General features: G+C 31.4%; 1 protein-coding gene across 2 annotated transcripts; it reads left to right on the plus strand.

Moving 5' to 3' along the window:
- Nucleotides 1-284: 284 nt before the first annotated feature.
- LOC121116650 (protein amalgam) lies at nucleotides 285-57,723 on the plus strand. 2 transcript variants are annotated; one of them, XM_040710917.2, is made up of 11 exons: nucleotides 285-423; nucleotides 1,195-1,300; nucleotides 15,323-15,512; nucleotides 15,665-15,771; nucleotides 17,069-17,260; nucleotides 29,066-29,258; nucleotides 52,260-52,388; nucleotides 52,451-52,588; nucleotides 52,709-52,885; nucleotides 55,850-56,173; nucleotides 56,231-57,723. In XM_040710917.2, exons 3-10 carry the CDS (start codon nucleotides 15,467-15,469, stop codon nucleotides 56,164-56,166), a joined length of 1,299 nt encoding a protein of 432 aa, XP_040566851.1. In that variant the 5' UTR covers nucleotides 285-423; nucleotides 1,195-1,300; nucleotides 15,323-15,466; the 3' UTR covers nucleotides 56,167-56,173; nucleotides 56,231-57,723. The 2 variants fall into 2 exon arrangements, with proteins under 2 accessions (XP_040566851.1, XP_040566850.1); XM_040710916.2 differs by having other exon boundaries at nucleotides 55,850-57,723.
- The last annotated feature ends 1,858 nt before the right edge of the window (nucleotides 57,724-59,581 follow it).

The raw sequence follows: 59,581 nt of genomic DNA on the forward strand, positions 1-59,581 counted from the left end.
TCATTTATTTAAACAAAAAATATATACTTCTAAACAATATGGTATCAAATAGAAAGAAATATCAGATAATATAATAAAAAAACGCCGTCAGTCTCTGCGAGAGTTGAGTTTCCTTTTCTCCCGTCGTCATCGTCGAAAAGAACTCACCGTCAAATTGCGCGACTTTCATTTTCAAAAGTAAGTAAATAAAAGAAGATGGAAATGAGAGGCAAGAGAAAATCCCGTTGAATCTCTCTCCCTCTCTCTCTTCACCTTTCATCCCATTATTATTGCTTTTTGTTTTTATTCAATTTTTAGGGCTTGTTGAACGATGAAGCTCCTCATTGACGGAAGGTTTTGTGTTTGAAATTTCTATAAAATATAGATAGACTATTGAGTAAAAATACGAATAAAATTCAAGGAAACAATATTATATATTTCTTGGTATGTATATTTTTTTTCATACAAATCTCTGTATTTTGTAAATAAATATTAGTTTGTTGGGTTCGGGTCAGTAAATCCTAGACCGGTCTGAGATGCTTATAATTTTAATTAATTTGGTCCAACTTTAGTATGGATTGGTAAAATTTGCAAAAATAAAAAATTACATTTTTTTAGAAAGGTTAAATAATCTTTTTATGTCGACTTTCGCTACTAATAGCTTTTACAGGAGTACTGATGCATAATTACTTTACTAAATTGTTATTAGAACCGGTAGTAGAAGTGTCATAACGCCATATTATAAAATGTCCTCTCGATAACGTAGATACCCCTCAAATTTCTGAGTTAAAAAATTGTCCACAATAAAACAAAGTAAGAAAGTAAATTGTTTTTTATAACGTCCTCTAATGTCCATGCTAACCAAATCCTAACCATCCCGAACAATCATCTTCTGTTAGAACATATGTATTTCCTTTAACGACCTTTTTATTTTTGTTTTTTTTTAACTCAGAAAAGTATCAAAATACAGAACAAAAATCTGGGTATCGTGACAACATTATTATAGTCTTTTTTAGAGCAGGAAATTTTGATCTACGTTATTGTTTCAAACCGCATTCGGTATTGAAAAGTCTATTTACGCTGTAATTATTAACAGCCCATTCTAAAACAAATATAATATAGCTTCAAATATTTTTTCCCTTGACTAATAGAGGCCTAATTAATTTGATTACATTTATACAACTCTAGTACTAATCCATTAAACTCACTTTCCAGTGGAGATATTTTGACATGCATACATATTATATCAAGGCTTATTAACGATTTGCATACGCTGATAGTGGTCAATTTGTAAAAGAATTCTTCATTATCCATCATCCAGGTAAGAGAATTTAACATGATAATAATTATAATATGTTTAAAGCTTATTTTGCCAATTAATTTGTGATCAAATGTTTTCAGTACAGGTGTGTAAAATATAGAAATATATGTAAATATTTGGAAGTAATGATTTGAGCATAAATTTTGAAAGATAATTATTAGTGATGGGAAGATTACGAAAAGAATCTCGATACGATTCTAGTAAAAATTCCAAATGCTGATTCTGTAATATTTTAAATAAGAGTGAAAAAATACCATTTTCCTATCAGGGGCATCCACAGGATTATATTTTAAGTGGGGAGGGGCTTGTTTTTTGGATTTTGTTTTTTAAAATCCAAATTTTTTTTTTAATACAAATTTCAAATATTCAATTTTTGACCAAAAATTCAAATATTCAATTTTTTGAACAAAAATTCAAATATTCAATTTTTTGAACAAAAATTCAAACATACAACTTGATATTTAAATTTTTTTAATAATTCAAAAATATTACCAAAAAATTTCAAAAAATATAACCATGTGGATACCCCCTATAGCAAAATGGTATTTTTCAATCTTATATAAAATATTATAGAATCGGCATTGGGAATTTTTACTAGAATCGTATCGGAATCGGCATAAGGATTCTATTTGTTATCGTCTCATCACTAATTATAATTTTTTTTTTTTAAATTCGTAAATCCCAGTTGTTCTCAAAAAAATTGAAAAATTCAATTTCTTACATAAAATTTTTGGAAAAAAATTTGAAAAATTAAAGAAAATTGGTAATATTTAATTTTTTGAATAAAAATTTTCAAATTTTCTAGTAAAATGGAAAAATTTTTTAAAGGGGGGGGGGGCTATATTTTTTTTTCATAACTTAGAAAAGTAATAAATAGTTAAATACGAGTAATAAATATGAATTATAATCTCAAATTAAACATTATTCTCTCGATTCTCCGATTCCAATTAATCGTCCCGTCACTAATAATTTTGAAATAACGCCGCTTAATTTAAAAAATATACATTCAAAAATAGGGTTGGAAATTTCAATACGTTACAAAAACAATCTTGAACAAAGGTCAGGAAAAGGATAAATCCTTTATAATTTTTTTAACACAATATATTTATTCCTAAAACCCAAGTATTCATAGAGATACTTTGATCAATTTTAGCCTTTGTATTCAAATTTTTGGGATGATTTAACATAACCCAAGAACGTTATCTACAGTTATCTTCATTTGATTTAGGATACATAATTTGACTCCGATATGACTCTTTTTATCTTGCTTTTGTGTTTACGGGCCATAGATATTTATCAAATGACTTCAACGCTATTTTTTTTTACCATGTATGACAAAATAAAGCTTTTAACAAGTTTTAAAAAAAAGGTAGGAACACCCGATTGTTTTTATGGCAATATTAAGTTTGTTCTAAGAGGTATTTTTATTTTGTACTAGAACAATCAGCTTTTTGATTTCAAATGCACTACCTTTTTTATGCAACTGCTAGTATTTTAGTACTATTTGTATTTTATTATTTAAGCCAACAAAATGAGTTTTTACACATAAGCTAACGAGGTCAATATTTTAACTTTACAAAAAATGAAATATGTCCATTTTCAATTTCACTGAAATGTTTATTTGTTAGATAACATAAATCTAAACAGTAAGTTTTTAGAGATGCATTCGATTCCCCTTAAATACTACAGATGGAAACGTGTGCATAGGTATTGCAAATTTCTAAATATGTGTAGATTAGATAAAAGTTGTGATTAACGCAGGACATAAAAATATTTATAAAAATATATAATTTAGTAATTAATTCTAATATGTAATACATAATTTAGCATTTTATTCATGTATTTTACTGATGAAGCTTTGAAGTACAGTATATAGATAACTCTAGGTAATTAATACACAAGTAAGATTTTGATTCTTAAGAACTCTTTATTATAAATGTCGAATCACCAGGAGATAATAAGTCAATAAACTAACATTTAAAAAATATATATATTGTCGGATAATGACTTATTTTTTATCATGAACAATTTTAAATTTTTATATGTTCCTTATCAATTAAAAAAATGTACTTGAATTAAAGGAAATTATTTAAAATAAAAGCAAAACACCTGATATTTCAAAATATGGGAGGACTTTGTTAATGTTGACAAATCATATACCTTTCTATATATATACTTTTTAACAATCCAATAACGCTCACTAGGATAATGTGAGATCATAATTGCATGAGCTTTTGAAAGTAAGATCATTCTTAATTTCTTAGAAAAAAAAAATATTATTTGACAATTTTTTTACTTTATAATTTGAGATTTTTGAGGGTTTTTTTATCTAAATTTTAGAATTTTTGGTAAAATTGAAATTCAAAGTAACTCACTGACTTTTCTTGCCAATGTTTAATAAAATGAATGATTTACTACATGTAACACTAATTTGTAATCTAACAACACTAAAAGGTCAGAAATAAGTAATTTGCATTTTTTTAAATTATATACTTGTCCATATTTCAAACTGCTTAAATCCAGGATTCTAAAAAGCATGTATCAAATGTGATACCTAGGACCTTATATGGTTTAATCTCATAAATCAAATGAAGGTACATACCTTTAGCCAACTTTATTTTTGGATATTCCACCCATTCCCAAACTTTGGTTAGGAAGCTTAAGGGTTAATTCATAAACCATTTGGCCTTTTACCCGCATCCCCCACCCACCCTCCCTTCATGTATACTTATGTGGTTATTTTCTTTACCCCTTCCCCCCAAAAACGCAAATTTATCCTTTTTTAAGTAAGTCCAACTCGGAGTCCATTTGACTTTTTTTTGGGAAAAAATGTTTTCAAGTAACCTTTTTTCTAATTTCTTTACGATTCATTCTATTTTTAAACTGACCATTGCCTCTGATGACTTTTTAATCATTTTTACTTTTCACGTTATTCACATCTACGTGTTTATAAGTTATCATTCCTATATATTGGTCACAGGGTTAATGAATGATGTGGTTTTTTTTGGTACTGTGTGGTTATATAATAAGAAAATTGAAGATCGTGCTCTTTTTATAATTGCAATCTGAAGATGATTTTTTTAATTATAAAGATATTATAATTATAAATTTTTGAATGGAGAAAAATAGGCATAAAGTAAGGCCTAGTGTATGAAAGACAAAGAGGGACTCTGAGGACTGATTGTGAAGTTATAAGTGTAAGCCTTTTTTGACTTAGAAGAGAATTGAAAAGCAACATCGCTATAATCCTTGTCTATGTCATTTCTATATACAACGTTGGGTGTGTGTTGATTTTTTTCCATCTCATAGCTGCTCACCTCAAAAACATTCTTCAAATTGACAGGGTGATCACGTTAGTTTTTGTTTTTAACATATCTGCATTTAATATTATTTCAATCTCTGGCACTCACACTTAGATGGATGAATGAATGCGTCTATTATGACTTATATCACTTCTGAAAAAGATTACGACACAAAATTCATCTGCCTGGTATTTACATTAAGTAAGAAATTAGTATCATTAGTAATGAATGCTTAGTTGTTTTTTTTCAAATAATTTTCTCTTCTACGAATAAGCCTTTTCGAGGAGAGAAACAATAATAATATTCATGACGTTTCATTACATCAACTACGATCAGCTGCGAGGAGGGAGGAAGGAGAAAATGTTATAAACATGGAAATTTGCTATAATTAATGGGTTGTTGATCCCAAATTCTACTCTGTGTCCAACAGGACTTATAATTATAACTCTGCAACAAATCCTCAAGGGTTAGAGCTCCGTCTTTTATGAGAACATACGAAGGTTTACTCAGGTTTTGATTATAATTGAATCTATTTAGGAAAGGCTGTTCCCTACTCAGGAATTTAATAATAATGAGCACTGCTAAGGAAAAGAAATTTCCTTCTTTAGATTACCAATTACAAATTAACGGGTCTGCCAATAAATACAGCAGATTTTCATGATTATTACGTAGCATGAGCCTCACACTAATGGACCTACTATCTTGAGCAGTCTAAATTAGGAATGTTTTTGTTTTTGTTTTTTTTCTTTTTTCTGACAAATGGTTTGTAATTTGTACTCAAGTCAACTAATAAGAACTAATATTTGTTGCTATTACTAACCTTCCTCCGTTAATAATGCAACCCTTTGACTGTATAATTAATAGCCAACATCAATGTTTATTTATACAATATTAAATAATGAATCTCTCTCACTTTCTTGTTTCTTACTCTTCCATGGACTCACTCGCAGTTAACACCTAATTTCAGCTCCTTCTACACATATCCCCTTTTTATTCATTATTGTGATTCTCCTTATTTTCACAAGGAATTAACTGATTTGGAAGAACAAATATATATATATTTTTTTGCTGAATAGTGGTTTATTTATTGATATATCCTGCATTGGTCAAATAATAACCATTGAAGACCAATAGTTATGTTTACTTTTAATAATCTAATTAAATAGTATATATATATTCTCTTTGTTTTTAAAAAGACGAGTAACTTAAGTAATCATCATCAATGTTGAAAATTCAGTGTAGAATGAACATATTAAAAAAAAGAAACCGAAAATCAACATGGTAACCCTGACAATTTGTAGAATGTTTAGGAGGAGAGAAAGAATAATGTTCATTACGTTGCATTTGAGCAGCTACAATCAGCTGTAACTAGGAAAGAAGGATAAAAGGATATAAACAAGGACATTTGCTCGAATCACTCCGATATCTATCCCCAAATCTACTCTGAGTCCAACAAGGACTTACAATTATATATCTGCATCAAATCTTCAGGGCTACGCTCCATCTTTTATGACCACAGACGAAGGTTTACTCAGGTTTTGAATATAATTAAATTCTTCATAAAATTGAGTCATTTGAATTCCTGAACTATTATTCAATTTCTCTCTAAAAATGAGTTGGATGAATCCTTTGGAGGCGTCACAAATTGCAATTCAAGTAGCAAAAATTCATCGTCACAATGAAAGAATTAGGAAATTATAGATTTGATTTGAAAGTGGATATAGGAGAGATAAATTAAGTATATAAATCAAATGAAGGATCTAAACTATAGATAACATTCTTGGGTATCTCAGTTCATGCCAGAGGTTTGAATACAAAGCCTATAATTGACGAAAATAGGTCTAATAAATAAACAAATGAACATTTTCTCATTTTCTTAACTTTTACTAAAGATTGTTTCTGGTGTAAGCATATTCTAAATAAAAAAATATTAACCCCACAGGGCAGAAGTCCGGGGGAAGGTATCTTAGTGGATAAAAAAGTATTCTCATAGCCAACTTAATTGATCGCCACTCGGCTTATAATTTTAGTAATCTCCAACTAAATTTGGATTTACAAATGATTATCGTCAACCGACAAAATTTCATTTTTCTTTTGAATATTTTTGCCTTTGTCAAACTTTTTTAAATTTTTATAGTTAATAACTACAAAAAAATATAAGAAAAAAAATATTTTCAATGATTGTATTTTTCATTTAAATATATTATTAGGAGATATCTAAACTAAATAAACGTTTTTTAAGGAATAGAAAATGTGGTTTAGGGGCGGACAATAGTTAAATTAAATTATGTGCCGGAAAGGAATAAAAGAAGTAAAATAAAGGAATAGATAGAAAATACTTTATTAAAGAAATATTTTGTTACAAAATTGTGTTAAGAGTTAATCTATTACAACAGTCGTATCAAAAAAGAGGAGGTGGAAAAAGTCCCAGTACTAAAAATCCAAGTAGAGTCCAATTTGATTATATTTACGTCTGTATGTAGTCCAATTACTTAAACTGCGCATCAATGTAAATTCTAGAACAGTATCAAGGATTTTATTGATCATATAAGTATTAGTTGGTTTTTGCATCCAACCAATTTATTTATGGAACATAAAACAATAACACACCATATTTGGTTTGTCAATATAAAAACAATCTCGAACTAGAATCAAGAAAAGGAGAAAATCCAAATTAATTTTTTTACTGCATTTATAACATCAATACTGGCCAATATTTTATAGACATAGACATTAACAGGATGTTCGGTTGGGATGTAGCGGCTCTTTAGCTTATTTGCAGTGGCATCAACGGGGAATTTTTTTTTCATCAAAAAAGAGTGAAGCTTTGCCCTCATTTTTGTTGAGCCGGAGAAAAGATAGAATATTCTTTGCTTTTTCCATTGAAATCTGAACACTTACCAATTCAATAATTAAGGAAGGTATTTATATATTTTAAAGAATAAAAAAATAGGTACTCTCTAGCTTACCTACAAATTCAGAAAATTACTCTTGAACGTGATCGAAGAATTTACATTCGCACACTCCAAGCAGTTGGGCGTCTCCAGAACTACCTTCTACACCGTCAGCAAGTCCTAAACTTTGGAAAGGAAGTAGGGCTCTGTCAAAAAGGCCAAACTGGATCCGGAGGATTTATGCAAACAGACCAGGCCAATCCCCTCAAGTCTATGAGGACCCATACAAGATATCTTGGGTTTCATACCAGACTGTCCAGAGAGCTAAAAAAATGGCTGGAAAGAACCCTTTGAGTGGGGATTAGTCACTTTTGACACAACAGTTAAAGAAACCTATCTCTTCTGTTACAAGCCTCTTTTGAATAAGTTTTTTGAGTTCTTTTGAACTCTTTTTTGACTATTTTAGCCCCCTACGGCCCTGATACAGCCCCTGAAGGTCTGCAGTGTCTATCATCGAAACACGGATACCTTCAAAGCCACTTTCATACTTGTTAGGACAGATAATTCACTTCCACGTTATCCTTTTCTGGTCGAACCAGACCAGAAAATCTGCACACAACTCCTCTCTCTTGCTCAACACTTCTCATAATATGGTGTAGTTCTTAACAGATGCTTTATTTTAGGAAGGATAATAGACTTCCAAATATGTATTCTCCCTGGTAGGTTCCTCCCAACAAAATATGTATATTTAGCAGAAACTTTCCTCCTTTTTCCTCGATTTCTCTCAGGTTTTTTCAAAAGAGTCCCCCCATGATAGATATTATAGCTCCAAGGATTTTTATCTTTGGTACTATCTGTATTTCTTGACCACGTAAGATATTTTCTATGTTGATGCGAATTTTTGACTTAACGAAATTAATTCTCAATCCAGAACATTCTCTCGAAAGTTTTAAGAATTTATATTGTACAACTCACAGATTTCTGGACGACTTCAAATCTCCCAGAATACAAAACATTCAAATCATCCGCAAAAGCTTCAACCCTGTGTACAGAAGTCTCAAAGTTGATGCCCCTTATCAAATCTGCCAAGTCAGTTTTCCTGATTAGTTGGCCCATGGCTAATATAGATAGTGTCCCTCTCTTACTAAGCCCAACACTTTATATCTTATAGGAGGTGTTTAAAATTGTTAGTGGCCTTAGGTTTTGGACATATCTGGGATCTTTTTATTTTTGGGAATTAATGTAAGCGTTCCGAATGTAATATGCTTATCGAAAAATCCTCGTGAGATTGCATCACTTTACATTTGTTTTAACAAGGGGCTTAATAAAGAACAATATTTCTTATAAAATTCCATTGGGAAACCATCCGGCCTTAAGATTTATTCTTTTTGTTGTAGAGCTTTATATAATCCTCAATTTCTCTTTCAGTTATCTCTTCGTCAAAACATTTTCTCATTATTTGCGATAATTGGGGAAGGCTTTGGGTATTGCATGTGAAGGTATTATTTTCATTATGTTCATACTGTAACATTTCTACTTTGATCACAAATACCATTTGACAATTTATATTTTTTACATTCTAATAATTCCATGTAGTAATTGATTATTGCTTGGTTAATATATATCTGATTTTCAATTTTTTTTACCATTTTCATCAATCAAAATTTCATTCATAATACCCTTCTTCAACATATGATTTTTTTTTCCAAAAAATTTAATATTTCAAAATTAATTTATCAATATTTTTTTCAAAAAAAATTATTAATTTGAAATTTTTTCCAAAAAAATTAATTTTTTAAGAACAACTGTGGCTTTGAAATTTTTTCCAAGAAACTTTATATTGCAATTATTTTCCCAAAAAAATTAATTTTAAAAACAACAGTGGTTTTTTGAATTTTTTAATAACAGCTATGGTTTTTGAATTTTTTTGAATAACTGGATTTCTGAATTTTCTGAAAAACTCCAAAATATAATCATGCAAACGCCCCTGGAACCGGCCTTTAAGACTTTGGAATGCCCGTAGTAAATAAATAAATAAAAATATAATTGAATCACGTGATCAAGGACCAACATTTATAAGTTGTCAGGACTGATTTGCTGAACTAAACTAGACTGAGATTAAACAGGACGGTACTCCAGTCTTCGGTATTAAATAAAGACCGATGCAAAAAATAATTTTTTAAGAACAGCTGTGGATTTTTGAATTTTTTTCCGAAAATTTAATTTTAGGGAATAGCTATGGATTGTGAAAAAAACAAAGCCCACCCGAAACATAATCATGCAGACGCCCTTTAAACCGCTCCCTTAGACTGTCCGTTCTTTTAAAAAAGGAAAAATAAAGTTGAATGACGTCATCAAGGACTAAAATTTATAAGTTGTTAGGACTGATATGCAGAACTGAACTAGACTGAAGCTGAACGGGATGGGATTGCAGTTTTGAGTACAAAATAAAGCCTGACACAAACCTACCAGCGGATACTATTATTCTCATCTATTAATGCAAGTTTGTCTATTAACTCTGAGGAATACCGGGTACCTCTGCTAGTAATATACGATAAGCGGACTTTATCTGTAGTTACAGTTACTTACAACTCCCTAAGGTCTTTTGTGTCTCCATCAATTTGAATAACAAGTTTAGATCTACATAATATGTACATATCCCCTAATATGCTGTGTTAACTGATCATCAGGACTCAATAAATGTTAGCCTATTTACATACATTTGTATGTACAATGAACATACGTCAATCCCGTTCGTGCTTAATGAAGGAAAATAAAAACTCAGTTCCTCTAGATTTTTCCTATCACATAACACATAATATGAGTTTCCTCTTAATTGGAGTATACATACATAAGAATTATTTACTATTACTGATTCTCTATTTTTACAGTCCTTTTTTATACTCTACGTAGGAGATGAAGGAAAGAAAAAGGGGGAGAATTCTCTCTATGAGGGTTTAAGAAAAGACTTTTTCCAATTATAAGTTAACTATATCATCCTTCAGTGTATGTAGTTGTGGTAAATATTATTAATCATTTAATTAGGATCTTTGCTCGAAAGGGAAAGGAAAGGAAATAAAAAAGGTGACGACAATTAATAATACGTACATAGGTAAACAGGTGCATTTAAAAAAAAAGAAAAATAGAGTTGATATGTACAATTTGTATAATAACAGTTTGGAGAATAAGTAATTTCATATTTCCCGCCTTTTTTTCAAACTAAATATATCTTGTTCACTATTGGTCACATCGGAACATTATATACTAACATACTAACGTTATAAAGGTGTGCCTGTATGCTACACACGTTTTTTGAACAGTATAGCACTTAGCCAGTTCAGTCGTGAATTATTGAGGGTTGGGTATGGAGGTTTCTGATTAAGAAATTCCCCAAATTTTACATTTTTACTTCCTGAAAGGAAAAAAACACGTCAAAAGTGACCAAGAAAAATTGTAATGTATACGGCACCAATACTCGCCTGAGAGCTGAACATTGACCATGAAACCCTTTTGAATCCTTTGCAGAAAGCTGGATACAAAAAGAAACTTGAATATGAGAGGAACCATGTTCCTTCAATCGCTCTCGCGATTTGAAGTCCAAATTTGGCTTCAATAGAGCCCTGTGAAAATTGGATGTCCAAAATGTTTTACAAATAGGGACAAGGGCTTCTACAAAAAGGGCATTATGAACTTGGATTCTCGTCGGCAACAAATTATGGAACAGGGGTTTTCGTCTGAAGAGGAAGGCGACCACATGTTGAGGTCTGTAAGTTGTCTCTCGGGAAGACCTGGGTCTTAGATGTGCAATGACAATGAGCTCTATCTTGAGTGAAAAAAAAGTTGTCCCTGAACTTTTCTCTCGGTCAAAGTAGCACTTTTTTATCCAGAAGTTTGATGTAAGGATCTGAATTGTACCTTTTCACAAATATTTTTAGCAATTGTTTTCAATGTTATATGTTTCAAAGGAATACAAATGAGATGGTGGTGGTCTATAATTGAGGGAAACAATTTATAAATATAATTTTTATTTATTACATTTTCGCATTCCCTCTTAATTGTTTTTACTTTTTCATGATAGTATATATTTTTAATATTTATAATTACGACCCATGTTTATTGCGTCTGCCCATAGAATTCGATTGAGAAAGTCTCCAATCTATGACTCAATTTCGGTAATTGATATTATTAGACAAATTTTGAAAAGATACATAATATGGCAATGCATAAATTATTCTTCAAGGTGAAATTTTTATTTTCTCTAGAAAAAACAGGGTTGTTCCATGACCCCTTGATTACTGAAGATGAACACTTGTGTCCAACTTATGTTGAGGCTTATGTTGTAGGTAGAAAGCATCTAGAAAACTATTTGAAAGGTATAGTAGATGGGAACAAATTCAAACTTCAAAGACAATTCCTTGGTCAAATGGAATAATTGGTATACTATAATGTTGAGTTGTACTTGATCAAAACAACTCCATCTTCACAGTTATCTGCTTATGAAAGACGGAGAGTAATAATGGATGCTTTCTCGGGAGTCATAAGTGCAAGTCATTGTTGAACACTGAGTAGAATTTAGCATCAACCTCGGAGTAATTTCAGTCTATATGTCCTTACTATATAAGGAGTGGGATTTGTCTTTATTTCATTGCTCTAACAGCTGCTTGCAGCTGATCTAATAACACATCATGATAGCTAAACTGCTCTCTTCCAAAATATTCTTCAAATTGTTAGGATTACCAAGTTCATTTTCGGTTTCCTTTTTATACCGGGAGGGCATATTTTATGGAGCACTGTTCATCGAAGAAGTCGAAAAATCCACTCCAATCATATAATGTAGATTGATCTTGTTAGGGAGTAAAAATTCAGTAAATAAATATTTATTTCACATAATCTTTTAACAAATTTGTTTTCTTATATTTTAAACAAAATTAACAATATTCCAAAAAGGTAAAAAAAAGGGGACTTTCTAATCTTTAATTTAACATCTTCAACGCTTGAAAAAGGAATTGAAAATATATATTCTTATATGTGAATACTCAATATGTATGTAGTATTTAAATTCTAGTGGATATGTACTGTTTTTCAGATAATTTATTTCGACTACACACTCTGAATGAAATGCTATTGACGAAGTAAATATGAGAATGAGGAAAAGACTGAAGGGACAAGCAGAATAAACAACATTTAGGAATTTTGTTGTTTTATTTTTTGTATCATTTTATATTAGAGAACATTATGATACTATTTAAGGAATTTTTTCCCCATCTCCTTCCATACATTTTCCTCTTCCATAATTAGGAAATAAGTAGAAGTTCTTACTAAATATTATGTATACGCTATTTAAATAGAGTCTACTTAATTCTCTGTTTCTAAGCGATTGAAATAATGCTTGAGTATATCCAATACTTTATATGTTCTGACATTTGTACAAATATCTACTTAGTCTCACCTTCAATTAATTTTAAAGAAGTTTCAAGAAAAAAGTCACAAGGTACCTTGTAAAAATCCTTTTTACAAGTCTACATTTTTCTTCTCGTAACCCCCATGTCATTTAATTGTTAGGATTTAGTTAGTATTTTTACCACTAGCAAGTAAATATGAAGGAATTAACTTTAAATACCAAGGCCCTATCTCTGGATAGTGTGTTATGGGAAGTCTAATGTAGAGATGATTTGCTTCTTTTGTAAGGCATCAAGGGAAACTGCTCTACATTTTTTTATTTAAATTTTAGTATACCGGGTGGCCCATTGAAAATTGAACACTAACTAATTCAATAATGAATGAAGGCTCAGTGATTGAAATTAATTCATATTTGTATATATTAAAGAATAAACAATTAGTTACAAAACTAAATACACGTGAGCTCTTTAGCTTACGTACAAGTCGAGAAAATTTGAATGTGATTCTATTCCCGCACTCTAAGGAGTTGGGCGTCTCCAGGACCACCATCTACGACGTCAGAAGTCCCAAAGGATGGAGAGGAAGAAGGGCTCTGTCAAAAAGGCTAAACTGGACCACAAGAGTTAAAGAAAACATCCCAGGCCAATCCCATTAAGTAAACGAGGGGCCATGCAAGAGATCTCTAAAGTTTCACACCAGACTATCTAGAGAGCTATAAAAAAGTCCCTTACAGCCCTGAGTCCAATCCCTTCGACTACACCTTTTAGGTGTCAGCAAGCACTGGAATTGCATGATAGAGGAATATATCTGCAGGGGGTGCCAGGCTTCTTCCGCCACCGGAAAGTTATAAAAGCCGCTTAAAATGGTTACTCTAATTATTAAGAGAGCTCAGACACACATCTATTTTAGTATTAATTTCATTGAAATTCTATTCTTAATTAATGAATTATATCTTGTCGAAGTTTAAAATTTGAAATGTTCGGATTTTAATGAACCACTTGGTATAGCTAATGTCAGGGATCACTTATGGTGTGTTTATTATTTGAATTTTTAAATTTCATTAAATACTCTAATTTTACATATTTTTCTATTGGCCCTAATCAAAAAGAAATTTGATTTCATTACCACTAAAGCTCAGAGCATATTTTAGAAAATCATACGGCATTGCCTGATAATTTTGTCCAAATTAATTATAGATGTATAAAAATATTTTTACAAGATTATGATTTCCTTTTTGTTATTCTTTAGGTATGAGTTAACCCCCCTGCTGCTCTGCATTATTTGCAACTCATGATTCAATAATTGAAATATAGTTGTAAAAAATCAAAAAATAAACAATCTTTCAAAAGCTCAATTTACTTTACATAAATATATGCGAGACTTGAGGATTGAAATTTTTACTGGATATGAATGTACATACGTAGAAGATAACCACATTGACTCCAACGTTCCAAAAGTACCTATGCATTTGATAGATATAGAGTAGAAACCCAAAACTCGCAGTAGAATGACTAATTTTCGAAAAAAGCGTGATTTTTATTTAATCAAGAAAATAAAACTTAAAACCAATTTGTACCACCATGGTGAACGAAACTGTCATAATAGCAGCTCAGAGCGAATCCAAATTTGTATGAGAGATGCAGCAAATAATTTTCGCCAAGACCCTCAAACTAAGGTCAGGGCAGGAGGAGGGCTACATTGAGGCACACGAGAAGTCAACCATATTGTTACTGCGGAATTTTTTGATATTTAGGGTCTTTGCAGCCATCTCGTCACTGACATTGGCGCGGAGAACATTTTTTAATGTTGCCTCCGACATTTTTACACTTAGAGACGTGGAGTTTAAAAAAAACTTGCTTATTTGTGTTTCAACTATTGTTGTTTCGGTGCATAATGAAATCACCTAATTAAAAATATCGACGATAAAATTCTCATTAAATTCTACTGAATGGAAGGACGTAGCTCAAGGGATAACGTGCTTGGTAGTAATTTGTTTTTTGAACTCAATGTGTGTAGGTTTGCACCCGGTAATACTAGAGAAGAAAATATACTTCATGCTTATAGACTTCAAATAAGATTCTTAGATCAAATGGAGTAAAAGTAATACTATGATGTTTACAAATACTTAAGCAGTGCAACTCCATCTGACCAATTAAACGAACATTATAAAAATACTACTGCAAGTTCTGTGTTCCTACTCTGTACAAATCTAGACATATTGAATGTTTGAGGATTAAAAATGTACTATATTAAATTAATAAAAGAAAGGAAAAGGAAACTTTTTAGAGATAATATTATAAGATCTTTTAATTTTTTGTTATTTTTCTGGTTTGTGCTTTCTTTTATGCTTCCCACTTTTTTCTACATATTTATGAATCTACATTTTACCTGTTTCTTAATAATATTATTATTATTTTATTTTACAGATAGTTGGAATGATTATAATCATTATTCTAACAACTGAGTGTTGAATAAAAAAAATTCTCCAAGATACAATGAATATTTATGAATGTATAGCCTCATAATATATAATTGTGGTGTTAGGAAAGTGAATAAAGAAGAGACCAGGCATGGAAAAACTAATCTTTCTATTCTTTGTATATGTTCCACAAAGAGGTACGTTGCTTCCTAAAATCTACATTTCAAAAAAGCACAAAGTTTTGTTATCATCTCTTATTTCGATGAACAATTTCCAACTTTTTCATTGAATTGACTCATTCAAAGAAAAACTCACAAATTTTTTATCCGATTTGCGTTTTTGATTTCAGTGACGGGTATAGAGCCGAGTTTTATCACTCCTCTAGAGAACATTACTGTGGCTGCAGGACGGAATGCTCAATTCACGTGCCATGTGAGTCATTTAGGTGGACATAAGGTGAGTCATCCTGATCATATTCATAACTTTGTTTTTGTTTGAGTCCCCTTAAAATGACATTTCTATTGCATTAACACAAAATCAATTTAAAAAAAATCTATAAAACAAAGATAAAGAAAGGATTAATTCTAAATAAACGGGATGGTTTTTTTAGTATTTTTAATTAATTTAATATTTTAATACCCCTGAGTAATTTGTAGCTATCTACCCTTAATTACAAATAAATTTCAAAAGTAAAACATAATTCATTAATGGAACTAAGTTAATGAGAAGGAGAGATGGGATTTGTTGGAGAGTGCCAAGAAAAGAAAGGAGGAACACTGATTGCTTTCCTGAATTAAAAACCATGTTAATATCAGCTGTCTTTTTAGTTCGGTACAACAAAAAGCTCGGTCTGGACCGGTGTCATATAAAATTTGGTCTAGATCGGTCCAAAAGAAAAGTTCGGTCTAGTTCGGTCCAAAGGAAAAATTCGGTCTAAATTGTTTGTCAGATGCCATCATAGGTTTTTTCAAGTACAATGACGTTATACGAAGTTTAAACAGATATAACTCAGCTTAACTTTGATCCCGCCGTCAATACTCAAGAATGTTAACTATAGCTTAGAACATGGATGTCCAGCCTGTGGCCCGCTTAATGATTAATTACCACCCAGTACTCAGTCTCTCTTTTTATTTTGTTGTAAAATTGTCAAAAACTTCATCAAAGCAAGTACCTACAAACATTGCAAAGTATTTCCCAAATAAAAGACTTTTCGAAAAGTTATCGCTCTGAGTGAAAAAATTTAATTAGACAACAATTATTTTTTCTGGATTTATGTTTTAAAAAAAAGTCACTCTGTCAAATTATGTAGAGGAGCAAAAACCAAGCCCCCACACAGATGTGCCTTGAAAAATTAGACTTGGCCTAGATAGTTTTGTTTTAAGAAAATATTTTTCATGAAATTTAAATTAATAGGTTCTGCGGCCTATTAAAATATTTCAAATGGCAATGCAGCCCATTATATTAAAATGTTGGACATCCCTGGTTTAGAACCTCCATTTTGATTTATGGGACTATTTGATTCAAATTAATTATATGAATTTCCAATTATTTTATTGTGAAATGAATTTGTGATACTATAAGTTTAATTTGCAGTTCCTTCAAAGGATTAATAGACGTTGCCGGATATCCAAATCCAACCCAAACTAAATTTTGAAAAAGAAAAAAATCATTTTAGCTTGCTTTTGTGTAGACATCCATTCAAAAAATTATATTTGTAGAACCATAAAATGTACATATATTAATGTTGTTTCAGTTGGCATGGCTAAGATCCGATTCGAAGGCTATTTTAGCCATACATAATCACATGGTAACAAATAATCCCCGAATGAGTGTTGGCCACAACGATGACGGCCACAATAGTTGGACTTTGGAGATTAAAAATGTACAAAGGAATGATTCTGGGAACTATATGTGTCAAATCAATACTGAGCCAATGACTAGTCAGGTAAGACAAAAAATAGATTAAAATCATCTACGCAATTGAATTTGAAACAATGGAATATAATGTTAGAGAATATAATTTATATATTTTGTTTCACTGGAGGATAATGGATACTATAATATAATTTGATAATATGAATTATTTTTTATGAACCGTGTCTATTGATTGTTTCAAATTTTATGGTGTGATTCCTCGACACAAGTACATACATAATATATTTTATATGATATAGCCTGTATTAAATAGGACAGGTATCAATGTGTAGATACTAGGGCTGGGACGGTACTCTAAGCCCACAGTTCGGTACGAACCGCGGTACACCCTTCATGGTATGCAGTTCAGTACGGTATTATAGTACAATACTTTTTTGTTTAATTAATGTAGTTTTTCAAGTTTCTTTGATATTTTATTCTTAAAAAAAATTTATTTTCTGTACAAATAAATTATTCTTAAATTTACTTAAATTATCTACAAAACAAAGGTTGATATAAAATATATGTACACAAGTTATATTTGCGAAAAGCTTGTCTACATTCTCTGGTAATAAATAAGACCAATTAGTAGTCACACTATCGCCAGTGATCAAAAAAATTAATTTGCTCGATACATATGTACTAGTAGTTGCGAAGTATCGTGAAGCTAATTTGGAAACATTTGGAAATTTAGTTAAATTATCTGTCCACTATAACATTGAGTTTTCGTCAACTGGGATGTATTTTATCATTTTGTAAGTAATTATTTCTTTTATGTATTAAGAAATACATAAATTATTTCTGATACAAAAGGATCCTTATGGATTACATTCTTACCTCACTGTTGAAATCTATTGACAGATAAAAAATAATCAAAATTATCTATGTAATACACGTACCGTTCCGAGCGTAAAAATGTACCGAACTGAACCTCTGTACAGCCCTGTATATTAGCAGCCCTTGTTGATACCAGTGTTGGATCGGTCTAAAAAAGCTGAAAAGAGTACAATCTGGGCCTAATAAAATTTGTGAGTCCTAGTACCGGTCCTTATAAGTCTTTATGATAACTACAACAGAAATGACGAAATTACCAACGATGTCCTTTCAGCTGTTCAACATAAACTCTTTGAAAGGATAAAAAGTGTGTGGCTAGAACTTATTATTATACGAGCTGTGTTAAAAAAGTAGGGTCACTTTTCAAATTTCACGGGCAACGTACATTTGGTATGGTCAAAAAAAATTGTACTGATAAAAAAAAACTTATAAGGAAATCTCAACTCTTGTAGACACTCGTATTTTCATTTTCAATGATCAGAAACTCAATAAATTCTTCTTCATAAAGATCAAAGCGTATTACGTACGTCGAAATTTATTCTGGCTAGTAGTGTGTCGATCCTTATTAAGGACTGAAGACTGTAGTCCCGTTCAGTTCGGTCTTGGCCCGGTCCAGTTCAGTCGAAAAAATTATAAAATTTGGTCCTTGATGGCGTTACTAAAATTTTATTTATTCTTTTATGATCAGTTTTAGTACTGACGGTTTCAATGACCGGCTTTAAGACTGGACTGAGCAATTAAATAAGGAATGACACATGTGATAAACCAGCTTTTATAAAAAAATGGGAAACAAATGCATACTGATTAAACCTTAGTGCTTCAAAAAATTTGACTTATCACTTAGCTTGTACGAGGGTTGTCTGAATAGTTTCCAACCTCAACATGAACATGGTAGCACTCGTAAATAAAAGTTAGCCATATCTTAAGAGACTATAAGGGAAAGAGGCGTCATGTAAATCCATCAAGAATGTTTTTTTTGTATATGTGTTTTTTCATCTGTAGCGCTGTTCATTGGTATATCACTTCTTTCGACTAAGATTCAACTAATGTAATTTAATACAAGTCAACGTTTCGGATAGGGTTATGTATTTTCTTTAGAATAAACCAGGAACATAAACTATTAATAAAAACCAGGGTTCATAATATCTTAATCATAATTATGCTCTATAAAATTATATAAATTATTTTGAACCAAATATACATAACCCATATTATCTACAAAGGGTATTTGTATTTTATATTTTTTGATCGAGGTTACGTGAATCATGAACATAATTGATGCACATAGTCTTTGTTTACTTTTTATTTGAACCATCTTGTCTCCTCTTTTCTTCTTTATTCTCTTTAGTCACTTCTATCTAGCATCTGTTGACAGTTACTCACGAAAGTTTCAGGCATTTTGAAAGGGCATTTGTTATGTAACACTCGTTAGAGTGTGTTGATGTGAGTGTTTTTGTGAAATTGGACAAAATCGAGTATGTAGCTCTCATTAAATATTTGTTTGGATCACCTTTAAATAGATTCGAACAATAGCAGATATATAAAGGCCAACTCGGAGTAATTGAGCCAAAAATATAAAGTGTATCATTATCAATTATTTTGCAGAGAAAAACGCCGAGTACTATTTGAACGGGTTACAGAGATGGACACATCGTAGGGAGAAGTGTGGTGTAGCGTTACATGTCGAAAAATAAATATAAAAAAATAAGAAAAAATGTATTGTATTTTTGTTAGGTAGGAAACTTTTCAGAATCCTCTTGTATGTAAAAGTGATATTTGCAAAGATTAGAACAACCTGAACTTTTGCACGAATTTCCTACCAGTAGTGAATAGTACCTTTAACCTTTTACAAAATTATCAATGATTTTTTTTAAATTTGAAAAAATACAATTAATCAATAAAAGTGCATTTATTTTTTATTATACAAAATGATTGTGGAATATTGAATAAATGGTTATTTATTGTACATAACACATGTATACATACATGAGAGACCATTGAAGGAGATTCCTAAAATAGTTTAGTTATTGTTGTTTTTCTTCGAGAGAAAGGGGATGAAATGTAATTCAAGAATCAAACAATAAAGTCCATTCTTCTTTATGCATTAAAGAGAAAGAGAGGCAAAGACAGACATTTATGGCCTTCCCTCATTATTATTATCCAAGAACCAAATACCGAGTGGTCCATTAGGTTATGAACACTTTGAATATTAAACTACAAAAAATATAATTTATTAATATAATTTCAGCAAAAATAATACTATAAATAGATTTGTGTCTGAACTCTCTTAATCCTTAATGTATCCACCCTTAGCGACAATAATGGCTTCCAGGTGGCGTTTCAGTATCTGACATCCGCTGTAGATATATGCCTCTCTCATGGAGTCCCAGTGCTGGTTAAAAGTGCCTTAGAGGGCCTTGGTGTTCTGATTATGGACACTGCAGGTGTTGCCCTTGACATGAACATAAAAGGTGTAGCATCTAGGGTTGGCATCAGGGCTGTACAACGACCAAAGCTATTAAAAAGTGTTCAAAAGAGTCTTGCAACGGAGGAGATGGGTTTTTTCCGTTGATGGTATCAAAGGGGCCTCTTCACCCTCACAAGGCTCTTCCCACCCACTTTTTTATAGCTCTCTGGACTGTCTAGTATGTCTTGCATGATCCTAGTTGACTTTAGGGGATTCACCTGAGCAGTTTTGTTTACCTAGTCTGGGTCGAATTGGGTCTTATTGATAGAGCACTTCTTCCTCTTCAACGTTTCGGAATTGCTGCCGGGGTAGACAGCTCAACTACTTGGAGTGCGGGCATGGAAATTCGTCGACCATGTTCAAGTGTCCTTTTCTCGACATTTTACAGAGCTCAGATATTTGTTTAGGCTTTAATATATTGAAATTTTAATTAATTTTAATCACTCAACCTTAATTAATTATTGAATTAGGAAGTGTTCAGATTTCAATTCACCACACGGTAAGTAACCACTATATTTGTTCAATTTTTAGAAGATTCTAAGACATGTTGTCCAGCACTCTTGTGAAATGACCACCAATAAGGTAGGCTAAAAAGTTATTAAGCCGACTCATACTTACATAGATTATGCCACGTGAATTAAGTCATAAGATTTTTAGTTAGTATCAGTCTTCAAAAGAAAGCTGTACATATTTGTCAGCTGTAGGACACTTGGTTTGAGGGATATATCTAATTAGGTAAATCCTGTGAATTTTTTAGGTGGGCCATGAACAACGTGCTCATGATTGGGATAAATTTTTAGCGAAATCCAACTGTAATAAATATCAAATTTTTTAAACGATATATGACATGTGGCTGGATCACTAAACTCCAGACTCTAATTTGCTGTCAACAGATTGGACTGTACATGATGAACCGAATTCAAAGGGTGAAAAGACGTCTGGCAAGGTTATGGGATCAGTATTATGGGGTGGGCAAATGCATTGTTTAACATTCATCGATTACCTCGAAAAGGACCGAAACGATGGCAACATTGCATGGATTAGTCAACAAAAGATTTTAGCATCCACTGTATTCTCCAGATCTGGCCACCATGAACTATTTACTGTTTGAAGACCTCAAAAGAATGTTCACTGAAAAAAAAAATCAAACTTAATCGTCGAAATAAAGGTTTAGTTTGAGACTGAAGGGAAATCTTACGAAAAAAATGGCATCAAAATTTATATGACAGCCATAGTTATTCTCGAAATGTGTTTTTACTAAGATAAAGTACTAAATTTTCAGCCGACAGGGCTACTAAGTAATTTGTACAGTCTCCATCTACAAAATAATAATCTAAGGCTTACATTGAGCGTTTGTAAAGTTTTTTCCTAAACGGTTATAAATTATAAGTATTCAGTTCTATTAATTTATAAAACTTGAAAGTTATCTTATTTATAAGTTTACTTCACAAATTTCAAACGTAGTCTATTGTCTATTCAATCACAATCCACAAACATCTCTAAATTCTAAATTATTATGTTGGTAAGAACATAGCTACTATCCATGCCAGTGCATTAATTACTCTTCTGAATAGTCAATGTCATTAGAGTAAAGAGTAACATTGTAGTAAGAGGTTCTTTATTTTGTTGTTCCTCGGTTACGAGTACATAAATTATGTTCAGAAACTTATAAATGTATATATTAGCAATAGATAGATTTTTATCCACTTCATTTATTGATCATTTAGTTAAATATTCTATATTCCAATTATGAAATTTAAGTATTTGCTTAGATTTATACGCCCTTTATATTTCATGGAACTATAATAATTATTAGTTAATTTAAGAATTAAATGGAAGAATTAATCCGTAAGCTGTTATACACTAGCTGTGTCTAATTCGGACACAAATAAAGAAGAACGACAGAAGAATATTATTTCTCTTACTATTATAATAATTAAAATATTAACCAGGTTATTCGCTAGATGTCTCATGATGAATACATTGCATCATAGAAGCTTAAAGTATGCTTCAAGGTAAAGCGTACAATAAAAAAAAGTTCATTTACTTTTTGTTTGTTTGGTGAATCCATTTGTGTATTACAGCGTTCCAAAATGGAAGTAAAAAACGAGAAAATTTGATATATTCTTCAGTATCACTACGACCAAGCTGAAAAGGTGGAGCAGGGTGGCTAAAAAATTGTGCTGTTTATAGACCCAATACAGTATCGAATGCAACAGTAAAGCGTTTATTTCAAAGAGTCCGTTATGATAATATGGACGTCCAAAATGTCGATAAAAAATCGTAGAGCTGGACCTGACTTTAAGCCCTTATTCTATTGCCCAGCAAGTGAAGATTAGCTAGAAAAACGTTTGGAACCATATAAATCGAATAATCCGAACTATGGTAATTTTATTAATAAAAAAAAGCGAAAAAAAGCTCAGAACTTATAACTTCACCTGTTAATTTGTTGCAAGTAGAGAACAACATTTACATCAGGGATTCTCAATAGAGGGCCTGCCAATGCATTTCACGCGGCTCGCAAAAATTATTGTTTTATCCACAATAGTGTTAGGGGCAATAAAATCAAAAATAATGAATGAAGATATTTATAAATATTGTGAATTATTTAATAGGGAAGTATTTTCTTTGGCATTGCAAATTTAAAACTTTATTTAATAACAATAATATAATAATAAATTATTTATGGAAGGCTTGATCAGATATTTTGATCATTTTTATTTCCAAAAATGGATAATTGTGTGGGTATATTTCAACTGATTAAGTACTTGTTTTCATTTCTATCCAATGGTGTATGGAACAGGCATGTTTGCAAATGTTGCTGTACTGCAAATCGAGTTTATTGAGTCAAATGATAAATTAAAGAACGTGTTCAAGTCAACCTTAACTACTGAAGAATTGTGGATTGGATTTGAGGTTATAAAACACTTGTAGGGGCATCCCCAGGGGGTGGGATGAAGGGTATGCACACCCAAATTAAGGAATTTTTGCTTTTAACTAGAAAATTTAATTTAATTTTTCAATTTTTTTCGAAAAAAAGGATTTTTCAAATTTTTAAGGAAAAAATTAAGTTTTTGTGATGGATGTGGATTTTTGATTTTTATTTCTTCAAAAAAATGTAATATTTAAAGGTGATTTTTTGAATTTTTTTGTCAAAAAATTTAATGTTTAAAAATGGACTTTTGAAATTGTCCATTTTCCTAAAAAAATAATATTTTGTGAACAGCTATGGATTTTTTAATTTTTTTGTGATAGCAGTAGATTTTTGAAATTTTTTTCCAAAAAATTTTAACTTTGGACCCCTTCCCCCCTAAAAAAAAGATATAACCCTGCAGATGCCCCTGAATTGGGGTTTCTTGTTTGTGAAATCTTTGAATCAACATGGTTGTGCAAAATAAAGGCCAAATTCACGAGCAAATTTTAGTAATTAATGCATTTTTAATATGTAGAAATAAAAATATTCAAACGTCAATGACTTTGTTCATGTTTATATTATTTAATGTTCAATCAAAATCAAAGCCAATGTTTCATTAATTTGGCCTGCAATATAATATCTTCATTTAATTTCGGACAAGACTTAAAAACTCTTGAGAATCTTAATAAACCTTAAGCGTTAAAATGTTTATAAATTATAATATGATCACGAATCAAATAATAATTTTTGTACCAACTATACTGAGAACACTAATACTTATGGACAATCACCACTGGGTCAACTTGCCCCATCGATGGGGGCAAGTTGGTTCAAAAATTGCATACATTAAAATTGAGATTACTGCTAAAGTATTCATAAATATGTTATAAAAAACGTTATTCTGAAATGTGCAAAAAAAAAAAAAAAAAAAAATAAAGCGGCGCTTTGTACTTGCGCCTTAAACTATTTCGCATCAGGGCATTTTGCCTTAAAGCCATTTTCTCTCAAGGATATTTCCCCTTAATAAATAAATAAATGAGAATCATCCGTCCTTATTATATATTTTGTTCACAATTGATGTTTTCTTTGAATTGTTTAGTCAAAATATGTAATAATTTTTACTATTCCAACATTAAATGGTTGTTTTATGTAGGAAAAATAATGGAGTTACATCCCAAAATTCCAATGTATACATGTAATGAATTCGAACCAGAAACAAATGAGTAATAAGAAGAAACGATTCGATTATAACTTCTCCTTAATCAATATATCATCATTAGCTATGATGGTTTATCAATGCTAGAAAATACTCATGGATTGACAAACAAGCATAATATGAGGCAAAAGATTAATTCCCTCATTATTTCAACAGAAAAAAATTATTTAATGTGTTTTATAGTTATAAAAATGGCATATTTTGATCAACAAATTTAAAGGAAACCTCCATTTTAACTAAAAATAAACAATAAGGACGTATAAACTTCATTTATGTATATATTAAGGTGGAATATTCTTGAGTGAAAATGGCTTAAAGGCGAAGTGAGGACAAATATTTTATGGACAAAGTACTGGACACCAAAAAAAAAACCCAAAAAATAACTCAAATCACTTCTATATGCTGTGTAAACGGGCAAAAAGCAAATGTCTTTTTAATTGTTAGAGAATAATTATTTAATTCTGAGTGTGTTTATGTTTTATTTTTATTTTTGTGTGTGTGTTTGTTTGTTCCCATTTACTTAAATGGGGATTTGGTGGGGATTGGAGTGTAAAACCAACGAAGCGGATTAAAAAAAGTGTCCCTCTTCCATATTGAATGTGTTCTCAATGTATATACTATGTAGTTTATATATTTGAAATGAGAATCAAATAGACCCTTGGAGAGATGTGGAAAACTGCACACCACCTTTTTTTGAATGTATTAGAACTGGATCCGAGCTGACACTTTCTGTGCTTTCTCCTTTTTTGTAAAGTTCATAAATTACGTATTGTTTTTATTTTTATTTTTTCGTTGTTGTTTTTCTTGTTCCAAATGAACATAAAATCTTTTTCATTTTTGGTTCACCTTATTTATTGCTTTTTCACTAGAGACTTCTTTTAAAGAAATTAATGTTCTATATGTATATTAATTTAATAGAATTGATTTTGAAAATATATGTAAGGGAATTAAATTATGACTCTGTTAATGAAATTTGTATCAAATTTGATATGTGAGTTTTGGAATCTTTGATTTGAGTAATTTCGTATTTTTTTATTCAAAAACTTCATATATGTAATTGTAAATATTTTATATATTTTGAGTAGTTTTGTGTCGGTCTTTATTTAGGTCTGAGGACCATGGTCCAGTCCATTTCCAGTTGTCCGTCCCTTATGAAGGTAAAATAAATCCTTCGTTGCGTCATTAAGGGTAATTTTTCCATTTTTTATACTTCCTTTTTATTGAGTGGTCCATTCAAATCTGAACACTTTGAACTTTAAACTTCAACAAAATATAATGTATTAATTAACAATTTCAACCAAATTAATATTGTAAATAGATGTGTATCTGAGCTCTCTTAATCATTGATGCGGCAAATATTGCTTCCATGCGACGGCGAAAGGCCTGGCAACAGTTGAGGAAGTATTCCCCTGGCATGACGTACCAATGCTGGCTGACAGTGGTTTTGAAGACCTCTGTGTTTGGGTGACGGACACAACAGGCCTTCCCCTCGACATACACACAAAAGGTGTCGGCAAGGGGGTTGGCATCAGAGCTGTGGCGGTGCCAAAAGTGCCAAAAAAGAGTTCAAAAGAGTCTTGCAACTATGCACATGGGGTTCTTTAATTGTTGGTGTCAAAAGTGGCCTCTCCACCATCACAAGGCTCTTTCCACACTTTTTTTATAACTCTCAAGACAGCTCAGTGTGAAATCAGAAGATTTTTAGCATGGGCCCTTATGTACTGAGAGAATTGGCGGGGGCTGCTTTCTGTAGCTCTTCCAGGTCCAGTTTGACCTTTTTGACAGAGCCCGTCTTCCTCTCCAACATTTTGGACTTGATGACGGCGTAGACGGTGGTCTTAGAGAAGCCTAATTCCTTAGAGTTCGTGAATATAAATTCGCCAATCACTTTCAAGTGTCATTTTCTCGACTTGACCGTAAGCTATAGAGCTCAGATTTTTTGTAACTAATTGTTTATGGTTAAATATATCGAAATATGAATTATTTTCAACCACTCAACCTTGATTAATTATTGAATTAGTAAGTGTTCAGATTTTAATAGACCACCCGGTATAATAGAATGAATATTATAACTAAGTAAAAATTATAGTATTCTGAAGTTGGGCAGATCCTTAAAATAGCTAATACTTATTATAGGCTTTTCCAAGGATTAAGAAACATTTGGGGGCCATTGTGATACCAGCAGCAACGAGAGCGAAAGGACGAAAAACAACAAACTATTTTAAAGTTATGTCCAACTTTATAAACAAGTGACATACTATAAACTTCTCATATATATATATTTTTTTTTTAATTTGTCAACTTCTAATCAATATTATGCATTTTTTTATCAGTCCATATGAATTATAAAATAAGTTTAAGATATAAAAGCGTAAGTCAAATTGACCAAATTTCTGGAGAAAAGTAACCTAACTTTGAGATCCCACCTTGGGAGCTCTTATAAAAAAGCCAACACGATTTTTGGTACAGTGCTAACCCTATTTATAAGAAACATGTTGCCAAAGTTTCATATTCATAAGAGTTGGTCTTTCCTTATTGTTGATCAAGTACTTGCAAGTGTATTTCAGATTTTATTTTTTTTTAAATTAAAATTGAGGTCATAAGAAATTTAAATAATCTAATTTTGAGTTCATTTTTAAATCCTTACACTTCAAAATAGTTAAGTACCAAATTTCAAGAAGTCTTTTGGATAAAAAAAAATATACTAGGAAAAGTAGCGTCGAGTAAGAAAACATTAAAGCGACGTTGAAAATTTGGGTCTGAGACGATTATCTATATCTCAGAAACGACTCTTAATCTACTCATGAATTTGAGCTTGTGTACCTAAAAATCATCCAAATTGGGGACATTTTTATTTGATCTATTTGACATGGAATGACCTTGTATTAAATGTCTCAATTTGTTCTCTCTATGATTCCTGAGATTGTGAGTGATGGGGATTTCCATGCACAAGTTCACTTGCACAACTCATGGGCTGAGGTCTATTATATACTATTAGAAAAAGTTCTGTATTAGAGAAAGGTTCCTTCATGCTCAATGAAGCGGTGGCAGTGGCTAATGCCCCAACTTTTCAACCAGCAGTTCACTTGCACAGCAATTTGGGCTGGGTTGTATTATAGGATATTGAAAGTGGTCCTTGATGCTCAATGAAGCGGTGGGGGTGGGTAATGATCCACCTCTTGAATGTATGGGTCTTTCACACATCCCTTAGTAAAAGGAGTCTTTGATGCTCAGGGAAGTGGTAGGGGTCGGTAATAATACACCTTTTGGACCAGTGGTTCATTTGCACAAGTAGTGGGTCAGGGTGCATTATAGGATATTAGAAAGGGTCTTTGATACTCAGGATAGCGTTGGCAAAGGATTTTGATCCCCCTGTGCACACGCGGTTAACTAATGTCAGCCGTGGGCTGGGTTGTATTATAAAATAGTCGAAGGGTCGTTGATATTCAAGATAATGGTGGTGATAGGTTTTATGCTCTGGAAAAATCTGTTGACCGAGGTGATATTTTGCAAAATTTATAATGTCTGGTTTTTCATACTATAGTTTGATTTTTGAATTCTATATAAATTTCATTAAAAATGTACTAGATCAGGGATGTCAAGCCTTTTAATATAATGGACCGCATTACAACTTGAAATATTTTTGTGGATTACAGAACCTATTAAGTTAAATTGCATGAAAAATGGCTATATAAAACAAAAATTTATATATAAATTTGTTTCAATTTTAGAGGAGATATAAATAAAGCCCAATTTTAATTTTTCATGGCTAAACTGTTAAAATAAGCTCAACTGGCAACCCTGTTACATTCTCAGAAAATACGAGATGCAGTAGAATATTTTCAATGTTTGTACGTATTATGAGCGTTCTACGCGTTTTGATGATATTGAGGCAATTTTGGTAAAAAATACTAGTTTATGTGAGAATGAGTAGTTGGCCACACGTAGCCATTGGATAGTCCAAAATGTTCCCTACAATCCACTGGTTGGACATCCTTGCACCTGATTATCGAATTGCTTGAAATGAAATTGTATTTTAATCAAACAATGACAATTTAAATAAAGTTAAAATTACTATTAGCCACTCTTTTGGAAATTTTTTAAATTGACCGGGTATTTTGCACATTTCCCGCTCTGAAGGACATTTTGTACATGCCCCACTCTAACGAGTATTTTGGAAATTGCCTGATTTTCCACACTTCCCGTAAAGTATAGATGATATAATAAAAGAATAAACTACTCCTGTGGGAAAAGGAAACAAAGCAGTTTTTATTAGAGGTATATAGAGTTCCAGGCATCACCTTAGTGAGACTTAATGGGCTAAGGGATTTGACAACTAATCATTAAAATATTCCATTTTTATAGAACAGATCAGAAAATACTCAAAATTTATTTTTTTAAATAGATGGGTCACTTGAACGTCGTAGAGGCTCCAGATATCCTCTACTCTGAAACATCCAATGATACAATCATCAACGAAGGTTCGGACCTACGACTCCGATGCAAAGCAAAAGGATATCCTGAGCCGTCAATGACTTGGAGGAGAGAGGATCGACGACCTATCACTATTCGTAGATCCAATGGAGGACATGCTAAAGGTGAGTTTCTTTAGCCCTCCCCCACTCTCTAAAATCATAAAAACCATGTACTCAAATAGGATTGAAAGAATAAGGGAAAAAATTAACAAAAAAATGTTAATTGGTGTCACATCCAGTGAAAATATATGGTTATACAAAAATTAATTAAAATGCTATCTGACAGATAAATACAACCACAACAAAACAAAACATTTATGAAAACCATATTCCCATGGTCGTATGTACAAAAAGTGAGGGATGTATATTGTATATATATATATACAATATACAACAAATTTTTGTTTTTTAAATCCACTTTTTGACAAATGATGAAATAGTTTTGGGAAACTAAATAATTGGTTTTGTATATAAAAAAACAACATTTTTAACATATATATGTATATATAAATATTGTGACCCTCCTTAAATGTCCAATACCCTTTGATTGGTCACGTGAATATGCCGTTAAATACGGGAACAGCCCTCCCCCAACAAACCCCCCCAGGCCTTTAACCCCCGACTAACTACCCTCTGTCAAACTACCCCTCATCCTTTAACCCCCGACCAACTACCCCCTTGACCCTAACCCCGCTCCCATCCTTTTGTAATTTTATTATTAAGAAGTACAGTTAGTAAATGATAGAGGGCCAAAGTAATATATGAATGTTATGGTTGTTTGGAGTGGTTGTTGAGCAATAAAACTTTCAATTTGAATCGGAAAGTAATTATGAGTTCTTTAACAAGCTGTTATCTTTATTGTATCACGCAATCGGTCCTCTTAAAGAATCAGAAAAAAAGGCACCAAATCATCTGGTAGTTTGGCAAATAAGTCAATCATACCAACCACTATTTATATCTTATATACTCGCAGACTATCACTGTTATACTTTTTCTTCAACATTTTTAAAATAAATTAAAAAAGAGAACCCGGAACATTTTATCTCAAAATGTAAGGACACTGAAAAGATAAGAATTCGAATGTTATTCTATGAGAGATACATAATTATATTATTGGGAAGTAATTTTTGTTTTGTACCTTTTTGCTGCACTCAAGAAAATAATTGGTACAGTAAAATGAAATCCATTATTTTTACCAATAGATATATTTAGTGATGTGTATCTCACGTTATATGAGTGTGATCCATTTAGGCTAAAAAGTGTAACAAAGATCAAATTTCTTACTAAAAAAAATATGAAACAGTTTTGTGATTGTTTGACTCAGTAAAGTTTCAGGGCGCGTCAAAGATGGACATCAGCAAAGATAAAATACGCCATATTTTACAGTTTTTCTTTGGTAAAGCCGAAAAAATGTAAGCCATTGTTGATTGTCCTAATACTGTAATGGCCAATTACGACCAATTTTGATTTCGTTGATTCATTTCTAGTAACTTTGATGCTTAAGATGCAGAACGCGCATTGGAAGGTCAATTGTCGAAAATGTGGATAAAATAATGGAAATTGTCGAGTCTGACAGTCACTGATTTATTCCCTAGGAGATAAACATTAATCGAAAAAAATTTCTAAAAAAAAATGGATTTATTTTTACTACACCATTTACTAATTTTACCCTAATAAAAATACTGTTATCAAATTTAAGAGTACGATGACTCCTTTACTACCTTATATTTTAAATTTTGTATATAAGATTTATGGGATGATTTTTAAAAATTAAGTGTAATGTAAGAATAATTTTTTTAAATTATATAATGAAGAACAAAGTTTCGTCTTGATACAAAAAAGATGTATACTACCAAGGCAGTAGAATCCCCTTGTTAGAGTGTTACAACAATTTGGTTAATATCTATATTTTTTCTAAATATATCTGTTGCACCTTTTAGAATATATTCAAGTACGTATATGTTTTTGTAATTTATATAAGTAACTTCCGGTAAAGACCCTTCATAGGATTACATCAAGAGAGCTTTTGAACTAAAAAATAGTGTTGAAAGATCATCAAAGAAAAGCTTTCGTAATACTATATGTATATACAGAAAAAAAATCTACATGCAATACTCTATAATTCAATTTGTGATGACAAAAATTCAAAAAGGTTTTGCAATGAGAGGGAACTGTAGGTATTGTTATTTACATATTTTGATTTATGTAAGAGTCACACATATACACACCATTATTTCTAAAGAGAATTATTGATCAGATACATTCTATTCTTTTTGATTTATTCAATAGTCATCTAATCTAATCAAATGAAATAAAATCAATCATTTTTAGGAATAAATTTTATTGTTATGTCGATTTGAGCCGATTGGGCAAAGTCGAATCGTTATGGAATTAAAAAGGAACAAAAAGTGGAAAGATTAAGCAATAGGGATGGTCGTTTGATTCACTTTTTTAAATTTAGAAAATTTGTATATTTCTATAAAATAGTATTTATACATTTTGTTTGTTTTTTGAATGTTCCTTTAATTGGGCGGATGGAGTTGCACTGATTAAGTATAGGTACTCATTGTAGTATTAAATTTACTCCATCTAACCTATTAATCTTCTTTGAAACCCAAATACATAATGTATATTTCCTTCTTTAGGAATGACTGGGGCGCAAACCTACTCACGACGAGTACAAGAAAATAATTTATTTAGAATGCATTGCCCTTTGAGCTATTTCATTCCATTATTAAAATAGTTTGTGGCAAATATGAGCTAGAGTGAGTGGGTTTTAGGGGTTCCTCAATATAGGTCTGCGAGTGCAGGCAAGAGCTGCAATATAAGCTATTTTTATTCCATTGTGATTATCTTCCTTGTTTTGGTTCTGTTCCATATATATCAAATGCAAGTTGAGAAAAACAAAGAAGCCTGAGACCATGACTTTTGGTGATGCTGATTGAATTGTTGTTTATAACGGCTCTGTGCCTCATTCTCCTCGTTTACCATATTCTCAATAGATGGTATGACAATTTTCTTTATCAAGTAGATATGTATATCCATCATGCAAAAGTGTTTTTCTCCCGTTTTTTATTCTTAATAACACCCCGATAGTTGGAAGTCAAAATGCAATAAATATGAAAACTATAGTTAGAACTGCAACTGAATCTATTAACATACTATAAAATTTACTACGAATATACAGGGCTCGAAGCCATCCTCCGTATTAACAAAAAACAACATAACATCTGTATTTTTTTAATATTTTTATTTCAAATAAAAAAAAGGCAATGTTGGTCATGAGTATTGAGGCTTATGCGATATAATTACCCTTATTCTCGATCACGGTCTCTGGAGAATACCTTGATGAAAGATTTTTGGGCATGGATGCAAAGTGTTCTTTGATGGGAGCCACCAGACTTGATATCAGTGTGTGCCTCAAAGTAACAAGATACATTAAAAAATCCATTAGATTAAGATCTGGGATGCTGGAAGGCCACTGCTCCTTGGTCACGATGTCAAAGAGACATGTAGATTTCCATCAGCCTCACCTCGAAGATGTCCGGGGGTATGACGTTTCCCTCGATGGACCTCGAAATAGTCCTCCGGGGTATCTCTAATCTTTCTGTTTCTTCCTGGTTTCTCGGATGTAATACATTGTTAATTCAGTGGTCTTACATATGTAACAGTTGCTGATTTTTGCTTGATTATTAATTAGACAAATAATTACGGTGCATCTCCGTTCCTCCTCTTTGAACTGAATCTCCGGCAGCTCTGACTATAGTTATTCCATTGTAACGAAATTAAACTGAATAAATGTATTTTGTCTGTATATTACACGGGATTAAAAATTTAAAAAATTATATCACGATGACATTTTGTTCCAAGGCGACCCAAAGAGGGGGAATTTCATCTTTGAGCCCTGTATAGTTAAGCAAAGTAGAGTTTAATTGGTTGCAATTACATCAAACCCTCAGATCTCTTTATTTTTTTATTTGTTTGATTTTTTTTTCTCCAAAATGCTCTCACAAAAATTGTCCGTTCTACTTTCTATCTTTGGACGTTATGAACGAACACCTAATGTCCCATATCAATACCTGCGGTTTAAATCTACACAACACTAACAAATTAGTTTTTTTAGTATTGTGTTAACTAAAGTTATTTGCTATGGTCTCAAAATAGTTTCTTAAAGTTGATGACCCTTGTTAAGAGGAACAACTAATAGGAACTATGTTGGTGTATAAACATTGAAGGAAAGAAAAGATAACCTTTGAAAATTGGTCCCCAATTTCTCATAACGACCTTTTTATTTTTTTCCTCACTCTGTTTTTGTATGTATATCCACAAATAATTATAGTCGTCCACCTCAAGAAAGAAAAGAATCAGGAAAGAAATATCATTATAAAAATTGTGAAGTTCTTTATACACACTGAAACATAAATAAATAGTAGGTTTTATACTTTATATGTACTTATATATATAAATATACTTTTTTTTTTCTTCCTTCACCATGAAAGAGAACCATCCTGGCTGTTCTGCTCTGATGATTTCTTTTCTTTATGGTTTTTTTTTAGAAAGAAAAAAAAGTCTCTTTTCTTTCTAACCAATCACTATGATTAAAAAACCATTATCTTGATGTGATTTATTTAAATAAATTGTACACTTACGCTTAAAACTATTTAATTCTACTACATTCTTATATAGAATACATGTTCAAAAATCAGTGTTTCCTTTTGAAATAACTCTACCTAATGCCTTGTGTAGTCTAATCCATTTCGTGTTACGGAAATATACGGCCACATAACTTCCTTTGACAGGCTGTAGAAGTGGTAGCAGGGTCAGCGTTGACTCTAGAGACACGCTTCTAAAGTTTTTTTAAAGGAAATGTAGTCGTTTACTATCATGCTTTGGAACTTTGGGTAAAAATGGTTTGACGGAATATTTGACATGTTCATTGCTTCAATTTCTGATATACTAAAAACATTTTCTCAAAATGAAATTCGCAAAATTCTTTAAACGCAAATAGCTCCATGGATAATGATGCTGGAGAGCTAAACTAGTGGGATCAGATTTGGTTTTGTGAAAAATTTTAAAATGGTGGAATTTGTTCAAATAAGGTTTTTTTTAAAAATATATATTTCCTCCAATTGTAACTGCATACTTAATCAAGAAAATAAACATAAATAAGTAAATAGCAATATTTGCAGTTCTTTGTTGGGAGGATCCTTTTATTTTAAGGTTTGTATGCCAAGTATTACTGACAACTTAAAAAGTTTTGTAATATTGTATTGTCCATTAAGGCAAAGTTCTCATTTACAATAGTTTATTGAGATACACCATCAAACGGCTCTCCAGTATAGCTAAGGGCTTTATTCTTCCATCCATTTTACAGACTATAACATTTTTTTTTAATTTGGCTCAAAAGATTACTTCGGATAGATGCACTTTCTCCATCCTTCGGTGGGTCCAAAAAGAAAAGTACCCGACTTTTCCTCCAAATTTATACTCCCTAAAATATTTGTTCCAAACCTTCTAAAATCCATTGTCTACACACAATGCACAGTAAAGACTTGATGTTGATATGAGTTTGTACATTTCTACACATTCCATCCCCAATGCTTTTTAAAGATGTAAAAATGTTTAAAATCTTTTCTTCTCCCTCCTTCTTTCTCAAGCCGGCAAATTACATTTTAAAAAACGGAAGCAACTCAGTTTTAAATTTGTAAAAACTTCTTCTAATGTTGATTTGAAATGCAGGTCTTTTTATGTATTGCTGAATGTAGGCTTAGGTTAAAAGATGTTTGTATTCGTCTTTTAATAGGGATATTCGGCTTCTTAAGTTTGTCAATCCATCAGTCTTGTCCAATATGAATAATCCATTATGTCTATTGATATTATAATTGATAACAGAGAATTAAGTGATTAGCACTTCTTCCATTCGAACTGCTGTCGTGTTTGTTTATTTTTTCTTTATCTTAATATATATTATGTATATTGATCAGTTTAAATGAATCTTACAACATTTTCCATTTGATCACTTTTCCTTGCTATTAATTTTCATCTCCCAAATGCTTCAGATTTACATGCCTACATTAAAAAATGTCATAGCTCTATGATATTTTCTAAATTGGAATAAGAATTACGAAATGTTAAGCAATCGCTGTAATCGAAAAATGTAAGGAAATACATCCAATAAAATATACAGCTTTTATTTTTGTTGTGTAACACATAAAAAAACATTTCAAGTGCTTAAAACTGAAGAATATTGTTCATATAATATCAGAATATATTTTTCAATATTTCGTATGAAATGTAAGAAAAAAATTATGATCTTTAATAAAGCAAAGTTGCTACGCCACATTTACTGAAATGCACATGAGGCATTAAATGGCATCCCGACGTCTTGCACCTTTGACTGATCAAACCTTTGAACAGTAGAAACAGGAGTACCACCAGCCAGAGATGAGAACAACAATACAACATTATTATCATACCATTTTACGCAAGATACGTCGACACCATCGAAGCTTGTAACCATCTCTGTAAAAAAACACAACTTTTTTATGTCATTTCATATCTTTTTCAGTGTATAATTTACAATTTACCAATCTATTAAGCCTAACTATGCCAAATGAAAATATTCCTTGTTTGGCAAGCCACACTATAAAATTCAATGAAGTAAAGTAATTGCCAAAGTACAATTTATATCCAACATGGCTTGGGATCTTTCAGCTCAACCGCGCCACAATATTTGAGGATGCCCTTAAATCCGATTCATCGTCTTTTCTTTCCGAAGGATTGTTTTCTTTCAAAGTATACACCTCGAAATTTTACGAATATCCTGAGGCATCACATAATAGAAATTTTTTTATGTCCGGTTTATGAGGTTTTGCTGGGATAAACTGTTTAAATTTTTTTACATTTTCTTGAGCACATCTGCTTATCAATACTAAGGCTCTCTTCAAATGTAGTCTGAGACTATGTTTCTCTGAAATGTTGAAAGACTGGGTGGATTTTATATAATCTATCATGATTTTCAGGAAAGGGATAGATGTCATTTTGATTTCTTGCGAAGCGAAGATAACGCCTTATTTTTATAAGTGGATTAATTATAAATGTATGTGGTTGTCAACCGTATATAGGTTTGAGCTCCCTTACATGCATTTGTTTCAATTTGAGACAAAAAAAGAGAATTGTTGCACACATGCAACAGATTTCTAGTTTACTAAAAATTCCTCTAATTGATTTTGTTGCACATTTGTTAGATAAGAAAAAAGACCCATAAAATATTACAATATAACAAAGTACTAAAATATTTACATTTAAATAATTATAATAGAATAGAGGATCATATTTTTTTTATTTATGATTATTATTAATAGATTTTAAAGTTTAGGATCCTGAACTAATTAAATAACTCTCTCTCACTCGCATTGATTACCTTTTTACCAGGTCTTTTGATGAAGTATAATAATAATACCTATTCACAAATGAATGAAGAGATTTGTTGTAGATCTGTAAATAGTTTCATATTTACAAAAAATAATTAAATATTATATTTTATTAACGTTTTTTCGGTGTTAAATATGTGTAACAAAAAGCAAGCATTTGAGGGTTAATAGTGTTCATCTAAAACACAGGTGATAGTCGTGATGTGAATGTTGAGAAACATTCAAATCGATCAAGTGAAGTGATTAATTAGTTAAGAAAGCATTGAGGTTAGGTCATGGAACTCTAGATACGTGGAACAAAGTCGCCATTTTTCTTTTTCCCAAATAAGTTATTTTTTATTTTATTATACCAAGTAGTCCATTAAAATCTGAACACTTTGAATTTTAAATTTTAATAAGACATAATTTATTAATTTAAAAAACAATTCCAACAAAATTAATACTATAAATAGATATGTGTCAGAGCTCTTTCAATCATTAATCTAGCCGCTTACGATTACCACGATTTCCAGACCCCCAAACATTGACAACAATATTGTTCTGAAGGGTTGCTGTTGAAGCTGGCTCTGTTGAAGTTCAATGATTTCATGAAGATATTTATGTTCAAGTTTGTTGTTGCAACACTAAATGTAATAGTTGTTTCACCCACGCTAGATATATTGTGGGGAAGTATCCTTCGAGCGACATTGCAAGCTCTTCTAAGTGTATGGTAATTGCTTGCTTCGATCTCCAGGTACAGAAATGTCTCCAATTCCAGCCATGTCTTCGATGTTACTAACAAAGACCTCTAGCAGGGGAAAGTTTGTATTATTATCATTCTATATTTGTCGTTTCCATAAAAGTAGCTTTTTTTTTAAATACCTCCAGATTTTCTTCTGCTTCGATTATGTTGACTCTACCACTATGCATCTGTCGATTGAGATGATTGAGAGCATCGAAAAAATACGTCATGTACGCCAAAGTGAGAATTAACTTAGAATTTTTGAAGTAATTAGCGTGACAATGTCTGTACTCTCGCAAAAACAAAGCTAATTCCACACGAACAAATTGCAGAAACCGTATTCCATGAAAGATTATTGTCTCTGAAGAAGTCATCCACGAATTTCTTCATGTTGACTCCCTTGGTTGTTGTTGTAAGACGCTTACAAAATAGAAAATCTTCCTTTAGCACGTCTTCTTTAATATAGCGCACAAATACAACAAGCTGGCTTTGATTAGAAATGTCAGTGGTCTCATCGAGTTGGAGCCTGAATTTTACAGGGCCTGAAAGCAGATCTGCAACTATTTGAGGCAAGATTTCATTCATAGTGATATTTTTACAAGTGCTTCAATAATGGTGTGTGGATTGCCCTCCATTGCAATGAGGTAGGCAACTTCATACAATGGTGTAATGATTGATATGTTGATGGGTACAAAGCCGAGAACAGTCAATGTAGCCTTTTCATCAAATTTGGCTCTCTTCCTCTTGAATTTAGCAAGTGTGTGTTCTTGAATTTCCCATATCCATGCAGCTTTGGTAACTGTTCCTTCAGTATAAAAGGTGCTTGACTAGAATTACTCAACTTGGCAGTACAAATCATGCATTGAGGATGTTAACTCCCATAACGCTCCTTTATATAAGTGAATCCATATTGTAGGTATTCGTCAAACCACTTTCTTTTTTTGCTCGACATAGTTAGTAAAAAGGGATTGAAAGATTATCCATTAAGACTGAAGTGTAGAGTTTTTCACATGGCTATGGATAGCAGTTAAAACATGTAATATCTCCATGAATATTTATGTTATTTGAACTTTCGCTTTTGCTAAGGATTCTCATAATGATCGACATAATACCTTATTATTATATTTTTTAGATATGAAGTATATTAACATTTGTAAATTGTAGCTGTATTCATTGGAACAAGTTCATTAAAAACACGCCTCGTATTTTTAACGTAGTATGACGACATTTTATACTTTTTGTATATATGATATAAGATGAAAGGATTTATGGGTCAACCGAAAAAAAAAAAAAGGAAAAAAAATGTCGTCAATAGACTTCCATGTATCTAGAAAGGATTAAGTATACCCAATAGAACAAAAAACGCCTATTAGCTTTAGTAAATTTACTTTGCTACGTAAAAACTTTTCCCGCTGCAAGATTATAATATACCACAGATGATGTTTGTTTATCATTTATCCTCGTGACGTATGCAATTTTTTCTTCTCTTCACACAATCAAATAGGTATAGTAGTTTGTTAAGATACATTTACATATGATGATCAAAGAAAAACTAAGAGATGGAACTAGTTGTTTTATGGTTTACAAATAAATCCAGACATACATGTGGTGCATCTAACTACGTATCTTAGATATTACATCCCGGGTTCCTGAAATATATATTTGTGCGAGAATCACGAGAGAATTGGGGTTAAAACTCCTTCAATATTTAAGCAAGGTACTATTTTCCCATGAAACAACCAACTCAGTAAATACAATTTCTTTATGGAGGTCTCTAAAATATACAAGAGCGTCTTACACAAATGTTAAATTAATATAGGTATCTGACTCGTCAATAAAAAATCAAGCTAGAATTATTTTTCTCAAAATTGAGTCTGGTTTACGTGGGTATTCTTCTTTTTGGGACTTATTTTACATAGTTTATACATATAATACTAGAACCTCAAGTGCACCCACTACTATATTCTATATATATATTATGTCACAGAAGAACTGAGAAATGAAATAACATAAGTTCAAATCCCCATTTGTCATATTACTATTGAACAAAAACACAGTTGATAGATTTAAATAGTCGAATTTATACCTGTATCAAAAATATACACCTGCGATAGGCTTGATATTAGAACAAACTTTGACCTCTTCCAGATCCTGAACAAATGCATTCTGACGATTTTTGTTTTTATTTAATTGTACGGATAGTAATTGCATTTTGATTTTAAATATAACCTCCGTGGGCCTTAATCACTGCTTTAATTATCCCACGAAGTAGCAATTTTAATTCATTGAAAAAATATTAATCTTGCATAAAGGGTCCAAGAATTGATAATATTGATTTTACAGTCAAATTATGGTTTTTGGAATGATTATATCTTTTTAATATAAAAATGTCTGCATTATCTGTTGCACTTTTTGAAGAAATAGACGCTTAATCAAAAATTTCAAAAATGTAATCGGCTGTCATTTACCATTTGAAACCATTGGGTATAACTGATTATTTTACTCAAATGTCAATATTTTATTAATTTAAATTTATGAAGTAACAACGATAACAACAATTTTACTTCTTAAGGAAAAATTTTAATCATTCATAAACAGTCCCAAAGTCGGGTTCAATTACCCGATCTGGATTATCCGAACCAATTTGGAATAAGGCATCGGTTTTAATACACTCAAATAACTATTTATGAAGTTATTTGAGGTAAAAGAATTTTGAAAATTTCTAATTATTTAAACACTACATGAAAAGTGATCGTGTTTCTTCATTTTGACAAATGACTAAAACTGAAAACATCCTGAGTGTATTTAATTACTCACCTACCCACCTATATGAGTAAGGGGAAAACTCGGCCGTGATGCACTCACTCATACGGGATCGGATTTAGGTCAAAGTGTGTTCAAATTACAGTACATTGAGCTATTATTATCTAATAAATATTTTTTTTTCATAAAAATATGAAAATTGCCCTTCTGAAATTAATAATGATGGGAAGATTAATTGGAATTGGAGAATCGGGTATACTTTCTAGAATCAAGATCAACATTGGTAAAATAATTTGTAATTTGTAATTCCACTAAGTTATGAATAAAATAGGACCCTCCCCCCAAAAAAAAAAAAAAAAAAAATACAAATAACGAATTTTTTTTTTTTTTTCTATAAAATTTAATAATTGAAATATAATTTACTTTTTCTAATTTTTATTTTTGAACTTTATTTCAAAAAAATTCCCAAACCCAAGCTCCCCTAAAATATAATCCTTTATTTTTTAACTATTATTTAAAATATTAAAGAGTCGGAATGGGCTTATATCATTTATAGTGTACTCGTCCCGTCACTCTAAATTATGTTATATCATGGTAGTAATTTCTCAGTTCCTCCACCAGTCTTGTAGCATGTGTTTTTGAACTCCGTTTACAGACAAAAATTAAAATAATATGAAAATTTGAAGCTTGCACTCTTTTTCTAACTGCTACTTGAAAATATATTTTTTTACTTTTCGAAGCTGTCATCATTTTTAAAGAGAGACTAATAAGGATAAAGTAATCATTATTGCATGAAAGACGAAGAGTAAATCTAAGTAACTATTGTGGAGTTATAGGTTTAGGTCCTTGTTGAACTCAGAGGATAATTGAGGAATCTACATCTCTGTTATTTCTGTCTATACATACTTATCATTGCTAGATAGGGAATATGGTTTGTGTTTATATACTCACACGTCATGACAGCTAAGCAGCTGTCTTTCCAAGTATTCTACAAATTGTCAGTGTGTTAATTTTCAGCTGTTTTTTTTAACATGTCGGTATTTAATATTATTTTAATATCTCCTCACAGATTTTTAGTATTTTATAATTTATGCGTGATTTTTTTTGTCAATTGAAGAAAAGTATGGATATATCTGTCATTTTTTAGGAAAAATTTATGAATTGACGTTACAGGAAATTACAAGACTTTTTTATAGTTGTAATCTGTAATCACCCTAATCTGCATATCATATACATATGTACACATATCGTAGATCCCTCCAGTAAAGTCGTGTATAAAGATAAATTAACCTAATTTATGATAGTTAAGCTTAAGGATCCATGTTTTTTTTTGTACGCTTTACTTTAGAAAATAACTCACTTTTCTATGCAGATATTCATTTATAATCATTATTTCTATATCATTTTCTATCTATGTAAATAACAAATATTTTGTAAATACCAAAATATCCATGTTTTGTCTCTTTAAATAATAAGTAATCCTAGTCAACATGGATTTCACTGCAGAGGCTCGAATGTAGTTATGTAGGTATCAGACCCTTCCTCTGTCAAATTCATACTACCTATGTGTGCTCTAATGCTATTATCATTATTAACATCATCGTCTCCCGAGCTTTATTTTGAAATTTATATATTTTTCATTACGTAAACCCTCCTCGGATACCTTCTCCTTAGTTATACATCTTCTGTATGTATGTATATCTATGGAAACAATAAATTATTGACGACAAAGTCATAAAGAAGGAGAAGATTCCATATTCTTCTTCTTCACCCTCCTCTACATGTATTATTTCTATTTAGACAGAACCATATAAAATAATATATATTATAACTACCTTTATGTTGGTATAAAGTGTAATCCATATTCACAGAAGAAACTGATGAACAGACCTCCACTTTTGTAAATAAATAAAAAATCTGGTTTTTTTATTTTTGCTTTCATGTGATTGCCATACATAAGGAGACCGGCGCCAGCAACTCACAAATGCCCAAAAATATGTTTTCTTTTATATATATATACCGGGTGATTAATTGAAATCAATACTATTACTAATTCAATAATTACTCAAGGTTCAGTACTTGAAATTAATTCATATTTGAATGTATATTAACTTATAAGGAAATAGTTACAAAACAAAACAACCCTGAGCTCTTTAGTGTATGTACAAGTCCAGAAAAGGACATTCGAACACCGAATTTTCATTCGCATACTCCAAACAGTTGGACGTTTCCAGGACCACCGTCTACGCCGTCAGTAAGATCAAAACGTTGAAGATAAATAAGGGCTCTGTCAAAAAGGTCAAACGAAATCCGAAGAAGTTAAAGACAACAACCCAGGCCAATCCCTCAAGTCCATGAGGGCCATGGAAGAGATCTTGGGCTTTAATACCAGACCGCCCAGAGAGCTATACAAAAGGGAGGGGAAAGAGCCTTTTAGGGGTGAAGAGCCCTCATTTGACAGCAGCTAAGGTAAAAAACCATCTTATCCGTTGCAAGACCATTTTGAATATTTTTTTAAAACTTTTTTTTGACACTTTTGGCGCCGCTACGGCCCTGATGCCACCCCCTTGACTTCATCGACTACATCTGCCGTGGATTTCAGGCCTTCAACCGCCAGCTGGAAGCCATCATTACTATTAACGGTTACTTCATTAATGATTAAGAGAGTAGAAACATACATATAAATTAATAGAATTAATCTTGTTTAAATTACATATAATTAAATTATTTATTGTTCAAGTTAAAAATTCAAATTCTTCAAATTTTAATGAACCACTCGTTATATACATATAGTGTACCGGCTATAAACTTATATGACTTTCATACAAATTTACGACATCTGACAACCTATTTTTTAGTTTGACTAAAGTAAGGAAATGGGGGAAATCTCTGGTCCTCTGACTTCTGGCCCCCATCATCTCCCGACCTCAACCCTCTGGACTATTATTGGTGAAGTGTCGTAGTGAGGAAGTCCAATAGCATCCATCACAATAGTATTGACTCCCTCAATGGGATGCTTAGGAGGTCCTGCCCATGGAGTTTACTCTTCATTTTTAAGATATAATTTCATAATATTTTCTTGCATTAATAGTATTAAAAAGTTGAATCTTATCTTCTCTCTAAAAATTCAACAAAAGTTTTATTTTGCTATCTGCCTTTTCAAAGATGTACTATACTTGACTATCCTTAGTTTGGTTTACGAGATATCGATAATCATAAATTTATCAAAATGCTAATTTCTTCATATTCAAGACCTTAGCACTCAGAGTTGGATGGAGGTACATAATCAAAAGATCATTTTTGAGCTGGTTTACTTTCAAGAATACCCCATACCAAATCAAATCCCTTTTCTCGTGAAAATTTCTCAAGGAATGGACCCCTATATTAAGTGATCAAAATCGGGCGTATTTTTTTACATCGGCAGTGTTTTTGGAATTGGCAAACTGAAGAGTAGAACGGGTTTATTTACAACTTTTTTCGAATTTCGATTATAGATAGTGTGGAAAAGTTTTCTTATGGTTAGAAAATAACTTAAATTTCATTGCCCTACGATGTCATCTTTAGGTAGCACATCCCGTTCAAAGTTTGAGAGGATACAAAAGTTCTTGACTTTGTCAATAAGGATTTAAACACAGCCTTAATCATTATTTAACCTTTATTAATTATGAGAGACATTATTCTAATCTATAAAAAATATTAATAAAGTTTCTATTCTAAAGTTACCCTATTGATAAAATGGAGCGAAAAAAAAATTATCCTTCATTTCTGAAAATGTAAATGTATACGCAGATTATCAAAATTCCATAACTTTTTTTCATTTTTTTGGTTCCATAGGACAATTTAAAAAAGAAAATTTTCTTATATTTTTTATAAGTTAAAACAATGTCTATCAAAATTATTTTACCAAAATTACTAAAAATGAATTCTTAGTATCTATATTCACTAAAAAAAGAGTTTTCACCTTTTTCATAATTTGATCGAGATGTGCTATCTAAAGATGACGACGTAAGACAATGCAATTTGGCATTTGTATTTTTCGTACCATATAAAAACTTTTCTCCAATACCTATAATCGAAATTGATAAAAATTTGTAAATCAAACCGATCTACTGAAGTGTGCCTCAAACTTTTTTCTAAAACCTGGTGTAAATCTGTTGCATAGGTGCGTTAAAATGTACACAAGGTCCCTCTGTAAAAACTGAGCCACTTTAATACTGATAATGACGTCAATGGTCGGCTCTTACGTCCAATTTGGACATAACGTTAAAATTACATCCCTAAACAGGGGCGTCCATAGGATTACATTTTGGAGTAAGGGGCTTTGTTCCTTGTAAAAAAATTAAAAAATCCCCAGCTGTTCACAAAAAATTAAAAAAATAAATTTCAAATATTAAACTTTTTAGAAATTAATTTCAAATTTTAAACTGTTCGGAAATAAATTTCTAGTAAAAAGCTAAAACTCCTTAGTTTGTGGGGAGGGGCTACACCCCTTCCTACGGACGCCCCTGCTAAAAATTGTTATTTTGATGTGAAACATAGTAATACATGGTTGTAAAATTCAAATAGTTTTTATGAGTTACAATTTCTTTTTATTGTTAAGGGATAATATATATATATATTCCATTAAAAAGACTCTATGGAATGATTTTTAATGCGATACTTGCAGAATAAACACAATGACAAATTAGTATTCAATACACATAATATTTACACTTCTTGAAAGCATTCAATGTTAAAAATAACAAACATAAAGTGATATAAAAATTGTACACATACAAAATCTATTTTTTACCCCGTAATATAATATAATATACATTTGGAAATTATACTCAAAATAAAAAAAATATTAATAATAACACACGATGGATGTAATAAATAACTGAAAAATATTTAGGGATAATATCGATTTTTAATATATTCATAGATTTATTACACTATTTCAAACGAATAAATTGAATAATATTCTTCGTAAATTATGAATGAAATCGCTTATGAATACTAATTTGTAGCCTTGTGGGTCTTACCATGATTAAGTAGAGGATTATTGATATAATGGTTCTGTGAATAGATTCTTTACAAAAATCTAGTGTTACACATTTTTTTTTTTCAAGAGTAAAATTTAAACGGGAGGTTTAGTGAGGACATTTTTTTCACAAAATGAACTGAAAATAGGGCTTGGCAAAACTTTTATTCAATATGTTGCCCCTGAGCTTTAATAATTACCTCAATACCAGACCTAAATCCCTTCTAGACCTCGAATTTATAGTACAACTCGAGCTTATCCACTCCATCTTGATGGAAATCTCTAGAAACTGGACACACTCTCTCCTCCAGACACGCCTAGATAGAGTAGTCCAAGGGTTTTGCGTCTAGAGAGGAGGACGGTCACATGCTAAGATCCCAAAAGTCCTTAAAGTTGTATCTCACGAAGGCCTTGGTCTTAGCAGCTTGATGACACGGGGCTCCGTCTTGAATGAAAGCAAAGTTGTCCCCAAACTTTTTTTCTAGCACAAGGTAGAACTTTCTTATCGAGGAGTCCGATGTAAGCATCCGCATTGAATCACTCCTTCTTCTCTACAAATACGCCCAAGACCATTGTTCCGCCTGGATTTTTTTTGTTCTGAAGACATGTCTCGCTCAAGATGAGACATTATCTGTATTGTCGGTTGTGATGTAGCAGCTGTTCTACTTATTCCCAGTGGAAAAAAAATCATCAGAAAAGAGCAAAACTTTGTCTGAATTTTTGTTGGTCATGAGAACATTTAGAATCTTCTTTGCTACTTCCAACCGTCTCAGCCTACTCTGTTCAGGGATCTTGTTTTGTCTTACTGTCCTCCTTCGTGATTTTTCATCGATGTCATTCCGAATTGAAAATGATAGAATGTGTACCACTAGATACGATCAACCCTCTACAAGATGCAACAACATAACTTCTTTTTTCCAAAAGACAAATAAACAAGTTTTTAAGTCAGAAAATATTTATTATTGTTTTATAATAATAGTATACATTTAATATTTTGAAAATCCTATTTTTTTCAATTTTGTTTCTCATTGAATAACTACTTTTCAAGAAGAAATTTAAGAGGGATAGTTATTTTAGCTAAGAATTTGAAAAATTAAATTGTAAACTACTCTAATTTTATAGATGAGGATATGATTAATTAGTTATTGGCGATTCTAAAAAGTTTCAAAAAATGTTGGGTTTTCCAGAATATATCAGTTTCTAATTACTTGACATAAAATTTTTATTATTTTTGAAATATTTCATAGCAACAGATCTGATTGTATCAATTTTAAATCTGTCAGATTATCCGTGGAGTTAGTCACGTTCAAAGAATTTTGCCTTTTTAAAATTATGAAAATGAATTCAAAAAATTGCTATTTTCCTTAGAGGAGCTGTCCATGAGTACTTTAAGAACATGCCCTAACTTCAACAGGCGATCTGAAAAGATTCACCAGGAACATTGCCGATTGGATTATTCATGTATGGGGTCACTTTCTTGACTCGTGCTGCTAAATTCCTACAAGAAGTTCTGCCAATCCCCTTCTTTATAGGAATTGATTCAGTGGAAAGGAAAAAAACCAAAAAATCATAACAAGAAAATAACAATTAACACCAAGTTTTGTTGATGGTAAAGTTCTGGAAAAACCTTAGTATGGAAGATGAAGTCAAGAATAATACACTCAAACCCTCTTACTACATAGTCACAGAAGTAGTTTTGGTACATCCTTGGTGTATACCACAAAGTCGTAGGTCGTAGATGTTTTATCTGCAAAGAAGCAGTAGAATGTTCGTTCCATTTATTTTGTTTCCGTGATTGAGTGAGACCTCTATTATGGTGGAGAGCATCATTACAGATAAGTTTAGCATAAATCTCAAGTTGTTAAATTGGCTCATTGATCTTACTATGAGAGGATAAAATGACTTTAAAGGGGATGCTAAGTGGATAGCAAAGACTCTCACGATAATTTATGATTACATATTAAAAAGGACTTCTCTTCCTGCAGGCCTGACACAGTAATCGTTACATATATATTTAGCCAATTACTTTTAAACTGTTTGCATTTTATATGAGGAATTCTACCTCATCTTTTAACAACTTTTAATTCTTTCATGTGCTTTTAATTTATTGGGAAAAAACTCCGTTTTTGTAAAATTTCTTTTTTGCAATTTAAAATATTAACTTTTAGTTGGATATTTTGAAAAAATAACAATTATTTATATATGTGATGAGAAAGTCGGAATGGACAATAAAAAAATGTTTTTTTGTTCATTAAAAACTAAAGCAATTAACTTATTTTCATAGATCTCATCAACAAAAACTCAAACTACTAAATCGCAATTAGTATAATTTTATAGAATGTTAAGTCATATTCTGGATTAATGTTATGAATTGAGGAACGGTTTAAAATTTCATGTAATTTTATTATTGATCGAATGTAATATATTATCAAGTTAATATTTGAACTTTGTTGAAATATTTTTTAGGGGAAAATACGTCTTTACTTGAAAGGCCATGAGGAGGAGGAGGCCATGGCCATCCACATTAATGATGGGCTTTTTCGGAGAGCCCTCCTTTCTCTTTATAGTCTCATTGTGGTCTAGCCTCTTCTTAACATGTTACGAGACATTCCCATCAGCCTGGACACCCCTGTTGGAGAGTGATCTGTACGAAGGAGAATTGATGCCCGCCCTGAGCCTTGAATCTCGCTGCGATGATATTTTTCGTCCGATTAAAAAAAACAAAAAAAAAAAACAGGTGCTTCTGATCCATGTTTCATCATGACAGTACATATTTAAAGTTTTGCTGTACACAGTTTTTTTTAATCATATCAGAGGGTTGACGTCCCCCTTGTCTATACACTGAATAAACCGAACTTTGGTATTTTTATACCGGGGTAGTTGTTTATTTTTCGTTAAACAACTTTTCATTGAGAGGTTTAAGATGGATAGCTATTTTTCTTTGAAAAGATGCCAAATTAAGATGTCATTAATTTTATTATCTTAGACGAATAAGAATCAAAATACCAATGATCACTTTTGTAGTACCGGAACCGGTATAAACATATTCGTAACACTAATAGTAGCTATTCATCTCGATTTCAAATACAGATACACTATATATATTATTTAATGGTATAATAGAGACACCCTGTGAATTTCATAGGAATAAGTTGTCTTCTGACACATCCAGAATGTATCTCTCTCTCAAATATGACAGACAATAATACACTCATACCATATACCGGATAGAAACTTGAAACTTACACACTTGAAAAGAAAAAAAAACAGCCTGCCATTCTTTAATTTAAGAGTTTCAATTATTACGAATGAAGTTTGGGTCCATGACAGCCCACTCCTCGTCGGCGGAGGCCTTTATGGCTTCAACGTTCAAGTGACAGATGCTACAGGCCCTCCTCTTGATGTGCGGCAGCATTCTCTTATCCCCGAAAGCCATATTGTTAGCTAAGAAGGTCTGAGTAATTTTCACAGTTTCTTACTGAAAGACATCATTGCTGCCGTGGACATTTTTCTGGATACAGGGAACCTGCTTGGACTTAATTATGTCCATTGACTTGGTTGTCGTAAGCCTGTAACCCTCTGAGAACCAAATCAGGGGCGTCCTTGAGGCCATCCACATTAATGATGGGCTATTTCGGAGAGCCCTCCTTTCTCTCTATAGTCTCATTGTGGTCTAGCCTCTTCTTAACATGTTACGAGACATTCCCATCAGCCTGGTCACCCCTGTTGGAGAGTGATCCGTACAAAGGAGAATTGATGACCGGCATAAGCCTTGAATCTCGCTGCGATGATATTTTTCGTCCGATTAAAAAAACACAAAAAAAAACAGGTGCTTCTGATCCATGGTTACCTATAAAATTGCAGACATTTTTAGTTTCCTCACACATAACCTCTACAATTGATATAATACAAGTGTGTAAGTTTCAAGGTTTCACCCCGTAGATATAATAATGATAATAAACTTCTCCTGCTCAACAGACGTGCTTTTTCATATTTGAAAAATGTTCACCTATTAAATTCCCTTTTTATTCCAGTACCTCAAATACGAAAGGAACATACAACTCAATTGACATAGCTATTTTTCACTTTGTTCATTCTTAAATTTAATCATACTCATATCATAAGTTACATACCTTGCACATTGAATTTCCCCATCTCCCCCCTCCCTATGAGATTAGGCTCAATTTACGTTCATGGATTATCTATAGGAAATGTTGGAGTCAATGTAATATCTATTTACTCACAGTGTACATCCCTCCTGCATAACTAAGTCAATAGAGACATTAACCTTTTTAAATTAAATAATATGTTGTTACAAAATTTAGTTATAGGATCGTTGAAAGGAGCTTTTGAGCATTTAAGTTGCTGCTTACAAATGTCAAAATTCTTTTTTTGTTCTAGTGGGTCGTAAATTACAATTGGAATAAACTTTGACTTGATCCAGATCCTGAAAGAATACAATTTTTAACTTAAAAAAGAACGAAAATCCAAAATTAGTATTTATAAAATACCATATCTAAAATTAAAGGTCCAAAATATATTTACTAAAAAAAAAGATACAAAAATATTTTCTTAAAAAGGACAAACAAGAATCAATAACACTTTCTTGATAAAAGAAATAAATATTTGCAATATCAACCACTTCTATCTTTAGCTATGTGACCTCATGTAACCCACAGTATTTCGTATGTTCATATATTTTACTATACATAAAGTCTCCGTGTAATAAATACATATAATATTTGAGTCCAATCTATAACCATCTTTTAATGTCTGTCACCTTATTTTATATCTATTTTAATAAAATCAATTAATTTTATTTGGTGAATTTTATTAAGAAATAACAAAGTCCCTTATTATTTAAATAATTTGAATTTGACAATTTTTGATTCACAAAGTTTGGCAAAATTTTATGTGCCCAAGATTATCAAAAGAAGCGAATCTGATTATAAGTAATTAAATGTAACTTTCAGATAATACTAAAATTATGAATCTCCCTCATCTAATTAATTTGTTAAAAGCCTTTAAAGATTTTCTTAATTTATCTAGACCACCCTGTAAGTTGCCTATCCTTGTTAATCAAATCTTCTTTAAATTGCTAATGTCTTTAAGGTCTTTAATCTTTAAGGCCTCAATTTCAAAGTGAAATTGAGTTAGAGATCCAAAATCTAATTTTGAGCTAGTCTACTATCAATAATTCAACATAACAAAATTATATTCAAATCCGTTTTCTTGTGAAATTTTCTAATGGAAATAACCATATATATTTTATTTCAATTGACGGAATCCCGAAAAATATCTGGATCCCGTTTGCTAATAGTAAATACTGTGAAATTTAAGAATTATTTTATATTTTAAGAGAAAGTACTAAGATAGCCTTACAAATTGATTCCCAATTCCTGCTTTTTTCTATCATTAATAGTGCACAGTTTTGTTTCCTCAGATCCCGCAGGTCCCACTTTCTATAATTTTGTAACCCGATACAGCTACAACAAATAAGAAATATCAAGTGATAAACGAGAATTTTTTTTTGTAGAGTTGGATTTTATATTAGTGCTGTGTCACTCCTTATTAAGGACTTAAAACAATTCAGTCTCGGTCCAGTTCAGTTCAGTCATGAATATTAGTGTTAAGACCTTGTAAAGTTCAGTCTTTGATGACGTCATTTTAACTTTATTATTATTTTTTAAATTGATTCTAATATTGAAAGTCCGAAGGATCGACGGCTTTAAGGAATAATACAGGGGCGTCCACAGGAGAGGGCGAGAGGGGCTATAGCTTCCAACCCCTCCAAAAAAAAAAATACTAAGAAAGCTTTTATTCTTGCTAGAGTATTTTAAATTTAATTAAATTTTTTTTTTTTCCAATAAATTCAATTGTCTGAGAATATTTATGGATTTTTGAAATTTTTTTCCAAAAAAGTTAACATTTGAAATTTAATTTTAGAAATTTATTGACAAAAAATTTCGGTTTTTTCTGAAGAGCTCTGAATTTTTGAAATTTTTTTGAGAATAGTTATGGATTTTTCGATTTTTTTGGAAATAGCTATGGGTTTTGGAAATTTTTCTTCGAAGAATGTAATAATTGAAATTGGTAGCCGGACATTATGGAGACAGTGGACAATATGGGTACTATATAGAGGTAGTTTTAGCGACAACCTAAATATTGGACAGTTTATTATGATAACTATGACTATAATGTGAATTTAAATGCCTTAAAGTAAGGCTTTTCCAGTCATCTTTGAACAAAATATATAGAAATAATAGTGATGACTTCACTAAATATAGGATCATTTTTTAAGTTGAGCTCATTTTTATTCCGATTCTAAAAATATGGATAAAATTAGTAGTTTGAGCCGAAACTTATTCTAAAAAGGAAGAATAGGACAAATCTGCAAGAAGAAATAAAGAGGACAGAAACAGAAGGGAAGAAGACTGATCTATGGGAAGAAAGAGAAAATAATCAAAGCTATATGCTTATAGGGCTTTGCATCATGCCAATATTACTAAGAGTTTGAACTAGTTGAGGTATTTCTATAATCTGCTGTCTCATTGTAGTACATTTTTTGGAGTTTAATGAGACGGCAAATAAATAGATACAAAACTGTTTCCATATAATCCATTGTCCCCATAAAGTCCTGGAACCATCAAACTATTGTATAAAAATTTTTATATTTGAAATTATATTTTTTGTGAACAACTCTAAATTTTTGAAATTTTTTGAGAATATTTATGTATTTTTGAAATTTTTTCCAAAAAATTTAGTAATTGATTTTTTTTTCAAAAAAATCCCCCCCTAAGACTGGATTGGACTGAATTAAATAAATAAGTACTGACACTTCACGATGTGAAATACAAAACCCAACCCGATGACTAATGTTCAACTGGCACATCATTAGAATCCATGTAACCCTTTTTGTTTTTGAAAATATGTATGGGCATGTGTGCATGGGGTTTCAAAATGAAAAAGAACTAGAAATTTATTGAATGTTTGTTGTAGTAAAAACTTTAAGCTGAAAAATTCTTCATTATTTATTTATTTTAAACTTATGTTATGAAATAATTGAATTCCGGATTTCTCGTGAAAAGAAATATTTCCTATGAGTTTTTCCCTGGGGATTAAACTCCGAGAAATCCCGGGATCCCTAGAAAGAACCCCTAATCCTTATATTTATTATTTTTCAGTGAAAATAGTTAAAGGACCGTATTTACATCTGAAAAGACTCAGTCGTGCAGATACTGGAGCGTTTTTATGTATTGCAGCCAATGGTATTCCTTCCCCAGTCTCAAAGAGAATCATGGTTACCGTTCAATGTGAGTAATTCATTATTTTTATTATTTGTGACCATTTCATTTCCATATTTTTTACTCAATAGTTCCTCCAATCATACGTGTACAGGCTCAATTGGTTGCCACTTCCATTGGCTCAACAGTTACTCTACCTTGCGAAGTCGAGGCATCTCCAAAAACTGTCAATTATTGGGAAAAGAGTATCATGAGACCAAATAACGAAGGTAATCAATGAATAAAAAATACATGTACATTTAATTTAGACATATCTCATTATATATCCTAATTGTATTTTGTGTGTTATTATTTCTATCATTATTTTTCTTTGCTTTCTAAAATCCTAGTTCGAATACGCTCCATCAATCCCAGTCACCGATTTCGTATTAGCGAAGAAGCACTCTCCATTTACTCAGAATCGTTCTCACTAACAATAAATCATGTACGTAACGTGGATTTTGGAAATTACACATGCATTTCTCGTAGTTCACTTGGAAATGTCTCTGGAACCATTACTCTTCAACGTAAATATTTTTTATACACTTACAATCTATATTTACCCTATTTACATTTACATTTAATTCTGACACACTTTAGATGAATGAAAAAACATTTATTACTAGACCCTTTTGTAGAAAGAAAATAAAAGGCATATATTATTCAGCATAAAAATCCTTTGCCCCCAATACTGCGCTTTAACCGACCTTTAACAGACAAGCAGAACTTAACATTATGCCCTGGGACAAGTGTTGTCTATTCCTCAGTTATTTAGTCATTGACTTGAAGAGAGAAACAAGTTTTGCTGCCTTCTCTGTACCAAGGCGGTTCCTCAGCTTAGAATGCACTACTCAAAAAGATGAGAAGACCCGTTCTACTCCTGATGACGAGGCTACAGCAGTCATAAGTTGATCAACTGCAGAGAAAATGTCAGTGCCGTGACTACACATAAATCTGCATAAGTTTCCCATAATTCAGTAGCTGAGAGGGTCTTGGTCAAAGGTTCTGTAAGCTTAAATCACGGAAAAGTAGGTGATATAGCCTAAAACTGAATGATGATAGGAAAAGTACTGGATATTTCTCATTGCCATATTCATCTCTTCTTCATTCAGTTCCTTCCCCTGCAGTGAAATATCAAGCATGTTTGCAAGAAGATGGATCTTGGTAATTAACTGTTTATACCTTTTCTCACCAGTTTTTCCACTTCCTGGTTGTTTTTGAGGTGGTCACATAACTCTTCTCAAATATTGCTTGAGCAATAGTGCATTTGTCCCTTTCTACCTCATATAGAGCCTTAGCTATTGACTGTAATCGAGCCAATAGCTCCTCAGCAGAGTGTTTGAATCCAATATTGGATACCTTAATCTTACAGCTGGATCAATCCTTTCTTTTTCAACTTCACATACCTCATTAGAATTGCCCAGTAATTTACATAAATCTTGAGGCAGTCTGACATAGTGTTCCATGGAGTATCTTGGGGCATTGTCAGACGCTGACCACCTTTTGACGTTATTTTGCATCTGCATGATGATTATGCCTGAAATATTAGACTACAAAACGCACACGCTCTTTTACATTATCAACTGCTAGGTCATGAGCCAGTAGATTTAGAAGATGTGCTGCCCAGCCATAAGAGATAATATCATGTTCAGTTGATTATTCTAGTAGTTTCTGCATTTTGGTAAAAGTAACACAAATAATGAATGTTCATTATGAATGTTGGACCACCCATCTATTGCAAGACATACAGTTTTATTTTTCAGGGAATTTGCACCATTTTCATATTCCTTCTCATAAGTCATAGGTAAATATTCATCAGCAATTTGTTGTCGTGATGGTCGAGTATAACCTGGCCTAATTGTCTTGACCATCTTGGGAAACTGAGGATGCTGCAGAAGAAAAAATAAAGAGTTTGATGCAAATATCATTCTAACAACTTGTTCATCAAGACTGGTATGAAGATTTTTTGTCTTTGACTTTTATGTCTTTAAAAAATCTTAATACGTACAGTACTTATTTATCAGATACTAACTTACTTAACTGGATCATCAAGCTCCTCCTCTGTGGATGCCGCTTCTTGTTGTTTTGCTAACACCTCTCTCTGTGATAATTTAATCTTTCCACAATACCTTACATCTCCAGATGGCAGTCTTTGCACTTGTATCTGCAACCTTTACCAGATTTTGAGGGTATTTGTCAAAATATTGCCAAAATGCATCATTCTTTCGTCCAGAAAAGGTTGAAATCCTTACTGTGTGACTATTAAACAGGAATTGAGGCACTGAGTTAATCACTCTTCACAAGGAATATATTATATTAGATGTGCATTAGATTATGAAGAGTACTTTATACTCTTCCTTTGTTTGGCGCAAGGAAAGAAATGAAAAAGAAAAAACTTGTAAGTTTGCTAATGTAGGTAAATAATGTAAAATTAAACTAAAATAATAGATTTGCCGCAAGAGCCATGATTGTCTAGCTGTTTTCTTCAAGATTGTGGACCACACAGGCTTATACAGACCCGGACTCGCGAGTTATCCTACAACTAGCGAGCCCAACTCCAAATCAGGGCGAAATCCCCAACTCCGGGCGAGTTCGACTCCGACTCTGCACCTCCGGTATCTAGCGTTGTGAATGTGTAAATAACACTAATAGTGTCCATTAATTAACAATTATTTTTTGTATTACTGCTGTTAAAATTTTCTTAATAAAAATCGATTTTAATCAAAAAAAATCTACAACCCTGATTTATAGTATGTGAAATGCCACACAACCAAAAAATTTGTATCATAAATGAGGTAGTTATGATGTTTCTATAGGTAAAAACATTCAAAAGCAGACTATCTCAATCCAATCCCAATTTTTTTGTACGAAATTTTGGACTGCTATTCATCATACATATACAAAAATAATTTTAAAAAGTGTGTCATATTTAAATGTAAGTTCGATATATGTTATTATTTTTTTAATTTAGCATAAATGAACTCTGATAGTATATTTGGTAATAATATATTAGACACTTCTTAGTAAAAAACGAGAATTGAATATTAAAAATAAAGAAACAAATCAAAATGTATACGTGTTATACGCAGTATCAAAAGAGTATAATTCATTACCTGTGATATTTTCAAGACTAAAATACTCATAACGTGAGGAAAATTAAAGGAATACTGTAAGAATACTGTTGAAGGATACATTTCTAGTCTATAATACTTAATTTTATCAAAATCCTGTATCTCGATTAAACTCGATATCATGTCATCATTAAAACAAATCTTCTTTTTTTTTTCATTATTTATTCTAAACGCCTTCGTGATGGGAATTATTTTTGGACGTTTTAAGGTTATATCCTTGTTTTGAATTAATCAAATGTAAAATATTTTATTTTTCCACTTTGGTAGACTTTAATATATATATATACATATATAGTATATACATTGTGTTTGTTACGTGTTACAAAATGTATTCTGATTGTTTATTTTTTTTCCTTTCAGAACTCAAACTTCCAGAGAACTACAGTACCAAAAACAAGGATAAAAATAAAAACTCTCATTATAACCATGCTGAGCAGTCCCTCACAACTTCTTCCTCATCCTCTTCCCTACCAGGGAGTCTCTTATTCAACGAAGTTATAATCCAAGAAACTCCCTCAGACAAAGAAAAACAAGACTTTAATGGTTTAAAGGAAATCGAGTACTTTGAAAAAGATGGAAGGAGTGAGCATCAACTTTTTGGTTCTTCGCAGAGGAGTTTTTCCATTAATTGTTTGATCCTCATCTTACCATTTTTAATGACTCAACAGTTTTTCTAAGCCATATGTAAATATAGCCAGTTTTCACTCCAGCTGTACTTTATAATACTTAAATATATATTAGTTTAATAAAAAGAGGTGGGGAATTGGACTCGAAACTTGCGACTGGGCTTGGATTCAATCGCTAAGACTAAACATATTACGAGGAACGAGGACACAAGAAAGGTTGAAATAATAAGCAAATAAAAAACCTATACTCATTGGAGACCCAAAACTTGCATTATCATGACTAAATTACAAAAAACATGATTTATATGGAATCGAGAAAAGATTACTTTCGAACAATTTGGGATATATTTAAACACTATATTTTGCACTATTTTTTATGTATTATGATCTACTTCACAAGTAATAACAGCCTCGAAACGCCAGTGAACAGATTGTCAGCTCTTGACTATAAAATCCGGGTTCACAGCTTACTACACTGTCATAATGGTAGCTCGGAGCGAATCCAAATTTGGATGAAAGGTGCGGCTCACATTTTTCTCCGAAACAACCCAAACTACAAAATCCAGGGGGTTGAATTCAGGGCTAGAGGAGGGCTACATGGAGGAAGGCCAGACCCATATTGTTGCAACAGAAGTTTTGGTTCTTCTTGGCTGTATGGAATTGTAATCTACTTCTTGATATTGTAGGTAGTACGGATGGAGATGCCAACGGCCTCTTCATCCTTTTTGACACTGATACTGGCGCAGACATTAAATGACAATAAAACTTATTTGCTTATGTTTTAGCCTACGTTTGGTGGTATAATGAAACCTTGTAATTAAAAACAACAGTGGTAAAATCATAATTAAATGCAAAGCAAGTTTTGTGTCCCTACTCTGTTTATAAACTATGTTCACTCATGATCACCCTGGATCTTAAAAGTTACTGGGCATGTGACTTTTTTAGAGCGCGAGGAAAATAAAAATATTATCTTTCTCTTAAAAATACTGCATCCCCAACAATGACAAGAGTCAAAAGATGAAAATAGTACAGTAGAAAATTTGTCACCCAATCAAATTTAAAGTGATAATTTCTTTTCCTTATTGATATGTTAGTCGCCTCATTCCTTAGAGTCTATTGACCTATTTATTCTTATATGAAACTCAAGAAAAGCCTTCACACTATCGACTTTATATTAAAATTATGGACATAAAATAAGCTCAAAAGATATTGGAGAACTCGAACTGGACTCGATAAAAATGTTTTAGAAAGACTTGATACTCGACTTGGACTTGTTATTAAGAGGACTTTCCCTACCTCTCGTTTAATCTATGTGTACATACACGAGGATTTTACAACACTTCTGCACTATAGTTACATCATATCAGTATATGTTAACAAGAATATTTTATTTAAACTTATCTTACCTGTTGATTAATATATATATATACACTCTTAAATATTACATACATATAACATAGAAAAAATTACATTTAATTAATTAATTAATACACCGTTATCACTTCAATGCTTCCATTGTTTTTTGAATACTTGGATAAATTATGTCACTTATAAAAACCTTTTTTTAGCATGATCATTATGAATTAAATAATATCCGTTTTAAGACTTTTAGCACGTCGTTACCTTCATTGTATCACGCAACCTTCCATCCTAAAATAAAAATAGAAATGGCTACAAATCAGTTCATAGATAGCCAAATAAGTACTAATTACAATTCATCCCTTAAATACTCCCAGACCATATAATAGTAGAAACTTGTAGATTCATGATCAAGTGAGCCCCTTACAAATGGGATAGAAGAACTGGGAAATTACGGCAATGCCATAAGAAAAGTTCAAAAGATCCTTTTTTATATTTGTATTTAAAAAAAACCCAATTATTTATTAGATTCAAATAGTCGAACCTATACCTATAAAATAGCTTGTAACAGGCTTGATATTCAAATTGAATAATTTCAATAAAACTGATTTATGAAGTTCACAGCCCTAATTTTTTATATAAGTTTTGTATATGTTTGACTATTTAAACATAATGAATACATTTTTCCATATAACTATGACAAATGCTCAAGAAATGGCCTCTTCAACTTATGTTGTGCCATTTTAGTAATTTCTCAGTTCTACTACAACCTTTGTAGCGGGTACACTTGAGCCTTCGCTTACAGGTTTCTTGTATCTTATGAGTAAACAACCATTGTCATATTATTTCTCCACAATTTTTCAAATATTTTATAATATTAAAATCCTACATGGTATTTTATGCGATATTCTATTATAATATTGCTTAGTATTATTCTATTAAAACTCTTGTTTTAATGTCTGGCACAGCTTGTCTGAAGAGACATGGGCTAGTATCGTCCCAAAACTCAATAAGATTGTAAACGATTATGATGAACTAAGGGAATATGGAATGTGAAAAATACAAGTATACAGCAAAGCCATTATCACAAGAAAATTATGCCAAGCAGTAACTTGAATTTTCTGACAGAAATTTGACTTTCTATTTTTGTCTATAAAATTGGAAATTATGTCAGGTCTTAATTGGATAGAGGGGGCCCTTTGTAATATTCTTGTACACTATGCAGTCTCTATTTATATGATAGCCAACATTTATTTATATAAACAATAAGACGGCCGATATATATATATATACAAGGAGTCCCTGAATAACATAGTTTCATAACACAGTGTTTCGAATTATTTTGACTCCAAATATAGTGATGTATATTTCTTACATATTGTATTTTATATATAATGATAATAAATGATAAAAAAATATATTTATGGAGGTAAAAAATTTTTTTGTTGTTGTTTTTTTGTGTTTTGTAGAAGTATATAATTTTCCATATAAGGGTTTTCGTTATTATTTCAGGTGCGTCCCCGCTGATTATATTTTGGGGAGGGCTTGGTTTTCGATTTTTTTTTAATTGAAAAATTTAACTTTTTCTCAAAAAAATTACAAAAACTAAATCTCAAATATTAAATTTTTGAAAAAAATTTCAAAAATCCATAGCTATTTAAAAAAAAAAGCATAAATCCACAACTGTTTACAAAAAATTATTTTTTTTGGAAAAACGTATTACATTTTTTGGAGATAAATTTTAAAAATCCATAGCTATTTACAGAAAATTAATTTTTTAGGAAAAAAAAATGAAAATTAAATAGAATTTGAAATATTTCATTTTTTTTTTTATTCATATATTTAATTTTTATTGTGAAAAGCCAAAATTCTTTTTTTTTTTTGGGGGAATACAGTACCTCTAACCCACCCCCGGTGTACGACCTTGTACTTATTATACAAACTTACAATTAAAATGATTGATGAAGAAATATTGGTAAACTTCCGACTATTAAAATTTTACAGTATTGATAATCAAGGAAATACCCGATTTAGATTTGCAATTATTTCAGAACTATCTTGTCTGGAATACATTACTTTAAATCATTTATGATGAATAAATTGGTTT

The sequence above is a fragment of the Lepeophtheirus salmonis genome, chromosome 4 (genome assembly GCF_016086655.4).
Source record: "Lepeophtheirus salmonis chromosome 4, UVic_Lsal_1.4, whole genome shotgun sequence".
Lineage (NCBI taxonomy): Eukaryota > Metazoa > Arthropoda > Copepoda > Siphonostomatoida > Caligidae > Lepeophtheirus > Lepeophtheirus salmonis.

What these genes read in the sequence shown, in the direction of transcription:
- LOC121116650 (XM_040710916.2), top strand. Translation starts at nt 15,467, where the DNA reads ATGGAAAAACTAATCTTTCTATTCTTTGTATATGTTCCACAAAGAG. An exon ending in CTGAGCCAATGACTAGTCAG is followed by an intron (nt 17,261 to 29,065) that starts GTAAGACAAAAA and finishes TTTTTTAAATAG; the next exon opens with ATGGGTCACTTGAACGTCGT. An exon ending in CAATGGAGGACATGCTAAAG is followed by an intron (nt 29,259 to 52,259) that starts GTGAGTTTCTTT and finishes ATTATTTTTCAG; the next exon opens with TGAAAATAGTTAAAGGACCG.